At 42.8% G+C, this 72089-nt stretch overlaps 1 protein-coding gene and 1 long non-coding RNA gene across 2 annotated transcripts; one reads left to right on the top strand and one right to left on the bottom strand.

Moving 5' to 3' along the window:
* Window positions 1-22154: 22154 nt before the first annotated feature.
* On the bottom strand, window positions 22155-48086 carry LOC106538443 (uncharacterized). The gene is made up of 5 exons (XR_015696937.1): window positions 47657-48086; window positions 35513-35564; window positions 30390-30479; window positions 27982-28045; window positions 22155-26541 (listed from the first exon to the last, which is right to left on the bottom strand). It is a non-coding gene; the product is annotated as an uncharacterized LOC106538443 (long non-coding RNA).
* A 4575-nt stretch (window positions 48087-52661) lies between these two features.
* On the top strand, window positions 52662-58907 carry SIX3 (SIX homeobox 3). The gene is made up of 2 exons (XM_014052929.2): window positions 52662-54037; window positions 57193-58907. Exons 1-2 carry the CDS (start codon window positions 53214-53216, stop codon window positions 57383-57385), a joined length of 1017 nt encoding a protein of 338 aa, XP_013908404.1. The 5' UTR covers window positions 52662-53213; the 3' UTR covers window positions 57386-58907.
* Window positions 58908-72089: the final 13182 nt, after the last annotated feature.

Raw genomic sequence — 72089 nt, 5'->3', positions numbered from 1 at the left:
TTTTATACATATTCTTCTTTTTTTCATACTTTCTCATTCTTACAATATATACATCTATATACAATATTTCCATCTCTATTGCTTTCTAAATATATGCCATCTCTTTTCATAGTGTTTGCTATGTGTTCCTTATGCATTGATTTTACATCTCTTTTCAAGCCAGTTATACCACCTGTTCCATATCTTGTAATACTGTTTCCTCCCTATCTCTTAGTTCCATCGTTAGTTTGTCCATTTCTGAGCATTCTAACACATTTTTTATGGTTTCTGCATTTGATGGAATGGTTTCTAGTTTCTAACTGGGCATATGAAATTCTGGCAGCAGTGATTATATGAAGCATTAAATGTTGGATATCCTTACTAATATTTTTTTAAATTATTCCTAGAAGAAACAACTCAGGGTTCATGTCAATTTTTTGTTCTATTATTTCTTCTAACCATTTTTGAATTTTGGTCCAGAATTCTTTGGCTTTCGGACATGTCCACCACATATGATAGAAGGTCCCCTGTTGGTGGTTACATTTCCAACAGTTTGGAGATCTATTTGGGAACATTTTGGCCAGTCTCGATGGGGGTAAATGCCACCTATAAAACATCTTGTAAATGTTTTCCTTATAGGATGCCGACATTGTCAATTTATAATTTTTTCCCCATACTTTTTCCCAATGCTCCAATTCAATATTATACCCAAAGTTTTTAGCCCAAATTATCATTGTTTCCTTCACGGTTTTTGGAACACATTTTAGTGAGATCTTCTGATATGACTTTTTAACAAGGATCTTGAAGGTTTATACAGCTTGGTACCTCACAAAGTCTAAATCTGGCACTGAGAGAAAGTCAAATATTATCTTGTAAAATAGGAAAAAGGAAGATCCAGAAAAGTATACACCAGTCAGCCTAAATACACCTAGGAAGATTCTGGGATGGATTATAAGCAAATGGATCTGTAAGAAGACAGATCTGTGAGAAGATGGATCTGTGGGAATTAGCAGAAGTCAGCATGAATTTATCAAGAACAACTTTTCTTAGAGTAATTTATCAAATTCCTTGATAGGATAATTGTCTGAGGTAACTAAGAGACATGCAAGACTTTTCCATTAGGAAATAGGAACAGGAATAGGATAGGGAAATCTGGCTTGGTAATCATATTGGTAAAAAGGATATTGAAATAGTATATGATTGCAAATTGAATTTGAATCAGCAAACGGATTCATAAATGTAATTTGGGGGTGTATCCAAATTGAGTAAATAATTGTTCCAGTATTTTCTGCTTTGTTCAGACCTAGTCTTCAGATTTTAAGAAAGCTTTAGATGAATTGGAACACATCCAGCAAAGAAGACCCAGGGACTGAAACTAAATCATATGGAGAGATATTAAGGAGCTGGATATATTTAACCTTGAGAAAAAGATGGCCTGTTTTTTGTTCATTTCTGCCCTCCCCAGCCCCCAGGAGCTCTCTGAAAGCCTCCTACAAGCTACGAATGGCCATTTTGGTGAAGGGGCAGGGTTTCAGGAGGCACAAATGCTATATTCAGTGTATAAGACGCGTCCAGATTTTCAGCCTTTTTTTGAGGGAAAAAGGTGTAGCTTATCCTCCAAAAAATACAGTAAGTAATGCTAATCTTCAGATTATTTCACGTTGGATATTGCAAAGATCATATAAAAAACCTTTGATTTTTTTATTTTTTACCTGGGATTTGAGGTTTTAAAAATTCAGTTTTCAGAATAGTCCTCATTTTTCTTTTCTGGATATATACCTATAATCCTTTCCATTAGAAGTCCTCGCACCTGAAAAATGTGGTCTAATCTCCATGACATCTTTTACTTGCTTTCTATTCACCAGAATCATAAAGCAGGAAATATGGCATAGCCAAACAGAGTATTTTGAGGTGTTCATTGTTGTTGGGCAAGTTCTAAAATAGAAGTCGTGGATTCTTCATAAGGTTTTTTTTCCCCTTGGAAAATATGTTATATATGTATACACATAGACAAGATGTCCCAATGTACTGAGGTTTAAGATGTTCCCAGGACATTCAGTAACTGATCCAACTCAGGAAGGTATCCACACCTTAATTTTTTTAGGGTTAAATTTAAATGCTAGGATGAATTAGGCCATTTTTGGAGTTCTCTCTTCCCCAAGGACCCTCTTAAATGTCTTTGTAACTTCATTCCCCCACCCCACATCCTGTCTAATCCCTTTCAAGTTCTTATATGTTGCATAAACTTTGTAAACATAGGTGGTATTCAGCAGGTTCTAACCAGTTCTGAAGAACTGGTAGCAGAAATTTTGAGTAGTTCAGAGAAACGGTAAACACGACCTCTGACTGGCCCCGTCCCCATCTATTCTCTGCCTCCCAAGTCCCAGTTGATCGGGAGGAAATGTGGATTTTGCAGTAACTTTCCCATGGGGTGGGAAGGGAATGGAAATTTTGCAGTATCATTCCCCTGCCATGCCCACCAAACCATGCCCACCAAGCCATGCCAAGTCCACCAAGCCACACCCACAGAACCGGTAGTAAAAAAATTTAATCCCACCACTGTCTCTATCGATTCTGAAGGTAGGCCAGTATTATCATTCCCTGTTGCAGAATGGGAGACTCACATAGAAACTTGCCAAAAAGCTTTTTTTAATTTTTTTGCCTCTGTCTCCATATTATTACTACACATACTCATACAGATTTTCGTCACTTATTCTGCTGAGTGGGATGGAGTCCTGAAGTTCCATTTGGCAGCAGTTTGTCCTTTGTTCTCCAGTGTTTTAATCATGTTAGCAAATTTTTTTCTGACACAAGATCCAGCTTTTACCAATGTCTGCTAAAATATTAATCCCAGCCTATATTTTCTGGAATCCTTCTGTTGTATCCTTGTGCTTTTGCTGCTGCTTTTGAATAGGGATCTGTTTTGAATTCTCCTTACTCTGTGTGTTCGTTTTCTCTAGTGCTGATTGTCGTTTTCTTATGCACACTTACCTGTTTTGTCCACCTCTTTTAAAACTGGATTAAATGTAAACTTCCATAGCTCATGTTTAAGTGCATCCTTTTATATTCCCTGCTATCTTTTTGTCTCTACTTTCTTGCCACTTCTTTGCACAATTTAATCAGAGACCAATCTGTTTTTTAAACCCTATCTCTCAAAGACCACTATGAGTGTATCAGCCTTTCTTTTCCTATCCCTGAATACTTATCCACTACCATTTCTTCTTTATTTAAAAAGCCAGTATATCCTCCTCTTTTTAAAAACCTCCTGCATGATCAGCTTCTTTCCTTGATAGAGTTTTGGCACCTTTTCTCTTTTCCATCCTAATTTCCTTTCCTTCCTGTGCTCTATTTGAGTACATGGTTAGCCTGAGGATCATGTTGTGCTTTTCTTAATCTTAATAGATGGGGCAAAAAGGAAGGGTAGAATTTAAGGTGTAAAAAATGAATAGTAGAAGGACAATAAATAAATAAATAAATAAATAAATAAATAAAGAAAGAAAGAAAGAAAGAAAGAAAGAAAGAAAGAAAGAAAGAAAGAAAGAAAGAAAGAAAGAAACAGGCATAGGAGAATTCGTGGGTCGTAGGTTAATTAAATTGTCACTCATGTCCTAACAGTTCCAGCATAAATGCAGCCATGAACTCATAACTGACTGAGCTGTTCCTCTATTTTACATTGAAGGCTATTTTCTGGGTGGAATCAACAACAACTTATTCAATGCAAGGCAGGATGCCACCCCATCACTGTTTCAACTCTCGTGGAAAGAGAATACAAGACCCATGTCCTAACAGCAACAATTCATGAACGTTTCTTACTGTTGGGTGCATTTTCCTAATGTTATTTTAACCAAAATAGCCCTACCATTTGATGTGACAATGAACAAGTCTGCTTCATCTTCCGCATGATTACCCTTCAGAAAGTAGACGGTTGCTAGCATTACACTTCTCTTAATCGTCTCCAAGCTAAACATCCAACTCTTTCAACTCTTCCTTCCTGAAAAGTAGAGTCCAAAAATTAACATGCCTGAGTACATTCTGAAAGCAACATCCCCTTTGGGATTGAACAGAATCATATATTGATACCTGGAGAGCAACAGGATGAGAAGGAAGAGGAAGAATGAATTGAAACTTCATACATTTAAAAAAAAATGACAAATAGTATGTTTAAAACAATACCGAAAAGTCAATGTGAAATGTAATGTTAGAAAAGATTGTTAAGCAACACAGAAATGTTTTAAAGTTATAACCTAGAGATAAATTGGAAATATTTTCTATTTTAAAAAGCAGTTGATCCAAACTATATTGGTATAGTATTAATAAGAAAAGGAAATGATACATACATGGACATTTGTACAGAGGAAGCGGTTAATTTGATTCTGAAGAATGATTGCTTTAACAGCTGGCAAATCTTGATTTTTGTTAATGAGTCTCTTTTTTAAAAAAAGAAAAAGAAAAGGAAAGCTCTGTGAATAAGATGGTTTTTACTGTAGTGTCACTATCCAGCATCCACAAATGGAGTGGAAGTAGATAATGGATGGGTGTGTGTGGGGGGGAGAGAAATGTTATACTGAGATGACTCACAGAAAATGACCGACAGCTCTCCACCCCTGCCTCTGAGTCACACCCAAGTTTCTTGTCCTTATTAATTGCCGCTTTAATCCACCCATCCTTTTCTGGAGCTCAGATGGCAGACAGGTCATGTTCAGAGCAGATGGTTACCTCACCACAGAGGGAGATTGGATTACATACGTGACATGTTCAATGCTTACTTTGATTTTGCAAAATGTAAGCTTGTCTATGAAGATATTTATAAAGAATGAGAAACTGATGATGCCAGCAATGTCATTAACCTGAGGCAAACAATTTGTACAAAGTTCTCTCTTTATCACTTTTCATTCCCCTTTCCAGATTTTTACTTCAATTACCCCTCTGGTTAAGCTCAAATACATTCCTAAAAGTCAGGCCTACACTGAAGTTATAAAAACACTTACATTTTATGCTGTTTGGTTTGGTGTTTTACTCTTTTGGTAGTTATTGTTTAATAGCCTGCATTTCATAGAACTTGCATAGAAAATCCAGTTCTTGACCAATTGACCACTGTGACATGAGGCAGGCAGGGACGAAAGAAGATTCATTAAAAAATATTATATATATATATATATATATATATATATATATATATATATATATATGTATGTATGTATGTATGTATGTATGTATGTATGTATGTATGTGTATGTATGTGTATGTGTGTGTGTGTGTGTATATGTATGTATGTGTGTGTGTGTATATATATATATATATATATATATATATATATATATATATATATATATATATATATATATATATATATATATATATATATATATATATATATATATATATATATATATATATATATGTATGGTCTTTAAGTACAATGACAATAAAGATTATACTTATACTTATACCCAAACCAATGCCCAAACAACTCAACCAGACCACAGAGAATATTACTGAGAATGATAAGCAGCGGTAAAATGGTGGTTGATGATCAAAAGACTTGGGTTTTCCCTACTTTTCCTACCAGCTGATCAGATGTTCTAATGGAGAATTCCCTTAATACCAAGTTTCTGCAGGGAAGTCTGGGATCTCTAGCATCCAGTCTTAACTAAACAACAGAGGATTTCAAGATGTACAGTAAGTGGCTATGAAGCGAATGCTTGCCAAAGATAGGATATAAATCAATAGATATATTGAAACTGTATGGTAGAGTCTTTAAGTTTCATGTCTGGCTTCAAAACAATAGTAGTGAAGAGTGTTTGTGGGCAAAAGATTTTTCCTGTTAGTTCATACTTTAAAAGAGTGATTGGGGAGGAGAAACAACAACAAAAAACTTCAGTTCTCCCATTTGAGAAACAATTGTTGAACCCTGAAAAAAGAGATAAGCTCACTTTAGAATAGGGCCTTGTGATGTGGAAATATCCCTTGAATCTCGCATAGGAGTTAAAGATGAAATTTCTATGAAGAATTGAGACAGCATTGATTGTCTTTTGTTGAAGTTTTCTTTGCATTTAATTGATGTTTGGAGATATAGTACAGCACAACACTCATTGAGTTGTGAATGACAGCTTGGTTTGATAGCTATCCAAAGATAACTTTGTAACTCGCTGAAGTGTGACTTAAAAATTACTGAGGTATCAGTAACCAGCTTTCCATCCAAAGTGGCAGTTCTTAGGAGTTATGTACACACTCAATTCATAACTTGGACTAAAGTGTTTAACATACTTAATTTTAAATAAAGTACAAATTTTATTTTATACTTACCGTATTTTAAGAGGGCCTCCCATTTATGGAGATGATCTTTCAAGGTGGAAGCTGCCTCTCAATAAAAGTCAGAGCATTGTCCCCATTACCCAGCAGTAGTTCTTCAGCACTTAATGAGACTAAACCTGACACTTGACATGAAAAGCATGTGTGCCTGTCAGCCCTTTGAGGTAGGCCATATCAAGAGACAAATATTACAGGAATCTCAGGAATATCCTTTAATATAGCAGGGTATGATAACATAATCCATAAAATCTTTCTAAGTTTTTGTCTATCTCCTCCTATATTTACAAAATCAAGGCAGGATCATTCTGGGTTATTCTCTGATATTTACTTCAGCTTCTGAACTAGCTAATTACACTTCCAAGTCTTTCCTTAATGGTTCTTTCATACCAAGATCATTTCTAAATAGGCATTGACCTATTTTCCAAAACACCAGAAAGTAAGATAAGAACCAATGGAATGGAAATGACTGTATTTTTCAGAGTATATTGTGGGTGCATTTTATACACCAAATGTAGCCCCACCCACCCCCACCAGAGGCCAAAAACGTGAGGCAACGATGGTCTGTGGCAATCCCTGCAGCCTGGAACAGCTGATTGGGGGTATTCCAGCAGTCAATCTACCGGCCAATCAGCTGTGCTGAATCAGGCTGCAATAAGTGCTAAAGCTGACCTGGCTGGTCAGAATTTGCAGCTGCAATCACATTCAGAAAGCACACAAAAGTAACTGATTCAGCAGGATTCAAAATAATAATAATAATATTCAATACAATACCACATGCAGTTTCACTTTCAATTCTCAGCTAAGCCAGGCTCCTTCCTGTCTCCTTGTTGCTCACACAGCAAATACTGTTTCAGAGTCCAAATAGCCCTCACTGGCTGACTTAGTCGCTATTAATTGGCTGACCTTGTCACCATAGTTTCCAAGTCATGAACTCTCACACAGACATAAGGTTAGACAGCTGAATACCATGGACGCTGGTAGGCAGAGGCAGAATTTTTCTTCTTCTCATTTTCCTTCCCAAAAACTAAGGTGCATCTTATACTCTGGAGAGTCTTATACTCCGAAAAATATGGTAACCAAGGAGAGATACAAACTAGAACTAACGAAAAATTTCCTGACAGTAAGAACAATTAAACAATGGAACTTTTAGGTATTTCATCACTGGAAGTTTTTGAAAAGAGATTAGCCATTTGTCTGGAATGGTACAGGATCTCCTACTTGAGCAGAAGGTTGGACTAGAAGACCTCCTAGATCCCTTCCAACTCTGTTATTCTGATATTCATGAAAAATTGGCCCCGCGAAACATAAGAAATATATTTTCTCGATGTCAGGGGCTAGATCTGTAGTTAGAAAAGATAGATATGGACTCTGCAGATCAATGGGTAGATTCCGCCTAAGTAATCTAAAAGCCATCTCTTTTACTGCTCCATCTATCCATGAAGCCATGTTGAGTACAAAGGAAGGCAGTCTAAGCCCAGTCATATGTGAAATAGTATTGTCCTGATTGTGATATCACCTGCTTCATGCATTAATTCCTCCTGACTGCTTCATTGGCAGTATTGCTGTTTATAGCAAGATGATAGTGTTAGGTCTGGATAAGTGAAATCATCACTTGCCAGTTTGAAAACTGCAGTCACTTGTACAAAGCATGGCCAAACATCTTGTAGATCCAATGTACGGAAGGAAATTACTGCAAATGTGCCAAGAATTTTTATATCTCAGGCCAACATCCAACCATCAAGGACTTGCATATTGAGCAAGTATTGAGCATTAGTATTGTGTGCACAATAGAGATGAGACAGGTTTTTAACGTATTGAAGAGTACTTTATAGAAAAAGAGGTGAGCAAAGAATGTACAATGTAATTTATAAAAATAAGATAAATAAATAAAAAGGTGCCACTGACAAATTAGCCTGAAAACTATTTATAATCTTTTAAAATAATAATTTGACAAAATTATATTGTTTCTATTAATTTTTAGATTTATTAATAATAATTGGGCACATTCTATTATCTGCTCACGTTCGATAACATGTAATACTTATCTTTGAAAATTTACCGTGTTTCCCCAAAAATAAGGCAGAGTCTTATTTTCTTTTGATCCCTGAAATAAGCGCTTGGCCTTATTTTTGGGGCAGTCTTATTATTTTTGAGGCGCAGGAGGTGTCAAATGTGGTCACCTCATGGCTGCTGCTATGTTGCAATATTTTCGGGGATGGCTTATTTTCACGGGAGGGGCAAGCCTGAGGGAGAGAGGGGGAGAGGAGAGATTGATGATAACTGCTCATTAATTTTCAAGTTGTGTGTCAATTTATCAAGCCCAATCACATAGTTTTGTAGAGGAGCTGGGGAATTCAGCTAGTAAAGTAATAAATGTGGGATAAAAATTTAAGAAACACATACAGTAAATAAATATTGCTTTAATTGCACAAGGATGTCTATGTTCTCCAAAGTAAATACAACTGAGGGACAGGGGTGAAATGCTACTGGTTGGGACCAGTTCTCCCAAACCAGTAGTAAAACATGCTATGAGTTTGAGCAAACCAGTAGTTCCGACGATCAGCAGTGCAACAATCAGCTGTGCCATGTGATTTCTAATCGCTAGAAAGCAGGAAATACTGCTTCCTAGCTAATCTAAATTTCGCAGCGCAGCTGTCCCCCCCTCTGCTGTTCTACTTAACTTGCTGTTCTACTTATGCCTGCGTGAAGTGAACCGCGAACTGGTAGCAGAGTTACAGAGCATTTCACCCCTGCTGAGAGAGCAAGAATTTACAAAAATGTCACTAAAAATGCCCTTCTGGAGTCATTAGTATTCCATTCCTGAGAGTTTTTAAGCAGGCTTTGCCCACCATTTGTCTGAGGTGGTATAAGAATTCCTGTCCTGGTCAGGAAGTAGGCTACAAAATTGCCTTTTAATACCTCAGCTAAGAGGTACTAGAGGGAGAGATCCAAAGGGTAGGACCAAACCTCATTTATGCAAATTTTTTTGCTATTTAAAAGAATGGCAGCAACCTTACAAATTTTATTATTTTCCAGGCCACCCTGCCTTACTAGGTTGCTATTTAGCTTGCCAGAGCACCATGTAATAACTTGTTTAGGAACCATGAAGCTTTTTATCCTTTATTCCCAAACACAATAGTCTCTTGTGCCACGTTTGAAACTTGCTGACCCACTTTCTAAAAGTATCTTATATTAACATATCATGTAAGTAAATGAATGCTAAATTATAACGTCTGTGTTTCAAGCCTTTCTTTTATATTTGGCACACCAATTTATTTGAGGATGTTTTTTGGAAAGTGTAATGGGAAAGCAAAACTATGATTTCCTACCTAAGTATGAGAAAAATAGGAACTACAGTATGTTTCCATATTTTTCCTACCCTACTCCCTTGCTAGATTAGATCTTTCAAAAGCAAAAAGAATTTTCTTTTTTCCTCCAAAAACTAAAACAATTAAAATATAAACATACAGTCACCTTAAATCTAAGCAACAGGAAACAGAGGCAGAAAAGCTAAAAAGAAAGCAGAAGATCAAAGGTGAGTATAATGGAATGCAGAAATCTCGTCCACACTCTAGGCATTGCAAAATTATCAATCCTCAAACTCCACCATTTGCTTTGCTTAAAACTAAAAAAGAAGGGCACATCTCTTGCATGAGGAATATATTGCACTATCTACAAGAAAAACACTAGCTGCAATTTAAAAAGTGAGCTTGAGATATGACATTGGTGCTACACTGGAAAAAATGGTATAGGTATTCTCTCATTTGATCTCAAATAGAGGTAGACCAGTGATGGTTAAACTTTTCGGCACCAAGCACCAAAACCAGAGCTTGAACGGCACGCACATGTGGGTATGCGCATGCCAGAGCACCAGAACCCAGAAGAAAACAGCTGGCTAGTACGTATACATGCAACAGCCATCTGCTCTTCCAGGTTCCATCATGCTCATGAGTACCAGCCAGCTGCTCTCTTCTGGGTTCTGGCACACACATGTGCACCGGCCAACTGGTCTTCACATGAAGACCAGTGGGCCAGCATGCATGCGCATGGCGTAACCCAGAATAGAGCACCTGTTTGGTGCACATGCACAAGATGGAACCTGGAAGAGCAGCTGGCAAAGGTGCACGTGCCCACAGAGAGGGCTCTATGTGCCACCTCTGGCATGTGTGCCATAGGTTCGCCATCATGGAGGTAGACTGTGAGGAGCTTTAGATGCCAGCCTTAATTGACTAATATACTTGACCCTAACTTGCAACATTAGAGACTGTAAGTATTAATTTAAATTAAGCAAAGAATGAGTAAGCAAGAAAAACAGATAATACAAAATTGGATTAAACTCTTAAGAAATATAAGTGTAGGAATTTTGGGGAATGAAACTCAACCAAAGACTATAAGACTTTTATTTTATCTTTTGCAACTCACTCATCTCCTGGGGTTTATGCCCCACTGTAAAAAGCTATTGAACCTTATGAAAGTATGCTATAGCATGGCCATGCTTTCTTCCTCTCTTAGTTGGAGAACTGACATTGAGAGTGACTCTGTTGATGCTAGAATATAAGGAATTGCAGAACTCTTGCTTGGATGCAGATGTTTCTGAAGCCAATTCTAAAGTGCTGCACCAGGGTAGCATTATTTTATTAGAGACTACTATGAGTCAGACCATTGCCTTCACCCGCTAAATCAGGAATTGTGAGTATATTTATCCATGCCTTTGCTTTTCATAACAACGTTGTCATAATTTTAATGATTAGTGATGAAGCTAAATTTGGAAATATGCATAGTTAATAAGGTTTCTGCCAATTTCTGCTCATAGTGTTAGCAGATTTAGTCCATTTCATGTGATCTGGAGTACGTCCATTTTCTTCTCTTAAGTAGAGCATGGGAGTCATAGCAAATTACAGTTGTAGGATCTTTGCAGTTAGAAAATAATTTCTGAGCCTTCCAGTGATAAAATGTATTTCCATACCACTGAAAAGTAAGATTGTGTAGAAAAAAGAATAGAGAACTTGCAGTATGGATGACAAAATGATAAGAGATGCCTGGAAAAGTAAAGAATTAGTTAGGAAAGATTTGAAGAGATTTTAAGAAATGTCAAAAATCTCGGAAAACTCTGTTTTTCCCATCAAAGTTTCAGTCCCTATTTGTTCATCTCTAATAGCAGTCTCCCAAATATATTTGCCCTACAGCTATTTCCCAGTCATTGTCAATACAGGGAATTCTGGGAGTTGTAATCCCAACATATTAAACTATTGGATTCAACTGCCAAAAGTATTGTGTCAGAACACCATCTAGTGCCATTGTAATGCAAATTGTTGAATATTGCTAACTTGTTTTTAAACATGTGTTTTCTATTATGTATGCTGCTATAACCTGTTAGCAGTAACTCAACACAGAAATGTTAATAAAAGAAACAAAATCTATAAAATACCTTGAGGTGAAAACTGAGGTGTCATTCATATATGCAGAGAAATGAACAAAAAGGGTAAAAATTCAGAAAATTGTTCGGAAAGAATATTTAAACAGTTCATGATCATGTCTTACTCTCTCTGTGCATCTTTATGTATTTTTTTTAACTTTTTGTGTATATACAGAGGGTTCCCAGAAAAGAAAATACATCTATAACCCTGGTTAAAAGATTTTCCAAGAGGCAGATAAGTTTACCAATGGAATCAGTTACCAATGTTCCTAGAAATAAATACTATTTTAATTAATTGATTAATTAATATTTATTTATCACATCTATACATACAGCCACCCAATTCACAAAAAGAAACTTTGGTCAGCATAGTAATGATAATGATAATGATAATTTCATATGTCGGAATTCCTGGAAAGCACACTACAGTTACAATAATTATTATGGCAGATATACCAAAGGATTGCTATTGAACTGACACCTGGTATTGTTTTACCCATAGTTGCCATCTAACATTTCCCAGGAGTAGGTAGAAACAAATGTCTGAGGCTTCCATCAGGTCTCAAAAATGTTGGTTCCTATCTAGGAAAGGAAAAGACAGAGCAACTACAATATTTGTTTTTGACATTGATTGTCCCTGTTCTCTAAAATGCATCATGGTAGTCGTTTTTCTTGTAGTTAATAGGCCTGCTTTTTCTCCCCACCCAAAGCTTAAAAGAGGAAGCATTAATTGTTGACAGTTCCATATTGGTCTCCTTCTCAAGGTTTGCTCTTTGTTCTGTTTTTTTAACCCTGTTTTAGTTATGAGCGAACTGGGCAACTACTGCATTATCAGGATAAAGGAGACAATCCTAAACTAATTAAATATTTTTGACCTTCATAGTCAACAGGAGCATCAGACGGATGGGCACTTAAAGGAGAAATCAAATAAAATGACAGCTGCCAGTTTTTGAAAGTCTGTAGGAAGAACTATACCCATTACATTATTTTTATTTCCACATTCCAAAAGCATCAACAAAATGGTGACTCAGGGGAAACAGATCATCTTCTTTTCTAAACAATTGTTTTTTTTGTTTTTTGTTTTGCTTTGGTATCTAAATGATTTCCCATTTTTCAGCATTCAAGTGGAGTGAGGTAAAAATTTCCAGGATTTGAAGACATAAAGAAGAATATATATTAAAATACATTTATTAAATGTAATATTGAAACGAATGCCTTGAAGAGTTACCATATATAATGTATTCCTTGATATGTTTGAAGATCTGCATTCTTAATTATTTGTCAAGGTTTGGAATAGAATAGAATAGAATAGAATAGAATAGAATAGAATAGAATAGGATTCTTTATTGGCCAAATGTGATTGGACACACAAGGAATTTGTCTCTGGTGCATAAGCTCTCATTGTTGCATAAGCAACAAGTGATAAATCATGGTCATTATCATAAAATACAATCATCATCAATCATAAGATACAACAGTGATAGTCCTAGGATATTAAGTAAGCAATCAACATAAATTATAATAGGATGCTAAATAAGAACAATTAAACATAAATCATAGATACATACAACAAGGTTATAATCATAAGAAGCTAAGTAAATAGGTAATAGGGAAGATAAGAAGCATAATAGTAATAGAGCCCTACTAGGTGGCTCTTTTCTCAGGAAAAAGACAGAGTTGTGGAAATTAATTGTTTAGCAGATAGATGGTATGGGAGGGACTGTCCTTGTATCTAGTTGTTTTGGCATCCAATCCCCTATAATGTTGTCTTGAGGGAAGAAGTTGAAACAGATTATGTCCAGGATGTGAGGGGTCTGTAGATATTTTCACAGCCCTCTTTCTAGTGCCTGCAATACATAGGTCCTCAATGGAAGGCAGGGTGGTTGCAATTGTTTTTCGTGCAATCCTAACTATCCATTGAAATTGGTATCTGTCTTGTTTGGTTGTTGTGCCAAACCAGACAGTTATAGAGGTGCAAATGACAGGCTCAATAATTCCTTAGTAGAACTGTGTCAGCAGTTCCTTGGGCAATCTGTGCTTTCTGAGTTGGCACAGGAAGAACATTCTTTGTTGCGCTTTTTTGAAGACATTTTTGGTGTTAGGTGTCTATTTTAAGTCTTATAATATTATAGAACCTAGAAACTTGAAGGTCTCTACTGTTGATACTGTGTATCTCGTATGGTACGAGGTGGTAGAACAGGAAGGCTTCTCTTAAAATCTACTATCATCTCTACAGTTTTGAGTGTGCTCAGTTCAAGATTGTTCCAGTTGCACCAAAGGACCAGTTGTTCAACTTTTCTTCTGTATGCAGATTTGTCATCACCTCAAATGAGACCAATCACTGTGGTATCATCTGCAAACTTCAGTACTTTAACAGAGAGATCCTTTGAGATGCAATTGTTGGCATAAAGAGAAAAAAGTAGTGGAGAGAGAGCACACAGCCCTGGCAGTGCGCCTGTATTAATTGTACAGGGATTTGATGTGATTTTGCCTAGTTTCACCTGCTGCTTCCTATCTGTTAGAAAATGTATGATAAGTGTGGTCAGGGACGGCTAACTGAATCAGTTTAATGAGAGGACTATCTGGAATGATGGTATTGAATGCCAAGCTGAAGTCTTGGAAAAAGGACCTTTGCATGGGCCCCTTTGAGATTCGAGATGTTGTTATAGAAGTCGTTGTAAAACAGGGGGACAGAGAAAACATTACTCGCAGTGGCTTTTCTAGGGTTGACATATTAGAAAGAAAGATTGGGGGGGGTGGGGGTAGGAAGTTTGTTTTGGCTTTTTAGCCAAGCTTCAATTAAAGCTTGATTAAAGTGAGATATATTTGCTACTAGAAATATATAACTAATAAAGGGGAAGTGTATTTACAAAATGAATTGTATCCTGAATTTCATATAATAAATTGCAAATAGTTCCATAGCAGCAGATATGGCTACACTTAGGCAATAAATTAACTTGCTCTGACTTGATCTGGATTTTTAGGATTAGTATTTCAGAAGACAATGGCAAATCACTGCCAGAAAATGCAAAGATGGCACCATCTATTCAATAGGAGTTAAGCTCAATTGGGAGTTAAGAAGATAATACAGTACCTTTTGAATTTTAATAATTTATTTTAGAAACAATACAAAGGTGTTATTGGTCCAATCCCATCTTGAAAATGAAAGGATAATTAATTTCTAAAATCCCATACATAAAAATAAGATTACACAAAACTGATTTTTTTGTAATTCTGTAATATTTTAAATGACAATATATGCAGATATTTGAACATTTTAAAAAAATATGGGATAGAATGGAATACATTTTTTATTTTGTTGGTTGTATAAAGTCTGTTGGTGAAAGTTATGTTTTATGAACTTCATAGGTATTTAAAAGTTTTTTTTCTTTGTTAATGATGGCTGTATTATAACTTAAGGTGTTTATATATGTTGCTAAGTTTAAAACGCCAAGTAAGATGTTGGAAGGCTATGAATTCAAGTCACACATTAGGCACAAAGTCAGTTGGATGACCTTGTGCCAATTACACTCAGCCCTAGGAAGCAGGCAATGGCAAACCATTTTTTAAAATGCTGCCAAAAATACCAAAGGGATTTGTCCAGGCAGTCACCAGGATGCATGAAGGTACAACTTATACCCAACTAAAACTCTCAGGTCTATTTGATTGTTTGTAACCCCTCAATTGTGCAAAACGGTACCTCATAAGGCAATAGTTTTTCAATTAGTATACATCAAGTGGGCTAATTTACAGAATGTGTCCTAAGACTCCGGTGGGACTGAAATTTGGCAACACTGGTTCTGTTTCATGTTGCTGCACTGCCACAAGCAGCCACAGTCATGTAATCATCTTTTCCAATGAGCCCTGCCTGCTTCCCACAAGGAAAGTCAATGGGGAAACTGGCAGGAAGTTAGAAGTTGCTCCCGTTCCCAGTGCTTTTTTGCCTGCTGTGGTCATTCTGCTTCTCTGTTTGGGTAAAATGACCCATGTGTCATGGTTTGTCTTGAATTTTGGGGGTCATGGTTACTCTTGTATTTTTTTTAATAACTGCATTGAAGCATTTAATTGAAAAGTGAATAAATCTATATTCAACATTCACAGTGCTTGGATTTGCTAATTCCTATTTGGGAATGAGCTTAATTAAATTCTATGGGACTTCAGCATCAAGGAATATAGTTCTGCCCTCTGACATCTGGTCTGAAGAGATCTGGAGAACTCCAAAGCCTGTCATTTGGAGATTCTTGGTAGTGGGAAGATAGGATATCAATGTCTTTATAATAGCTATATGCACGGCTGGATTTTAGAATGTAATTATTTAAAGCAGAAATTCATTAATACCCAGAAACACCCAAATGCACTCAGACACATACCAACAGCAAAATGAAATGAATGGGAATTCTACAAAGCACATGCTTTGGAATTGAGGCTCAGCTCCTCATTTCATTGTCAGAGGTAATAATCTTATTTCTTTAATCTATTTATATTGTAAGATCATCAAGGCAGGCAACTGTGCTTCCGATGCATTTGAACTGTGCCTTGAATAATCCATTTTCTGTGGAAGCCTCTAGGCACAATAGTTAGAAGAAAGAATAACAATAATTAACAAAAGCAAAGAAAGCAGGTTTGGTGATAATTATAAGCAAAGCAATTAAGAATCAAATCAATTATATGCACACATACAATTAGAGCACAGGTAAGCACGCAGGCATTTATAATGTTGAGGAGTAAGTAGCAGAGTATTGAAAACACAGAAATTGAGGTATAAAATTAGCTGCCGTGAAATGTTTTCCATTTGGTTTCTGCTTGTCCGGCTCTGACTGGTGTAACTTATAATTAGCTTCTCTGCCTACACTAGTGTGGTTCCAAAGAAACTGTGGATTAAGGAGAAACTCTAGAATTTCTCAGTACCTTGACAAGTTACAACCTGAAATGCTACACTTAGTCCATTAAAGACTCCCCCCTCCCCCATCAGGGTGACATTTTAGTGCAGCTAGGGAAATTTGCCATCTTGCCATTTATCATATTGAGGGCATGGATAGGGGGGGGAAAAAGGTTGCTATGAAGGACACAAATAAAATGGATTGCATGTATAGAGGTGAGCTGAAGAAAGCTGATAAATATACTCCCCTGAATGTCAGCAAATGTCACTTGAGAAGCCATTTGCTGCTACCATTAGAGCCTCGTGAACCAACAAAGAGTAGCAAAACTAGGAAGAACAAGCTGGGCGTACTTACTTCCACATGAATAAGCAATGAGCACGCTCAGATGTTACACCAGGGAAGTGGTTAAACTTGATAGATGAAGCTGTTGATTCAAACTTCCCTCCCATGTACCGTATCCTTAGAAGCATCAGAGAACAAAGGAGACATCTTTGCTGTGAATGGTGTGATTAAAACAGTTTTACCCATTCGGTTTTGTTCGTACTTGCTTACAGAAATAGCATTGTTAGGTTATTGCTAGTCGCCCAAATAACATACATATGCAGCTAAATTGCCATATTCCAAAACTGAACAAATTATCAAGGAAATTGTCTAGCACCACCTGCTGCCTGGAGGTGCTTCATAATTGCTTTATATTATTTTATATTATTCTTTGTTTGATCAGTGTCCATACTTCCTTTCCCATTGTCTTTGTTTGAATGGTTCCTGCCAAATGCACGACTGGAGAATGGTTTAATATCAACTCTGTAGCCAGATGCAAAGCGGTCAATTACCCTGTTAGTTATAATGAACACAGGCATTTCCTTCATCCTTCTCAAGGCCATTTGGCAAACTGATATCAAGTCTTGGACACACATTAGTGTTTGTTCCATTTCCCTGAAAGATTTGTGTGTTGGAGGATATACTCAGGAGTCAGTGAGTGCCTTGGTACATCCCCACACACATGGGGCTATGCTTTCATACCCTTCACCATCTTCTCATAGTATTCCTCTGAACTGGTTTCAGTTTATCTCTATTCTTTTTTGAGCTCTGATACCTGGGACTAGATATAGATAGAACAGAGCAATATTATTTCCCATGATCAAAATAGCATTTGCTTATTCGGTTGATGCATCACACTACTGGCATAATTTGTGATCAACAAGGACACTTGAATCCCTTTCACATGAACCAAACCATGTTTTCCCTATCTTATGCATGTCATGTACATGTTACCTATCCAGATGCAGAAATGTAACTTTTCTGTTAAATTCTAACCCCTTCATTTCAGCCCACTATTTGAGTCTTTTTGAATTGTCTTTCTTTAATCTAAACTATTACCTATCTTCCCTAGTTTTGTCGTGTCGTCTGCAAACTTCGTACATGTTCCCTCTATTTCGCTTATAACCAATTCTGGGTGACTCCCAGTCAAAAGTAAAAACAGGATAACAGCCATATTAAAACTGTAAAATTAAACACTTTAGCAGTTGTTCAGCCAATTATGAAAGTGTGCTTAGATCTGGCCCACAGGACCACCCTGGAAGCAGCAAAGGATCAGCCCATGGTGCCTCTGCCAACAAAAACAGAGGTCGGGAGGGCCGCGCATGGCCCTCTCAAACTCCATTTTTGGTGGCAGCAGCCTCCTGCAGGTGGCAAAAGGCTACAGGAGCCTGTTGCTGCTGAAAATGAAGCCTCCTGAGTGACATCGAACTGACCATGCCCCCCCCCGGTCACCACCACCACCCCGAGGTAAAACACAACCCTGAAGTGGCCCTCAATGAAATCGAGTTTGACATCCCTGGTCTATGGCATTCAGTGAATACACTAAATTAGTATTTAGTAAAAAAAAAAATATTAAACACTAGTCTGACACAATCTGTATGTGACAAACCCATGTTGGTTCCTGTAAAGTGCAGCATGCCTGCCCAAATATTCACAGTAATACTCCTTGATAATCTGTCAAAGAGCATGACTAGTGCAGAAATCAATCTGAGAGGCTATAGGGCGTCCTCCTTCTCCTTTTTCACTATAGAGATGGTGTTTGTTTTCCTCCAGTCTTCTGGGACTTCTCACAGATTATTAAGAGTGGCCCATTCTGCTACTTCAATTGATATTAGTGTTAAACTATATTAAATTAATTCATAGAGCCTGACCAACTACCTCTTGGGATTGATTTGACCTGGATTCTTGCATTGAATACAGAGCTGAAATTGAATGCTTAAATGATCCCCATCCAATGCTAGAATTCTATTACCCTGCAAACCCATTCCCTCATAACACAGGAGCAAGCTCCATTAAAATCATTGGGACCAACATGTTGGTACGTGTAGTGTACACTTTTAAAATAATAAGAACAATCAATGTGCCAAATAATTGTGTACAGTTATATTAAAAAGTCTTTGAAATTAACATTGTGAGAAGCAAGGAAGCACAGTATACCGTTTTCTCCTTGAGTTGAGTATTTTTGGGTAGGCTAAGGCCTGCTAAAGTTAACAACATAAACAAATGCATGAAACATTGTCCAACCTACCTGTTTTCAACATGGGAGGGAATATAAAAATTGGGAAAGTAACACAAAAACTCATCCTCTGTATCCAACATTTATCTGCTCCAAATACTGCAAAATGGAGATGTATGGAAGACAACAGACAGAAATATTTGTGATGCCATAGACTAAGGAAATTTCCCCATATAGCTTCTCTAATCCTGAATGTTTTATATGCTTCTTTTTTCATAAAAAGAGCCACTGTGGGATTTTTCCTACTTTTTCTAGAAATCTATTTCTTTTAGTGGCTGGACTACTTACCCAGAAGAAAAATACAGAAGTGATTACAATGCCAATTAAAACTGCCACATAATAACAACATAGATGGCAGCCAGAGCTGGTTTGTGTAGAGCTTTAGTGATAACTATGTAAGTGCACATTATTCATATTAGTAAAATCTGATTGGCTAATCCAAAACCTCACATTTCTAATAAGAAAGACGATTGGTTGGTTGGTTGGCTGGTTAGTTGGCTGGTTGTTTGGTTTGAAAAAATGGCCAACCAGCTACAAAAAGTTGAATCTCAAATAAATAGGATTTAAAAAACTTAAGTAAATTGGATCTGAATTTGCATATTAGCACTGTGATTGCAGTAGAGAAATACTTACCATTTTGACTAAGTGCTTTTACGTGTATTAGGAACCTTATAAGTAAAGTTAAGTTCTTACAGTTTTTTCAACTTGTGGCTATTTTTACTGTTGCTAGCCAATCCTCTGCATGCTTACTCAAATGGGTCCTATTTCATCAGAGAAGTTTATTGTCTAGTAAGCATGTCTTTAAAAGAGCTTCCCTGGGATTGGTTTACATTTTTTGTTTCAAAATCCTTACCTATCTGCTGCAAAGGAGTTGAATTGTGTAGACATATAGTAGGCTGAACTATGAAATAAGATGGTGTGCCAAGCTCAGTTTGGGTACCCGCCTTACTTGAATTGCATTCTAGATCCATCCAACATGTTGGTGTGTTTGAGAAAGGGTGCCTACCATATTATAGATTAAACATGAAATGCCACTATTATTTCACATGGGCACATTAATGCAAATATTTCCCTCCATCCAAAGCATGACAACCTGATTTATTTTAATGGTAACAGCCAGTTATTTTCTTCAATTTAAACAGAATTCATATATTGCTTTCCTATTGCAATAAAAGTGATTCCTGGCACTATTTATCCTTTCAAATTCTTGGTATTCTGCATATGTACCAGAGCCTATGTATTTACAATACAAAGAAGCTTGCATAATTTTAGCTTTCTCCCTTATTGGCTGGTTTTGTGTGTGTGTGAATTTATTTTCAGAGCAAAGGAATGTATAGTACTCAAAAGGGAAGGGGGAAATTGTACTCTGCATTTTTGAAGTTAAAGGTAAAAACACTATGATATAAGCTGCATTCTTTTATGTTAACAGAATCCTTTGGTTGTAAATAATTATAATGATAGTGTCTGAAATTTGGTATACATTAGATTTTATTCTATTTCTTAGACTTCATTTCAACATGCCATATTTCCTTGGAACATATTTATTAAGTAAGTAAAATATAATTAAACTAACAAAGCTAATCTTTTAAAGAAGCTTAATAGCTGAATTTTTCAGTCTGTAAATTTGTGTTATTTTAAAAGACAGGAAGACATAATTATGCTTCAATTCATTTCTGTTTCTTTTGCTTTTCTTATATTTCTTCACATCTTAAATCTGTGCATATCTAATTTGACAACTGTTGATTATTAATAAAGTGCTCGTGAAAGATACACTTCATATCTTCTTCCCAGGAATAATGTTTTTGTTAATGGAAAGTATAACATATCTTGACAGACACAATATAAAACCTACTTTTCTCCACTTCTACCAGCCTGCATAATCACTAATGTTGTGGAACTTTCTACTGCCTGAATACACAGGAAGTGGCTCAACAGATATGGCAGGTAATAATCAGAGTGGATGCTATTTTATAAAAGGTAACTAAAAATATTTTAATGATATAAAAGCAATAGATAAATAAAAGCTATTACATTTAATTTGCCTTTCAGCTTGTGAGCAATTTTTTGTTAGCTTTAATAATGGAGAAAGCTCATGCAGAAGGGCTAATGGTAGATTTAGTGTTAGCACTATTCATCAGGTTTCTAAGTAGTACTTACCCTGGGACATTTCCTAAGTAAAAGTAAAATATTCTCAGGGAGGGACTCAAGGACAATAAGACATTTGCAAATATTTCTTTTTAAGATGTGCAACTTGATGACATTCTTCCAGGAGTTTGCAATGTGCAAGAGTTAAAATAATTTCCAGACTTTGTAAAGATAAACAACAGCAGCCTGCTGGTAAATGAGAGTGAGTAGCATTAATGACTTCTGCAGGAAACGTTGAGGAATATGTGACGGTTTCTGCGCTGCTCACACAATCTTTATTGTGTGTGCTTTATTCATAAGCAAGACCATTTGTTCATTGAAGTCTCTCATGGTGCTATCCTAACATTTCTCTGCAAGATTAGCTATTTCCAATCCTTTTGCAAAGTATATCCTGCAGTGAAAGAATTTCAAATGAGTCAAGTTCAATCATTCTTTTGTAATCTTATCAGATCTTATCATTTGCAAGCATTAACATCTGAAGAATAGTGTACAACTACTTCATTTAAAATCAATCCTTCCAACCTTTTATAAAACTTATATTAAACATGAAAGGGTCCCTTGAAAGTCTAAGAATGATGATTTGGTATTTCAACTTGATAAGTTTCCTTGGAATTGTTTGTGCCACTTAAATTCTCATAAATTCATTTCAGCACGAAAACTTGACCCCGAAGGTACTCCATAGGCAGCACAGCACCCTGCTAAAATTATATTACATCAATTATAAACTTTCCAGATTGAGCAGGTGAGGTTATATAATATGGTTGTTTGTGTGCAGATCTTTCATTACCAGACTAGGTAACAACCAAGTTTAGAGAACAGCAAGGACTCCATAGTTCAATCCAGGACCACATATACGATCTTCTATTTTGGGTCAAAAGTTATATTTAGCCGAGATCTGTTGCCCTCCCTTTATTGCTTTTTAGGCCCTATCATGACATAATTTCATTTCGAGAACTGATATATGTCTAATAAAAGGAACCAGCCAATCAACTAAGTAAATTTTAATTTACCAATGATTCATTCAATTCAAAGAGATAAAATTTTAGCTATTCAGAATGTTAAATCTACCCTTAACCTTTCCTCAAATTTATTCTATGTCAGAACAATAAAACCTAGGTCCCTCCTACCATAAAAATATAGTAGATGTTTTGTTAGATTCATGATGTAAAGTTGTTGCCACAGCAACAAATTACCATCACTGTGAGCAACAGGTCCTTCAGAAGCAGTATCATTACAGATTAACTATAATGGGTAGGATTATAACAAAAAGCAGAAGGGATTAAGTGCAAGAGGAAAAATGTTAATAATAACTCAGATGTAACCAGTATATTTTGTGCAGGAGTTGACTAAATGTTTATGATATGCGGGTTTTTTTTTGTCTATAGCGATGCAGCAAACAAATAAATATAGTGTGTCTGTTGATCCAGTTTGTTATTTCCAAAGGACTGGTTTACAGCAGGTATAACTGTTGCAAATTTCAAAAAAGGTAAAACAAGGTTGGCCTTAAAGACATTTGTCAAACTCTTCTGGGTAATATGTGCTATTTCAGTTACCAGATTGACAGGAAAATGTCTCAAGTGATGTGGCAGTGGTAATAGTGAAAGAAAATAGAATTAAAAGGGTCTGCATTCAGCTGCTGTCACATTGCTAGGAGTGAGGATCAGAACATACGTGGGTGTGAGGGAAGTGTAACCTGCAAAAGTATAAGCCAAAATACTTAAAAATGCTTAACTGTGTAAGCTGTTAAATTGACCTCTAGCATTACGGAAGGCTTCTTTATGCAAGCTGGGAAGTCCACTATACCACAATAGTAGGACACCAATATGCGCAGATTACAAATTTAGTCTCCAATAACAAAATTTGAAGGTGGCTGTGAACAATATTCAGCTAATAGGATCAATATTCTAATGCAGCAGAAATCTATTTCATATGTCCCTGTGTGCCATGTTTTAGTCCATAATGCACTGTGCACACACATACACATATTTTTCAACCATGGAAATTTTTAAGATTGAGATGTTTAACTCCCATCGCCAATGCAATTGTAGCATACATTATGGAAATTAACAATCCCAGACCTCGGGCAACTTGCACACTGAAATTTGAAAAAAGGAAGAAGAAAAAACAGAAAAGGGGAGGAATGAGACATATTAATAATATGGCATTATTTTATGATATATACTTTGTTATGGTGGAGCAAAGAGGAACAGCAAAAGAGTTAAAACACAGGCTCTTTCTCCATTGCTGAGTTCTAGTGCTGGTAAGAAACTGGGGAGTTGTCATTCACTGATAATCCGTATCCTACTTTTGTTGCTTATGTTTCAAATCTCTATCCTGCAGTCATTTGCCCAAGCCTAAGAGCACTTATCAACCTCAGCTGGTGTCATAAGGGATAAGGGAGAAAGTAGTACAATTGATTGATATAACTTTGCATGCCATCTCAAACACAGAAGAAACTCTAGGAAGCTTGCACATTAGGTTTAAAAACAACATGAGAACAATAACAATAATTTCCCCACCTACTGCCATTATCTTGGATCTGCCATATCTGTGATTCTAAAGCCAAGCATAGTATCCATATTATTTAAATGCAGATAAAACAATAAAAACTTATAGCATTGTTCAACAATTATACACTTTCTTGGTTCAAAAATTGAAGGGGAGCCAGCTCATCTATTAAAAAGCCTTAGGTAAGTAGAATACCCCCACCTCCTATTGTCTGATGCTTCATCTCTCCCTGCATCTATCACTGGGGCAGAGAAAGCAGCTACGTATTTCTTTTTAAATGTCACACTGGCATGCAAGAACCTGTGATGAACAAGCCATTTATAAACCTTACCTTTTTCGCTTCATGTGGAAAGTCACAAGCTATTTAGCAATACAGGGACAAAACATTGGCTATATTCACATAATACGATAAACAATGCTTTGCCTAGCCATAGCATATTGAATAAACTTGAATTGGCTGAATTCACAAAAACATTAAATCCTGGATACAGCTCAGTGTGTCTGACTTGATAATTATTCTTCAGATGATAAAACTTTTGAAGTTATACTCCATTGTTCATTGTGGTATGCAGCTATGTCTTCTGGTACTTCAGCACAATCAATGAGCAAGGCAGCAAAGCCATGATCAAGCATGTCATTTTTTGGCTTCTGTGTATTCAGCCACTGTTTTACTGTGGCAGAAGTTTGTCTAGAAGGAGTACCTCACATTGCAGTAAGTGAGTTGAGAAAGCCTTGAAAGGTACAGTAAAGTAATTGAATCATCAGCCCAGGATCCAGGCATGTTAATCTCCTTTAATCCAAGCACTTTTAGTTAACTATGATGGGGATAAGCAATGTGTTTTGTAACTTTCTCAAAGAGAAAAGAACATGAACAAAAGCAGGAAGCAGTGTGGGATTTTAGCAATACTACCTCCTCCCAAACTATGGCACCAGGGAGTTAATCATCATAGCTCATAATGCAAGACAACTCATGTGTGTCATGTCAACATTGGAAAAAAATAAAGAAAGAAAACTCAGAATCACCACACCAATTTTGTGGGTAGACTGGAGGGTTGCTGGGGAAGAGGCTTGCCCAAGATTACATGGAATCTAATCCTCTGCGAGTTTGCTCAGAAAAAAAAAACACCCTACATTGCATTGCCTCTGCAAGATATGCTTGGTTAAAAATGCTTGGTTACTTTGCAGTTCAGTGTTTTATATCATCTTAACTGGGATATTATATGTTCAGTGTATTGCACAATCCAGATTGTTCATTCAATAAACTACGCAGTCCTTACTTACTAAACAACATAAATAAATCCTCTACTGATCACTTGTTCAGGAGACCATTGAAAAAAAGAGACTTGCAACCAGTCCTCAAAGTTGCAATTGTTGCAGCATCCTTGTTAGTGATGTGGTTGTGATTTGGGCACATGGCAACCAGCACACATTTAGGGTGGTCACAGCATCCTGCAGTGACATGATTGTTATTTGTAACCTTCAGGGCGAGCTTCTGACAAGCAAAGCCAATGGGGAAGCAGGCAGTAAATTGCAAGTGGCAGCCATGTGAACTCCCTCCAAAATAAATGACCATAACTAGAACTGATGTCATAAACTGGCATGGTCATGTGATGTTTTATTGTATGGCCGCCTTACTTAGCAATTGAATTGCTGACCCCAAATGTGGTCAGAAAGAGAGGGCTACTTGTATGGTAAGCTGAGCTGCAATGCACAGTGGGAACTCTTGAAGTAATCATGAATTAAAGAAGCAATGGGAAAACATGGATGCTTGGAAATGGCATCTTGTAAAATTCTGAATATCAGCAAGGTAATGTCATAAAAGTCTGAGCTAGAAGCACTCCTCATATTTAAAGATAACCGCAGACCTAGTTTTAACAGAACTCGGGTGTTAAGTAAAGTAATTTCATTTTCAACAAGAGGAAAATGAAAGAAAAAGAAGACCCAGTATTTTATATTGCTTTCTGTTGCTCAGTCTATGCATTTTTACACAGAAGTAAGTTCCACTGCCCCAAAAGACTTACTTCCAGGTTGCCCTATATAGGATGTAACACATTTAAGGGAGTAAGCACCACTGAACACAGGGAAGCTTCTCCCTGAGTAACATACTTAAGATGCTCATGGGAACCCGTGTAAAGACATGGGTCGACAGCCATCTGAAAGTGACAAAACTCTTTGCCCTACGCTACTTGTCTCCCGAGAAACGGGCTTTTTTTTTTAGAAGCAAAGCACATTCGTTCCCTTTGTGGCCATTTCCTTTTAAGCCCCTAAAAGCCGGCTCAGGATCATGCCATTAAAACACCTGTTCACATAGTCTCTCAAATGCGACAGTCCTTTGAAGCACTTTATGGGCAAATACAGGGGATGAGGAGGGGAATTCGACAGGCTCGCGCACCGTCGTTTGTACGGCCGGTATATAAAATGTTAGGCAGCTTTTGTAAATGTCTCTATATGGGATGGGGGGGGGGAATAACACAGCGGACTGAGAGGGTATAGTAAAAAAAAATGGGGTTCGTTCTTTCCACCGAACTATTAAAAAAAAGAGTCCGACGCTAAACGACGACGACTCATAGAAACGAAAGTCCCACAACTCCCTTCTTCGCCAGATAAGAAACGCGTCGTCAGGTGCGCACGTGGGCGGAAGGCCTCCCCGCGTCTTCGCTTCGCCTTTGATCGCCTCCGCTCCCTTCCTCGCAACAATTCCGAGATTCAGCTTGACGCCGGCCTCCCCTTCCGTCGGAGGACGTCTAAGGACAGAAAGAAAGAAAGGAAGAAAATAGGACGAAGAGGACCCAAACAACCGAGCTAAAGAAAGCAGAGGTGAGAGGTGATTCCCCCTGGCTTGGTCATGAACTCCGGAGGAGCCAAGCCGCCGGTTTTCCGTCACCAAAGGTCGAGGCGGGCTACTTTTAGACAAACTTTGGGTGGGGCGCTCGCCCACATCCTCTCCAAGCACTCCTCGGGCTGGGGCAACTGGCTCCCTGGAGCGCTCCTTCTCTTCCCTTCGCCCTGTGAGAAGAAGGCCCGACCCCGAGTTGTTTTCTTTTTGGAGGGCCGTCCGGGAAAAAGTCTGGAAAAACAAACCTGGCCCTTGCGTGAGACGCAAAGGGAGGCAGGGAGGGGGTGAAAGCCGGCCAGGTCCCCGGAGAGGAAGGAAGCGTCAGTCCCAGCATCAGGCAGGCTCCAAAGGGAGCAGACAAAAGAGGTCACCAGGAGGGAGAAGGTTCCTCACCCCTGGGTGAACTTGTGGCCTTCAGATGGACCTGGAAGCCTGGCTGAGCTGGTGGACACTTCTTAAGTTCAGGTGGATACACGATCCCTTCCTACATATTCCTATGGAGGAGGACTACCATGTGGTAGTCCTCGATTTACAACAATTTGTTTAGTGACTGTTCAAAGTGTAAAGACAGTGAAAGCACAGTGAGGAGGATTGCTTTAATATTGGTCCTTAGAACACATTTTTAGCTAAAATACCATTATTGAATGAGAGTAAAACCTAATTGACCTGGAATTTTCCTAATAGAGACATTGACTCTGTCTGTCTGTCTGTCTTCTCTATATCTATCTGTATCCCACTTTATTTTTACAAATAACATAAGCTGGTAAACATATCCAACACTCCTTTCCCCTCCTATTTTCTTCATAACAATTCTGTGAGGTGAGGTGATCTGAGAGAGTGAGTGGCCCAAAGAAACCTAGCTAGCTTAATGCTGATTTCATACTTGTTTTTTTGTTAATGGTCATTTATTTTTAACCAATTAGACTGCCTGATTTACATAGGGATTATCATCCTGGAATGTACAAATTGAAATTAGGAAATTAAGACTTTCAAGTAGATATGGGAGACACTGTCTTCTGATCCCTGAATCTTGACCTGAAAGCTCAGCAACAACAATGCTGGTAAAATAATTCTATTCACAGCCTTTGGGGAAAGGGCATTGTAATATTTCCATAAATATTTTGTTTCATGACATTCTTCAGGATAGGAATAACACTATCTTTAATGAATCAGGATGCCACAAATTATGGGATGTGTTCAGTATTATTCTCTGTCCAGTGCTCACAGAGTATGGTCTTTTGTCCATGCAGATTGTACAATGCTGGGAGTTGTAGTTTAGCAACTTCTGCAGAGCCCTATCATTGTGGGTAGCAATATCTAGCCAAAGTGGCTGGTGTACAAAAGCTACCTGAGGTTGGATCTAACGCTCCTGAATAAGACACCATCAGCACATGCCAGGGTTATAGAACATCCTAGGAAGCAAAAACCAAAAATATCATTGAGAAAAACAGTGGCAAATTATTTTGCTAAAGTTGCCAAGGAAAGCTTTCAGGTAATCCTCAAAGTGCAACCATTCGTTTAGCAATTGTTTGAAGTCTGGAAAAAAATACTTACAACCAGTCCTTACACTTAAAACTATCACAGCCACCCCCAGGGTTACATGATCATGATTTGGGCAATTGGCAACTGGATCACATGGTTGCAGTGTCTTGGGGGTCACATGATCACCATTTGTGCCTTTCCAGTTGGCTTCTGTCAGGCAAAGTCAAGGGGGAAGTCGGCAGGGAAGGTTACAAATCACATCTGATGCTTAACCCCTTAGTAAAAATGTAATGAAGTCGTGTATGGTCAGCTGTTGCTTCACTTAATCACCACATCACTTAATTTTCCAGTTCCAATTATGGTTGAGTTTGAGTTTGAGTTTTATTTCATTTGTATGCCGCCCTTTTCCCTGAAGGGACTCAGGGCGGCTCACAACTCAAGCAAGGGAAGGGGGATACAGACCGTTGACAACAACACAAAACAATACATAATTAAAAAGCGCAACAATCATACCATTCGAGATAGGGGCAATGATTCTTTAGCCCCAGGCCTGTCGGAACAGCCAGGTTTTAAGGGCTATGCGGAAGGCCTGGAGGGTGGTGAGGGTGCGAATCTCCACGGGGAGTTCGTTCCAGAGGGTCGGAGCAGGTAGTCGCCTCCGGGTAGTCGCCAGTCAACACTGGCCGGCGGATGGAATTCGGAGGAGGCCTAGTCTGTGCGATCTAATCGGTCTGGTGGAGGTAACTGGCAGCAGGCGGTTGTAAGTCTATTGTAATTATAGTGGGCAGGAACTGAAGGTTTGGAGAGAACAGACTGAAATTCAATCTTAGAAACATGGAGTTACTGTTTGTCCATTGCGATGCTTGGGCAACTGCAGTGGTCTCTCCTGTTGGGGAAAAACTACCTCTGAAGAGGCAGATCTGCAACAGGGCATTGCTTTGTCCCATTCCATCTGTTGCAGCCCTCTTGGGGTGCAAGGGCCTTCTTACAGTGGTTCAGTCCTTGACACTATTCACCTAAATTACTTTAATGTATTTTATATGGGACTGCCTTTAAAGTAACCCATGTATTGCCTGGCGTTCATTGGCAGGAATGTATTCCACTGTGTGGTGGGCTATGCATCATCTTCCTATTGGCTTCTGTGTGCAATTTAAAGTGCTGGTATGAATCTATAAAACCCTTTATAGTATAGTGCCATGCTATCTTCAGGACCAAATTTGCCCACTTCTACCCAACTGTCAGGATAAAGCCCTAGAGATGATACAGTGAGATCCACTCAAGTCCAGATCTTTATTTCCTTGTACCTAATGGGCAGAATCTTGTCAGACTAAAGTTATAACCAAGAGCCAAGGTGGCGCAGTGGTTAAATGCAGCACTGCAGGCTACTTCAGCTGACTGCAGTTCTGCAGTTCGGCTGTTCAAATCTCACCGGCTCAGGGTTGACTCAGCCTTCCATCCTTCCGAGGTGGGTAAAATGAGGACCCGGATTGTTGTTGGGGGCAATATGCTGACTCTGTAAACCGCTTAGAGAGGGCTGAAAGCCCTATGAAGCGGTATATAAGTCTAACTGCTATTGCTATTGCTATTGCTTCTAACCTATCTGATATACCCTGGGAGATTCTAGCTACCCTGAACTTTTTCCTCCTACTACCATCTGATTCAGGACTGCACAGTCTCTTCTCTTGAGTCCCTCTTTAGAATGTATTGCTTCCATCATGAGAAGCTGCAATGCTACTGCCAACATTTTCTTCCACTTTTCCTTCGGCTTCTATCACACCAACTTGATCTTCTAGGAAAAGCACCTTGTGGCTCCCTGATTTTGGAAGTGCTTTTTTGCAACAGTGTCTGCCTTTTGGAATGGCCTCCCACTGAAACTTAAATTAGACCTTATTTTGGCCATTATGTGAGAGCAGCTGAATAAAAGGATGTTTTGGAGTATGTTTGTAACTTGATGTCTCTTTTTTTAAATTATCTTTTGGGGTTTCTGGTTTGTATGTTTCAGATTCTATGTAATTTTAACGGGATGGGTGTTTTAATAATTTTATATGTTTATAAACCTGCTAAGAACTCTCTGGGATTATTGCAGAGGACAGATGTGATAAATAAAGAAGCTTGACTTGAAGAACACTTACAGTAAGGCAGCAGGCCATAGGTTTCCCATTCCTGTCCTACACTAAAATCACATCTGCTACTGTATGGATTAGGAGATGCTATAAGACTTGAATGGTTAGATTGTATACAGAAATTCAGCAAATAGGTGGATTTCTTACATACCTAGACTGACAAATCTTCATCAGTTGAGTCTCAGTTTGTTGATAGGCAACAGAAGTTTGCTGTTTCATCACTTCTGCAATCAAGTTTAGGCTAAAGGGAACAAATAAATTTGGTGACTTTCTTTTTCTCAGAAAAAATAGTTACTTGAGTTCAGTGGGGCTTAGGTCCCTTGCAGACTGATGGAGAAAACTAAACTGTATTTAAATTGAATATTAGTGCTGTATGAATAATAATGTATTAGATAATAAAAACATAACACACGTGAGAACCATTTTATATAATAGAGCCAATTATTTGTTTGTCTAAGAAAATAAAATAAAAATGCGGCATCTGTAATTTTCAAAGTTATTTGTTACACTCCCTTCCACATCTCCAACAATGATTAAAATGATGCAAGTGACCCAGAGAAAGCCATGTTCTATGCGGGCAGTATAATAATGGCAACCCATGAAAAACTAACAGCACATTTCCCAAAGACGGATCAATAGCTTTGCAACACTTATAACATAGTCAAGCCCTTTCTTTAACCTGCTGTCTTAAAAATGTGTTCACATTTCCCATCATCCTCAAACACGATGCTAAGAATATAAAATCCCTCAAACTGTGGCTTACATTTAGTTCATGTTACATTATAGGATGAGTTAACTCTGCTTATAGAATGAGATAACTGAGCCAGTTTGGTCTAGCAGTTAAGGCACTAAGCTAGAAACCAGGAGATTGTGAGTTCTAATCCCACCTTTAGGCATGACATTCAACTAAGGGACTTTGAGCTAGTTATTCTCTTAGCCCAACTCATCTTTTTACCTTGAATTATATGGAACTATATGCTACACTATATGAAGACCTTTATTTCTTTTAGGAGTTCTTTTCCCAGATTATTATGTGTGAAATATAGTCTATTTTAGTCTGTTGGCCCACAAACAACATGCTTCTGCTTGGCTAGAGATGCTGCGGGCAGTCATCAATCAGCTTTTCCAATCTTGGAATACCAGAGTCAATGAAAAGTGAATGCGCCACAGGTCAGGAACAAACCATGTAGGGGGAGGTTGCTAACTTAATGCAGTGTAGGAGGTGCCACTTTTAAGCAGCTGTTTCTAATGTATATTTCATTACAGCACCAGATAATGCATCCTACTACCTTCTCAATTATTCCCAGATGAACATTTTCAAGACGTTTTGACATCTGCCTTAATGCCTGTTATTAATTTAGTAATTGCAGGAATCACAAATATTAGTGTAAAACATATGTGAGTGAAAGGGGGAGGGAGAGAAGTAGGTTTCAATTTTATTCCACTTTCTAGAAATAAACCTTAAATCATTCCCAGTAAATGTCAATAGTAGCTATCCTCAACCTGGTGTCTTTCAAATGTCTACGATTTCAATGTAAAACATTGCAGGTATAATCTATGTTAGCTGTCATCCAGTATATCTGGAGGGCACCAGATTGAGAAAAGTTCTTGTACATAGTTGGCACATCACAAGATTGAAATCCCTTGCTTGTTTCTTAATAAGCTTTGATGTACAAAGGCACAGACTTAATTCCCGTGCTTCAGAACACCTTGATAAATATTTTACATCAAGTTTATTAAAGTTCTGACTTGGTAAAATATCTCAATTACATGCTCACCCTATCTACTTATTTAAATCCATTTTATCTTGTACCCAGGTGCTTGAATTGACATCAGCTTTGTGAACCAAAGAAATCTCCCAAGTTCCATACTTTATTTGATTTTAATGTTTTTATATAAAAAAAACCAATTCTAATTTAAAAAGGGGGTGTATAGCATGCCATCAAACGGTGCCCAAAAACGGAAACTTTTTTTTCTAATTGCCAGGAATGCTTCTAGATGTAGCATACATGCCACAAGCAATCATAGGGAACGAAGTTGTTGGGGGCTGGAGATAAGTGCTCTATTGGGAAACATAGCCACCTGACCAGAAAAGAGGTGCTTGTACTTGGCTCTTTTTTAAATGGGCAGGGAAGTCTGCAGGGGGTAGGCATGTGGGTATGTGCCAGAACAGTCAAGATGGCAATGAGAAAAGCCCAGATTATTTCAAGACAGACTGAACTCCTCAACAAACATGCCTTAACAACATTAGGGCTTTGATCTACATAGGTATTTCTGAATAAGTACCACACTAAAATTATCTGTATTCGTTTTGAAATTCCCAGCAATATTCAAAGCACAGTACATTGCTCTTACATTGCTTTAAGCTTCAAATATCTTTCTCTGTATATATGATATAGTTGTATGTCCGCACATTTGCAACTGTAATAAAAAATTTGCTAAATCTTGTTTAACTCCTTATGTTCCAGCTTGCCTGATCCCTACTCTTCTGCAGGGGAGTCACCCTCTCTTTTCTTCTCTTCCATACATGACCCCACAAAGATGCTGACTTCCACCAATCTTCCTTCCTTTCTTCCTTCCTTCCTTCACACTGGACAGAGGTAGCCCAGTGTTGGACAACAGGCACTGTATCTATGCAGCCTCTCATTTTTACTCTATAGGCCACTACTATAGCCAAGGTGGCGCAGTGGTTAAATGCAGCACTGCAGGCTACTGCTAGATCAGCAGGTCAGCGGTTCAAATCTCACCGGCTCAGGGTTGACTCAGCCTTCCATCCTTCCGAGGTGGGTAAAATGAGGACCCAGATTGTTGGGGGCAATATGCTGACTCTCTGTAAACCGCTTAGAGAGGCCTGAAAGGCCTATGAAGCGGTATATAAGTCTACTGCTATTGCTATTGCTAAGAAATAATAGCAACTAACTCCTTTGAGGAAAAGGAAGCATAGCCACTAGGCTTACTTATTGACTTTCAGAAACTATATTCAAGAAATTAAGACAGAAGTAGAGGAAGAATAATAAACTTCTTTGAAATTTATTATCATTTCTTTGACTGTGTAGTAACATACCATATCATAATAAATGAAAAAATGTGAGATTTGATGTTAGGGAAAAAGAATTAAATTTGCAATCAAATGAAGCTCAAGCAGGTCATGTGAATGTATTTGCTAAATCTTTTCTGATTTGCTTAAACATACTTGGGAAAACAGCTGCTATATTGTTAACTCTTATTGCTCAAAATATTTAACCAAGAAACAGTTTAACGCCAAGGAGCCTATTTCTGGATTACATAGAGGGTGGCATAACACATATGTTGTTTGGGAAGGAAATGCTAATTATTTCAATGAGACTTACGGACAGGAAAGAAAAATGGTTCAAATTAAGGTCAAAAATCTTAGTCCTATTGACAAAATAAACAACAAATGTCCTATGATGGAACAGGATTGTTCACTGGATATGTTTATGTAACCTAATTAGAGAAACTTCATTCCTGAGATATGTTTTGTTTGAACGATGGAACAATACAGATGCCCGACTGTTTGCTTTCACGAAACCCATCTTATATGGAGATAGCCAAGGGTCAAAGTGCGTTGTGAGTAGCTGAATTATGACACTGATCTTGATTGTAAGGAATCTTACCTTTTAAACCAGCACAGGAGAGGAACAATTTAGCTGTTTATAGATCAGTTTGATCACATTGCAATATAAAAAAAAACATTTGATGTTTCTAAGCAGTAGAAATATACATGCAGAGCAAGTTAAGACTGTAGGTTATTGATGAGCATCTAGAAGAGGATAAAGGGGGAAGGACTCCTAGAATTTTGACTCCTAATGGGGAGGGAAAAAAACTATCCCCTCAACCTTTAAAAGATTGGCCAAAGACCAGCTTAGTTCTTTCCACTCTAGAACCATATCAGCATTATCTCAGAGGAACAATATGATTCACCATTCTGTTGCTTTCAGTTGGTAAATCTTCATTATTAATGCAATACAGGTGTAGCTTGGAGTTTACTTAATCACCTGTTCATTGATTTCCTTTTATTTCTGGTAAGCTTCATTTTATTATGAAAGAGAAGGGCTTGTATGTTCATTGTAGACCTGGAGGCAGTACTTACCTATTTATCAATAGTACATATTTGTGGACAAGCCAAAAATTTTAGATTGAGTTTGGCTTATCTGTGGATTGGCTTATCTGCAAGTATATATGGTAATATTTTTTTAAAGTATCCCATATATATTTGTAGATAAGGTCATTTGAAGGAAGCCAAACCTTGAATTTGAAAATAAAATACCATGAATAGAAAAACAAATGAAATCTGAAGGAGGTGTCCAGGCTGAGCCTGAAAGAGGGTGGGCGGGGGTATCAAGCTCTTTATCAGTCTTGAGTCCCTTTGCACCCACAAGAGATCTAACTCCAGCCCACCTTGAATTCCATTGACTGATCCACCACCAATTTGCTTTGACCAGTAGTAGTTCAGATTCTTGTACAGAGTGCTAGCATGCAATAGGCCTGTATTTATTTGAACTGACTCCAGATGTCCTGCATTTCACAAAATCCTTCAGAATACATTGAAAAAACATTTTGAGGGTTAGCTTACTGTATCTATTGATTATTGCACTTTGGTTACAAATTTAAGGATTGGCTTATCTGCAGATGGCTTTACCCACAAGTATACTGTATATGGTAGTTTTCTGTAGATCATGTATTCCCAATGTGTTAACATGAATTTTCAATCATTCCTAAGGATAATGCCACTGGTCATCCACTGAAAGACCTCTAGATGCAGAATGATTTATATGCTATTTATTTTGACTAGCAGAAGCAAGTCAAAATATCAACTATCATCAGTAATCTGGGACTCCAAAAATGGAACTTGAAGATGTCTGCACAGGAAAAGATGTGTTTTGATTCTAGGATAGATCTATCTTTCAAAGTAAAGAAGCAAAAATACGAATTACATCAACCCCTTGCTCTCCTCTCCTTTTTCTTCCAGTACTTCCCCCCCCCTCCAAGTACCTACACCTACACAATAAGGATGTGTTATTGGAATACATTTATTCATGATTAACAAACTTACTTTTATCAAACTAATTTCCTGACTTTGCATGCAGATTGGGTTCATACAACACGATAGTTGAAAATGTGGTTGGCTAGTTTGTGGTTTAGTAGGTCAGATAAATACAACCTTTGTTATTGTAGCATATACTATTTTTTTAATCACGTTCTAAAGCTCTCTACATGCAACAACAGAGCAGAGGTGGGAATTTACTGCTTTACCTTACATGAACTTGAAGAACAGGAGATCCATTCATCACAAAGTTTGGTCTGCCTGGAAGAAAGAGATAACAGTATTTTTTTTCCAAGCTCCTGGTTATGAAAAGGTAGGATGTGGAAGGGTTGGGGGTAAGGCACTTTCACCATAGTTATATAATTGGGGCTAGTAGATCTGAATTGCAAAAATTCAGAAGTCCAATAAATGGCAACAAAGAAGTGCAGAAAACTATATACAATATATGCTGAACTACAGATTGTCTGGATTTTTGCACTCCAGATCCTAACATAATTGCATAGATCCAATCAATTCCTTCCTAGCAGTGCAATGATGTACACATCGACTCCACAATCAGTCACATGGACTGAAAGGGCTTACTCTTGAGTAAATGCAATGAAGGATGTATAAGGCAAAGCACCAGTTTCCTCTTGCATGTAAAAATGGTTTATTTGTTACCAAGAGTGGGAGATAGATGTGCTTGTATCTGGAGGAAGGGTGTAAGACTAGTCTGAAAGAAAATGTCCTAACTCAGCCACCATCTAAAGGAAAACTGGAGAATAACATCAAGTTACTAATCTGGGATGAATTTAAACATTATACATGTTTAAATTTATAATCTTCAAATAGTTCAGTGGCTAAAATACTGAGGTTGTTGATCAGAAAGGTTGGCAGTTCAGCAGTTCGAAAACCTAGCACTGCATAACGGAGTGAGCTCCCTTTACTTGTCCCAGCTTCTGCCAACCTAACAGTTTGAAAGCATGTAAAAATGCAAGTAGAAAAATAGGAACCACCTTTGATGGGAAAGTAACAGTATTCTGTGCACATTCAGTGTTTAGTCATGCCAGCCACATGATCACGGAGATGTCTTTGGACAGTGCTGGCTTTTTGGCTTTGAAACAGAGATGAGCACTACCCCCTAGAGTTGGGAACAACTAGCACATATGTGCGAGGGGAACCTTTACCTTTACCTTAAATTATAAATGAGCTACAGGCAATGTTCATACTAAACCATTAACTATAAGTAATGAACTACATAGATGATGGGGGAATTAAATAAGCCACAAATCTTAGTGTATTGCATGAACCAAACCCATCACATTAAACTATAAAATAGTTCCTTTCAGTTTAATATGTACTGTACAATCTGTTAAACACACCTTGTGCAGGAACACAATTCCCAGGGATTCGTCACAGATTGCACCAATGTATTATATATTCCTTGCTGTTTTCATTGCATCATATAAAATGGAGCATTCATTTTCACAACAGACCACTTCTCAAAGTCCTGATGCAAGCACATATGCTTGTCTCCTTATCAGTTGCTTTAGGACCAGAATGCCTCCCTTAATCCCAGTTTCATGCTGGTTGCAAGCTTGGGCAGATGCAGCATCCTTTTGGTGCTTAACAGGTGTGGTGGTGGAGGAATGTTCCAACCCAAATGAAACAGAAATCGGTAGCAGAGATATCTTTTTTTCTTGATATAAGGAGTAAAATAAAACTCTTTGCTTTGTCCTAGCAACATACATAATAACTGATGGCAGGGTGGGATATAGGGGTCTCCTGCCCAGTAGTAAGATATTCATTTTCTTGAAAAATATTCATTTAATATTGACAACTCCAGATAATGGAGAGTATTTGATGAAGGATCAATTATATTTATGTTTGGATATTCTCTCATCTACATTTTCTGTGATTTATCTGGCTCAGTTCAACAATGTAATTCATATCTGTTGATGCTAGAGTTAAAGGAAAGGGAGGGTGTCCTACTTATTAAGTTAGAACAATATAGGTACTGTTGGCCCTGGATCAGGTCAAAGCTCATCATAGTCCTGCATTTTGTTTCTCACAGTGGACAACTAGATGTGACCGGGGAACTCCCAAGCAAGAGTTGATCCTTTTGGAATGGGGAATTGGAATTACTAAACCTAGAAGAAGAATCCATCCCAAGGAGTCACGTAATCCATCTTCCTCATACATAAGTGACTCAGTTTAGGCACTTTGGGAAAATTGCCTCCTAAGTCTCTCACTTCTATCTACTGGTATCTCAAATATCCTAAGCCTAGTCTTTCTATTGGAACTTCAGAATTAATATAATTTTTAGCATGCCTAACATGTAATATGGATGATCTCATCTGATTATAAAGTTCAAATCCCACCTTGTTGCATCCAAATATGTTGGACTGAGAGAGAGAGAGAGAGAGAGAGAGAGAGAGAGAGAGAGAGGGAGAGAAGCTTTGTGACTATGGTTGCAAAAAAGGTGCGAGGAAGACACTGGCAGACGACAAACAGGAGGAGGAAGAGGAGACAAAGAAGGAGAAGAGGAGGAGGAAGATCTAGTTGAAGGAGAGAGAGAGAGAAGCTTTGTGACTATGGTTGCAAAAAAGGTGCCAAGTTTGCTTGTGTTTTTGCCATATGGGCAAACCCTTTTGTTGTTAGTTGTGAAGTCTTGCCCCACCCATCACAACCCCATGGACAATGTTCCTCCAGGCCTTCCTATCCTCTACCAGCCCCGAGTCCATTTAGACTCAGACTGTTTCAGTGACTCCATCCAGCCACCTCATTCTCTGTTGTCCCCTTATTCTTTTGACCTCAATCATTCCCAGCAGTAGGCTCTTCTCCAGTGAGTCCTTTCTTCTCATTTGGTGGCCAAAGTATTTGAGTTTCATCTTCAGGATCTGGCCTTCTAAAGAGCAGTCAGGATTGGTCTCTTCTAGGACTGAGCGGTTTGTGCAGTCCAAGGGACTCGTTCGTAGGAGTCTTCTCCATCATCATAGTTCAAAGGCCTCAATTCTTTGGCGCTCAGCCTTTGGCGCTTACTACAAACCCTTACTACAAACCCTTACTACAGCTGCAATCCTAAATACCCTTACCTGGGAATGAATCTCACTGAACTTAAAGGGATTGGCGGCTTCTTGGAACTATAAGTAGACTCTCTGCCTTTACTTGTTGCTCCAAATGAATTTGGAGGTAATTCCTTTAAGTAGCCCTCTATATTTTATTTATATACACTCACAGAGATAAAAGACAATAATTTATCTCTTGGAACAGCCAGATAGATGCCAAAATTAATCATCACAAGTACCGGTATAAGGAAGAGAAGATAAGGATCTTTTTCTCTCTCTTCCAGTAGCAATGTTGAGCAATTTCTTTCACTCAACAAAATTAAGCACTTTTTAAAATTGTGCTCCCCTCTTTGTTTTAGTAGGTTTTTAAATTTAAAAAAAAAAGCAAAAACACAACTCCATTAAAATAAATATGCTTGCAATTGGGCTGATAGGTCAAAGCCTACAACTTATTTATCCCCGAGTAGCCTTTCTTTGGTCCACCTTTCACTGTCATGTATGTGAAAGTTGGACATAAGGAAGGCTGAGCACCAAAGAATTGAGGCCTTTGAACTATGATGCTGGAGAAGACTCCTGCAAGCCCCTTGGACTGCAAAGTGGTCAAACCTCAGTCCAGACCCTGAAGATGAAACTTAAATACATTGGCCACCTAATGAGAAGGAAGGACTCACTGGAGAAGAGCCTAATGCTGGGAAAGATAGGGCAAAAGAAGGGGATGACAGAGGTGGCTGGATGGAGTCACTGAAACAGTCTGAATCTAAACTCCGAGCTGGTAGAGGACAGGAAGGCCTGGAGGAACCATTGTCCACTGGTCAAGATGGTCGGCACAACTTCACAACCAACAACAACCGCCTCATTAAAGTCGATGGAGGTGTTTACGCTCTGCCTGTCAGCACACCTGGCTTCTCAGTTATTGATCATAATGTGTTGAGTGATCATGTAAACGGTAGGGCCCTTTCTTCTCTCCCCCCACCCCTGTCTCCCTACAAGAGACTTGAAGCCCATTGAAGGAAATTTCAGAGTCCACTGTAATCTTGGCAGAAAGAAGGGCGTCCCTCCGTGCTCTGGGATGAATCCCCCCCCCCTCAACTTTGCCTCCCACTTATTTTCATAGTTTTCCAGCTCGATCCCATTTGCCGGGGAGTGAAAGGTGTATCCGAAAATTAACGGCGGCTTGCAAGCCCTTTCCAGGCACCCTGAGGTCACGGCCCGAGAAGTTCCGAGCAAGCTGAAAGTTGAGCCCGGTGGAGGAGCAGCTCCTGCAAAACTGTGCTTGCCTCGAGTGGGCTGCTGCAGAACCGACCCCAGGGACGTCTATCAGAGGATCCCTTTCAAGGGAACTTAAAGAAGGCGCCCTTGCCCGAAAAGGCGCCCCGAAGCCGGGAATGGGCAGGCCCAAGACTCATCGGGGAGTAAGCAGCCAAGCGCCGACTAGTAAGGGGTGCTTGCAGGACCCTCGGTTTGCAGGGACAGCGCCATCCGCGGAGAGACCCGCCTCACGCATCCGTGGCCTCCTGAGCCCGGGGCGACGGGAAGGGGCGCCCCGAGATAAGCCGAGCAAGCTGAGATTTTCGGGAGATCTTTGCACTCCTTGCTACCACTGATGATGTTACCTAGTTTGGGCAATGCAACGTCTGCAAGAAAAACAAGCCAGCACAGAAAACACCAAGGACCCCCTCATTTCAACCCTGACCTACACAGATTCTATACTGAAGATTTTTTTCTCCCTAAATGGCAGACGGCTAAGGAAAGAGCCAGTCTCTGTCCTCCTTGAGATGCTGGAGCTAGGGAAAAGGGAGGGAGAGTCATCCCTCCCCCCCCCCAAAAAAAGTGGGCTCCCTGCCCTTCTCGCCTACCACTTTCCACTCCCGGTCGTTTACTCAAACGCCGCCGAGGGAAGGGCAGGCGTTTGGGCTCAACTTTTCCCTTCTCTCCTGAATTTTATTTTATTTCGTGGCTGGGTTTTTTCCCCCCAGCTTTGTCCGCTCTGCCGAGGGAGTTCCGCCCCCCCCCTCCACACACACACAATCCATGCAGCCGTTCCGGCGCCCTCCCGACAACTGTGAGGAAGTCAAGAGGTCCCCGGTCTTTCTTTCACCCCCTCCGTTGTTCTCCCTGACACTTGCCTTAAAAAGTCTTGCGCGCGTCCCAAAGGCGGCGAAACCCTCTCCTGGGCCCAAGCATTCCTAACACTCCGTCGCCCTCCCTCCCCCCTCCCCAGGGATTTGGCTTAACGATAAATAAATAAAGCTCTCCCGGTACTGTTGTCCCCGAAAGCTACATAGGTGGATTAATTCTTCGCCTATTGTAATTTCCCACGGAGGTTCTTCTGCCTGTACTGGCGAGGGACCGAGCCTTTGCAAGGGGCGCCTCCTGCCCTGTTGGAGCTAGAAGGGAAATCTCCGACCTCGCGCTAAACTTGGAGATAGCCGGCTTTTTCCTACCTTTTCTTCCTTAAAGTAAACTCATTTTTTCCCTATATAGTTTCCCCGGATTCCCCCCCCCCCAAATTTTTTAAACTTCTGTCTTTTCTTCCCTCCATTCAATAAATTCAACATTATCTGCAAGCTTTATTTTTTTATTTTTGGAGAAGGAAGGAAGGAAAGAAAGAAAGAAAGAAAGAAAACGGTTTGACAAAATGACAGTGATCTCTGAATGCAGAAATGTCCTTTCAAATAAAACCCTTATGACATGGGAGCGTGGACCTAATTATTTAGGACATTATTATTAAGAGAAACATCACTTTCCCACCCGAGTCCAGGCACGGTTTTCTCCTTATTGCCATCACTTCCTGAGCTACACGCAGTCAAATGATTCCTCAGATATTTCTTGGAAGCAAATCTCACAAAAATCAAAAATCGATGAGGTCTTAAATTAGTTTAAATCCTGCTCTTATTAATCCAGTTGTACGTGATGCATAAACATTGGTGCGCCTGCACACAAAGGACCTTGCCTTAACAATATTATCAACACTTCCACTTAAAGTCCCCTTCTATTTTCAATACACAGACTCTTCATTAAAGTCCCTCCATTGATTAACTTGGAATTGTGGGTACTTGGGTAATTTGTTTAGGCCTCTGATTTTATTCCCAGGGCTCTTTATTTGAAGCAGTCACAGATCTGGTAAAATATTTGTTTATCCCTGAATAAAGATATGACCTGGATTCTCAGTGATCCAAGGGTGATTCTCTAAAATTCTCCTTATGTGTTGGTGCGTGTCAAGTGAAGGGAGATTCACATGATCAAAGTTGCCCCTTTGTTACATATGAACTGTTGCACTTGAACCTTCTTCAGGGAATATTTGAAAGCTCTGGGCATAGGGGAATCAAATATAGATAGGTGATTAGGTGTGACTCAATTCTTCATTGTCATTTTACGAATTTTGAGACCGACCAGGAAGGAGAAGATTTTGCAGAATTCTGCAAAGGAACAGACAACAGAGAATCACAGCTATCTTGATTCCCTTCCCATTGGCTTCAGTGAGAGGACAGCTCTACGAGATATTCCCTTTTGAAATCAACGCAGTTTAAAGTTGCTCGATTTGTAAACAGTGGAATTAAAATCACTTTACCATTTAAACATATTCTCTGAAAGAGTCAGAATTCCAGCCAGAAACTGGGTTTCAGTCTGCTCTTGACTCCAGAACATTCCCGCTTTATGTCGGCAAAAAGGACTTGGTCACAGAACAGTTTCTGAAAAGCTGAGATTCCAAGCATTAATCACATAATTTTATCCAACGTGGACAGGAAGTGGGGGAGAGAGACTCTATCCAGAACCCTAAGGCTTATTACAATACAACTCTACTTAGGTTGATTTAGAAACAATTCCCATCGTTCATTCCTTTCTGGTGAATGGTTTTAGATACCATTCTTGAAGGATTTGGATAGGGTACTTATATCTTTTATATAGGCTACTAATAAAAAAAATAGGATAAGAAAGTAGGAATAACAACTTCTTTAAACCATGACTTTGGTCAATGTACACGTTAGAGTGAACGAGTTGTGGGCTCAGCATGGGATCCAGGCAGTAAACTATGTATGCGTAGTGGTCTAAGGTAGGTCGAAGATCTTGCCTAACCTGCCTTTAAAAGATTTCTCCTGACCATACCAAGAAAAGTTCTCCCTCCCCTGCAAGTGTAGAGTGTGATGGCCTCTGAGCTCAACGCCGTATTTCCAAACAAGGTTTCCAGAACAGCTTTTGAGGTTTAGTTTCGCTAGTTTATGTTTAGAAACAGCATTACATTTCTTCATGTTCTTAAGTTTGCCCGTTTTCTTCTTCTGCAAGAGGGATTTCCTCTGAAATAGTTGTAGATAACTCTTTCCGTCTTCCTCTCCCCCTTCCTATTACTTCTCCACTTTTAGGAGCGCTATAGTTGGTCTTGTTTATTTTATTTTTCGCTGATCCAAGTCCCACCTTCTTTTCTAATTTTTCTCTTGGCTGCTTGTTTTAGTTGTTCCATCAGCCGTCTAGTATTGTTGACTTTTTACTAAGGACGTTTGAGAACAGCCTCCCCCACTGGGCGACCTCCAAATTCCTGGGATGGCCATTTCCATCACTCCCAAGTAGACTTGGGTCTTTCTCTAGGAGCGAGAGAAGCTGTGGTGGAAAACACCTGAAAGGCAGCCGGTGCCCAGACAAGCCACGCTCAGTGTGATACCGACAACCCTTGTTAGCGGGGACTCTCGCAGCTTCAATCTGCACGAGTGGAAGCAGCTGAGACGCAACCGAGGGAGGAAGCGGGCGAGTTTAGGGGCGTCCAAGCATATTCAACCCCCTGGCTAAGCCTTCCCTGTGTTTTTGCTAAGGCAACCAAAAGTGGTTGGAGCCAACAAAGAACGAGGAGATGAACAACCCAAACGCCTCCTTCGCCTCGCTCTTCTTTTCTCCCGGCAAAAGCCAAGGGTTGAAGAGTCTAAACTAAATAACTGCACATTGTAGTGTCGTGAACGTCTCTAACCTCCGCTGAGCCCCTGTCAATTGTTAGGCCGGCCACTTTTTCTCCCAAGGACGTGCGAACGTGGCTAGGGGAATCAATATGCAGACAGAGCTGAAGGCCGGATAAGAGAGAAGGATCAGCAAATTTGACCACCTGCATTTTGGGGCTCGCTGTTCGTTAGCTGGCGCGCCCCAACGCCGCTGCCTCCGCTGGCTGCTTTCCTGACCTTGTGGTCAGGGGAAAAAAAACCTCAACGCAGATAAGGTGACACCCAATGTGCTTGCCTTGTTCGCGCTTTGCCTGCCCCGGGGACGGTAATGGAGCCCGGGGCAACCGAGCTTCGTCCAACTGGGGCGCTCCAAAGAAGACGAAGCAACTAATTGGCCCTGACCTCTTCGAAACTTCCAGGCTTTTGTTGCTTTTGGAGGGGGGCGAACGGCTTGGAGGGGGCAGAGAAGGGAGGGGAAGGAAATCAGGCTAATCAAACCTTTCGCCACGGCCAAATTCGCCCCCGGGGTCCTTGCAAACATTTGTTGAATAATTTACCTCCAGAATAGGGAAATGCTAATTGTTTTTAAAGTGCCGACCCAGAGGGAGCGGTTGAAGTGGAAGGCAAGCGGACTGGGGGGAAGAAGGGAGGTGTATGTATGTATGTATGTATGTATGTATGTATGTATGTATGTATGTATGTATGTATGTATGTATGTATGTATGTATGTGGGCAAGGAAATCTCACGATTTGGGTCGTAAAGGAAGAACTGGGCGTCCCTTCCTTGCAGACAGCGAGAAAGTAAAAGCACCTGCAGAGATTTGAACGGCCGCGAAATTTCTTCCAGGAATGCTGAAACACCCCCACCCCCCGGATTTAAAGGGGCCACGTCTCCTTTCTTTGGTCTGTCGCGGCGGAAGTCCTCGACCTTTCTCACAAGCGCAATGGCCCACATCTAACGAAAATCAGTGTCTAAGGCGCCTACTTGGAAATAGGACCTATTCGAGGGTCCTCACTTCTTTTAGGAGTTTTGTGTAGACGCCGGGACTGGTGTGGTGTTTCCACCTCTTGGCTACGTTTGTGAAGCAAAAAAGGGTTCATCTCCGACTACCCCATAAGCTAAATTTACCACCTACCAATTCGTGCCTGAGGTCATGCGGAGGAGGGGAGGGAAAAATTAAACTGGGGAAAGAGTCATCTGGCCAGGCACATAAAGGCCTTGCTGTATTCTAAAACATCAAGCAGCTTCCGGTGTAGTTTAGACTTGGATGGGAGACCATGAAGAAGTCAAAGACCTGCAGATTAGATTGGAACCCGGGAAAACTCACTGAAAAGGAGAAAAAAATTAAAAATACGTATTTTGGTATGGGTGTTAAGAACATTATTTGGAGCTACCCAAGAGTGGTGGGAGCTGAATTTGATTCAAATGTGTTCTTTCCATTTTTAAAAAATGCTCAATTATGCTCAGATCTTCTTTCTTCTAATCATACTTCAAAAGTTTTGAGGAGAATTGAAAGGGCTAATAAGTTTATAAGATTGAGGTCCAAATATGATGATGATATAAATTAATTAAATCTATTGCGGATTTTAATGGGTTTGAAAGTTAGCCTTACTCACACACTTAAGGACCAATCCCATGGGACAATTAGACTTATTTTGGAATAAATAGGCATGCATTTATTAGATCTCACGCGGAGGTGTAAAACTGCCCCATTTTTCTGGTTCCTTAAATTGGAAAAGTATATGTGTGTGTGATTAAACCAGAGTGGTTGAAAGGACCAGGTGTGTATTTCAGGATCTAGTTTTATTCCAGTTTTCCTTTGAGTTTTGTCCTACCTCTCAGGTCAGGAAACGAACTAAAGAGAAGGGACACAGAGCCGGTCCCCATACCTTCTGACTGAGGCCAGAGGTAATTTATGAGAGGAGTGGGTTGGGAGGGAAGCGGGACACTGAAAAAATATTCATTTTATTTTCATTTGCTCTTTGGCAATGTGAATTGGAGGATCTATATAGAAAAGTTGAACAAATCGTATCCTTAGTTGGAATAGGTTTGGGCTCTTTTGAAACTTGGGGAAAGTACATCTCTCTCTCTCCCTCCCCTCTTCTCCCTCTCTCTCTTTTAACTCTGGTCTTTCTGACAGCCTCTCCCCCTCCTCCCCCTCAAATATCGTTGGGGCCTTCGAGGCTGCAGTTTGCAAAAAAAAAAAGCTTGGGCAGTTTCCCTGATGACTGAATGCTCCTCAAGTCAATTGCTTCGGCCTGGCCTGCGATTGTTCTATTTTGACTGAAAACAGGAGCAACACCATAACTTTGTGGAGGGAAAGAAGGAAACTGGAGGCCGAGGCAGAGAGGGGGAACCCCGAAACGTTCTCAACGCAAGAGGCCGTTTGACTGACTGCGCCCTCCCTGACCTGACTCTATCTTTGCTCCAGAATTTACATAGGTAAATTACAGTTTCTGCCCCCGATGAAAGCTTTCCCTGAGAACGGTTCCCTTTCTATATTACTCAAGGAATTCACACACTGTATTCCTCGGGATTTGCTCGCCTATTCAATAGCAGCAGCCTTTAAGCACATTTTTGCCATGTGTCTTTCACATGAAGTGTACTTATGGTTTAACATAATATTAACGCCTGATTAAAAACACATTAAACAGTGCACAAAAGACTGCAGGGAAACGGTTTCCAAATGAAGGCTGTAATCCTAAATGGGAATACTAGGAAACGGTGGGACCGAGAGGGGGTTTACAGAGCTAAGTTTGGGCTGGAGGTTTGATCAGGAACAAGACCTTGCTTGGAAGAGCAGCTAATTCCAGCTAGATCTAACTAGACCCTGGGTGTCAGGAATGCCCACAGCACTTGTTCCTGAGTAGACACAGATTCCCTTTGTGACAACAGCCAGGCCTGCGCTCTGCATTAAGGCCGTTGCGTACATACGCGCTTCTGCGATTTTAGCTGTACTTCATGGGAATTAGCACCACTCAACGCAATGAAACCAATATTGGAACTGCCTCGGTGAACCTGCCTACCTGCCTGCTTGCCTGTCTACTTGGAATCCGAGAGCTATTCTGTCTGAAGTCAGTCTATTTTTCAATTGTCCTTAATGGTGAGAGAGGACGACAATACTTTGAAAAGCGTACTCAGGCTCATTTGTTTATTTTCCAAAATGTCACACGAAAGAGAGAGAGAGAGAGGGAGAGAGGGAGGGAGGGAGAGAGAGAGTGTGTGTGTTAGCCTTCCAAAGGGAAAATCTGGGAAAATGTTAGAGGACCACCTGGCAACAGGATATATCGACTAAGAAACTTACGTTCCACTATCCTGAGTGGGTTGTCCTTCAAACAAAGAATGACAAGGATTTATTGCACAGAAAACCAGGTCCACAATCTGGTATCAGACCTGGTGCCCCACAAATGTGCTGGACCACAGACCACAGTATCCCCAGGAACCTTGACAGCAGATTTGGGAGAATCAACTCTTCATTCTTATCCAGCGAACAAGGACATTTTTTTCTGCTTGCAGAATGCCTTGTCCATATCACTGGAACGATTTTTATTTCATTTTGAAATAAACCTTATCTTATTCCACTAGTCGAAGGCATTTTGCATATTCTGCGTAAACATAAGTTCAGAAAGGGAAGTTATGGCAGCAAAGTTTCACCACAAACCTTTGGAACTGACTTTCTGATCGTCCCTTTTCCTCCCTATTCTCCATCCTGTCCCTCAGAGTTATTTACCTTCGGTTTATAGCTCTTCACATCAAGTGGCTTTAATTTCAGTAGCCGAATGGATCAGGCTTTAAGAGGGTTCGGGAATTTCCGAAATCAGATTTATTTATTTTTAACGTGGGGAAAGATACATTTTAGAGACTGCACATGTCCATGCTCATTGCTTCCTGAATAACTCATTTAAAGTATTACAATAAAAAGTTTTTACAGTTTTGTGCGTGAAAGACGTTGATGGAACTGTTCTCTCCTTTCGTCTCTCTATCTCTCGGTCTCCCCACTCGTTCCCCCTCTTCCCCCAACGTTTCCCTTTCCGATCTCGCTTCTCCAGCTCATTTAAAATTCCCCCGAGGAAGCCCTGGATTTGACTGAACCAATCTGAACAATATTATTGCTAAAAGGAGAGGAAAGAAAGAGGCGAATCAACTCCTACCCACCAGCTAGGATTTTTGGAACATAATTAGGATTAAAAGAAAGACGAGGATTGGAAGATAGAAGTATCAACTAAACAATAGAAAATCTCTCTCTCTCTCTCTCTCTCTCTCTCTCTCTCTCTCTCTCTCTCTCTCTCTCTCTCTCTCTCTCTCTCTCTCTCTCCCTCCCTCCCTCCCTCCCTCCCTCCCTCCCTCCCCCTCCTCTCCTCTCCGCCCCTCCTTTCTTACATTTCGTTCGACCTGCAGACAGTGCGGTTCGGAGAGGCTGCGTTCGGAGTAAAAGTCCCCAGTGATCGCCGCGCTTCAGTCACTGGAGAGCCAAAGAATCTGGCGCCCCGTTTTATTAGTGCACCGTAACCAACGAAGCTTAAAGCTATCGCCTCCAACGGCCAGTTGGGCGCCTTTACCTACACTTCAACCCCTCACTCGCTTCCATTGAATCGGCTACCCTCAAGGGCTGCTCGTTTGGGAACGAGCTCCAGTCCAGCTCAGCCCAGTTGCCCCGCGGTCACCCCCATTCCCAGAACCCTTTCCCGGTGAAAGCAGAAGGTCCTGTTGCTCGAAATGCGGCGGCAGAGGGACCGGGACCAGCGCTCTCCCCGATTCCCGACGGAGGCGCCTTTTGGTCGGAATGCGCCCCCTGGATCTTCCTGGGAATTAACTTCCGCTTGGAGATCAGGGTGCCAGACGCCAGCCTGAAGAACAGGAGGGACCCACACAAACAGTCCCCCCTGTCGGGAAAGGCGACCTGAGCGCGCACAGTGGCTTTGGGCCCCCGACCGCCGGCTCCCTCTCCATATCGCCCCCCTTGCTTTTCTGGAAAAGGGTGGGGGTGGAGGGTCGATTACGGGCGACTTTTTCCTAGCTTTTCTTGGAACCGTTAAGCCGGCAGCTCTTAAAAGAAAACGGGAGCGCTACACCACTACGAAAAATGAGACTCCTCAACAAAAAAACAAAACGCATTTTCTAGGGAAGCTGAATATGTGCAGTTAGGGTGTCAGAGGGAGGACTTACAGAATCCGGAACTTCGAGGGCAGGAGGCAGGTTTCGGTGGACCTGGGATAGAGGTGGAAGGCCGTCTCTCTCTCTCTCTCTCTCTCTCTCTCTCTCTCTCTCTCTCTCTCTCTCTCTCTCTCTCTCTCTCTCTCTCTCTCTCTCTCTCTCTCTCTCTCTCTCTCTCTCTCTCTCTCTCTCTCTCTCCTTCAACTAGATCTTCCTCCTCCTCTTCTCCTTCTTCGTCTCCTCTTCCTCCTTCTGTTTGTCGTCTGCCAGTGTCTTCCTCGCCCTTTCCAGCTCCCTTTCGGTTCCAGCGGCGCTCAGCAGTTCGCTCCCAAAAGCGTTTTCCCCCTCTTTTTCCCCCCTTTCCGGGGGCTCTGCATTAGCCAATTCCATTGACAGTTTTCAGCCAGCAGCTGCAGTCATTAAAAGGCATTTACACCCTGGCCTCCTTCGCACAAAGATGGAGCGCCAACAATTATCTGCTTGTACTTTAAGGACATGAGAATGTGTCCCTAACAGGCTTAGGGGGGAGATGGAGAGCATCGCCGTACCGCTAGGCAACCCCAAACTTTTCTCCTCGGCACAACAATGCCTAAAGGTTGTCTTTGGTTTCCCCCCGGACTGTGCCTAAGAGGCCTGGCATCCCAGAAATATGTTCAAAATCACCCGGCGGCCCTTTGGGAGACGGAGGGGTCAAGCGGCCAAGCTGAAAAAAAAGGTGTGCGGCTTCGGGGATGGGCAGGTGCGTTAAAAATTGACCCTTGCAGCCTGTTTTAAGCTCGGAATCGCTCAGGTCAGGCTGTGGCGGCGCTAAGCAAGCCTGGTGCTGCCCATTTACTGCGATACGACCGGACTGGAAGGGTGGATGTGGGGGTGGGCCAAGCCTTCTTGGTGGGATGGGTGAGGGAGACAGAAAAGCCAGATTTGGTAGCATCTTTCGACCAAGGAGAGCGAGGAGATGCCGCTGCAGAAAAGAGTAATAAGCCCAACTTCGCGTGCCATTTGTCCCTGTATTTGAAACGCTTCCGCCTTCTTCTTTGTTGCTTATAGGGGTGCCTGTCACTTTTGTGTCCCCCCTGTCCATGAAGCCCAAGTCAAACTCACGCAGATGCTGTTGAAAAAGTGCTCGCAATTCGGCAAACCTCGTTTAGATCTCAGGGCCTGGAATCTCCTCTCCCCCCCCCCCCCCACACACCTCCTTTACATGGAAAAACAGTTTTTTTAAAAAAATTCTGAATTTCGGAAGAGGTCAGAACTGAGCCGGGGCCAACGCGCTCTACAGTTCATACGGAGGATCCACAACGTCAGTGCAATTCCCGAGGCCCTTGCGCAGAGAGTAGGGATGCCGCCTGGAGACTGACTTTTTCTCAGAAGCTTCTTGTAACTGACAAGGTGTGTATGAACACACACACACTAAACCACACGCGCGCATCCTTCAAATAAGCCGACTGAAACATTAAGGTACCGACCGAGGCAGGTGTCCTCTTTCCCCAGAGCTGTATTGTTCATCCTTTTGCCCTCGGCGAAACAGAAAGTTTGCTCCCACTTCCCAACCTTTGGCTAAAACACTTGGGTGGACAATCCCTGCTGTTCATAACTCGACAAAATCTCTCTGTTCTGCGTTTAAATGGAAACCTGACACCGGGACAGGGACAAGAGGGCTGGGTGAGAAGGTATCAAGCGCCACCCGCCCCTTCCCGACCCGCCGCCGGTCTAGTTTGTTAACAGAAGTGTTAAAGCACATCAGTAAAACTTAAGGGCTGTTTTCCTTGGGAATATGAACCCCTGTTGACAGGTTGGTGGAAGAGTGATGAACGCCTAATCCAGTCAGCAGGATCTTCCAGTCCAATAGCTCTCCCAACTGGACTTATTCATCTGCCACTTGGCATTTATTTCAGAGAAGCTGCTCGGTGAAAAGATCCCAGCCAGTTTGGGTGTCCGGCTAAGGCCCCCACCTCCCCCTTTCTCATTTTCTCTCCCTCTCTCTCCCTCCCCCCCTCTCTCTTTCTCTCTCTCCCCCTTTCTCCCCCCCCTCTCTCTCCTCGGCAGCATTTCGAATTATGATGATTATGTATCTTTCAAATAGGCCAAGTCACGCGAGGTTTTCCCATTTTAATTGTACAAAACTTCTTCCCTCCCCCTCCTGCCACCCTATTGATGACTGCAAGGAGTTTGGACTGCTGGTCGGTCTCACCCACCCCCCCCTCTCTTCCCTGTCGCCCTTCTAGATCTGCATCGGAATGCAGAGCAAAGTTGTTGGGTTGTTTTTTCTTCTTCAAGTTTTGAATTCCTCCATGATTTTTTCCCCCTACTTCTAGAAAGGCGGCTTAGGATAATTATTTCAGCTTTATTGAGGGCAGATTAGGAGAAGTCTGGATGCTGCGTTTCAATACGCGTTCTACATGCCTGGACAATGTCCCTATTGTTTGCTACTGTGTGTGAACCCATTCAAAATATACACTTTTTAACACCAACCAAAGTCCTGTCTAAATATACACAGTAAGGATGGAAAGACATCCATGACCCGTACAAATCTCTGTAAATCACACTTCCATCGCCGCCGAAACGAAACAAAGGAGTTACCAGCTCAAGATGCCGATTAAAATCGCCTTAAAAGCAACGCACCTAAGGATAAATGGAGGCGGACGGCAACCACAGAAGGCCGGCTTAGCTGTTGGGAATGTCAAGAGTTCAGCAATTTGGTTTCACCTTCTATATATATTTTATATGCATTGCGCGCGATACACACGCACATACAACATGCACAAATAATATGAAGATTTTTAAACAAATATTTTACGAAGCATTTTACTACTCTTTACTCTTTATTAGTCTTCTGTTTTTTTTTTGTTTTTTTTGTTTTTTTAAACAATACTGAGAACTAAAGGGAACTCGAAATCTAAAGTAATGGTTGAGATGCGTAGTTGCTCGGCCGGGTGTAAAACGCCTAGACAACATTCTGTGAGTTTACAAAACAGCCAAGAAGGGAGTTTGCGAGAACAGAGCTAGAAAGGGATGCAAAATAAGCAGCAGGGAAATCAAAGCTAGACTTCGAAGGCGCCATCCAGCAACCAGCCCCTCTCCGCCTTAGGTTTTTACCGGGGAGTATTTCTTGCTCTACAGAGATACAATTTCTGGGCTGTTCCCAAATAGAAGTTGACCCAAACCATACAAAGAGGCTCGGCGCTTCTGGAGGCCAATTTGGGCAGGTTGGCCGTTCAGTCAAGTTCTGCCTCGTAAACGGGGTGGGGGGCTTGGCCCACGAACCCCGCCCGGTCCGGCCTCCAGGAATCGGGGCCTTTCCTCCTCACCGATTCTGCTCCGGCATTTCCAAACCAGGCTTGCCTGGGAGAAGCGCTTTCTGCTTCGAGAGCCCCAAAGCCCAGACTTGGGATAAAGTTTCCCTTGGAAGTTATCTCTGTAAATCCCAGCCCAGGGGTAGGGTGGGGGAGCAAAAGAGGGAAAGAAAAGATAGGAAGCTCCCGCTCTTCGCTTCGAGCCTCGCAACCGCCCACCCCCACCCCATCTCCACCCCCACCCCCCATCTTGGGTTTGCTCCCGGCGGGGTCAGCGGCCTGAGGATGGGCCTAATGATCTCATCTAGCTTTTCTTCCCCGGCGCTATTAGTGCTCAGATAGGCAGAATGAAGGGCAACTACGTGCAAATCATGTGTAAATCGTTTCCCTTCGGAGTCCTTTTATCCCCACTTGGCCCCGATCGTCTCCTTCTCCTTCCCCATCCCCCAGCCCCTTTCCTTCCTTTTTCCTCTCTTCCCAACGAGGGGAAGGGGCTCCCTTAAAAGCCGCGGTCAGCTTCGGAGTCTAATCCTGGATCTGATTTCAGAGAAGTAGCAGCGCCTGCCCTTGTACATTTTATTGCCTTATTTATTTAGGGAAGTGGGGGAGGCGGTTGGTGGGGGGGGGGGGAGACCTGCCAGTGGAAAGGGGGAGACGCCTCGAGAGAAGTGGAAGTGCTCAGATTAGGACTTGCCAAGATTAACACACCAATGCGCCCAAGCTTTCCTCCCTTCGCCTTCCTCCTCCTCCTCCTCCTCCTCGTCCGTCCCTCCCTCTGCTTTCCGACTCCCCTCCTCCCCGCCTTTGGGCGCAGCGGTAAGAGCCCTTTCTCTTACGTAGTCCCCGATGATTGGCAAGGCTGACAGTGATTGGCAGGGCGCTACTATGGCGACGCCAAACGACACCCGCCAGGCCAATAGAAAAGCGAAACAAAATGCTTCGGCGCTGCACTCACGGTGGATTTAGGAGAGATATTATGAGGCTGTTGTCATTAGGGCGATCGCGGCCGAATCACTGAATCTGTTTTCGCCGCGGCGGCGGCGGCAGCCGCTCTGGCTCTGGAGGTGTGTGCGTGTGTGCGTGTGTAGTTCGTGTGCCTGTGGGTGTCTGAGCTAGCAAGCCGGTGCGCAGATGCCCGCCTGTACGTGGGTGAGGGTGTGTGAGTGCGAGTGTCCTGCGTGCGTGTGAAAGGTGGTGGGTGGGAGTGAGTGTGTGCGCGCGGGGGGAGTGTGAGTATACGTGTGTGTGCATGTCTGGGTTCGGATGAGGGTCTCTATGCGGGTGTGGATGCGCGTGGGGTGCGTGAGCCCCCTTTCCCTCCCCTCTTTCTCCTCTTTTTCATTTCCTCCGTCTGCCTCTTGCCTTCCTTTCTTTTCGCCTTGATCCCGATTCCTTTCTCTCGTCCTCCTCTCCTTCCTTCCTTCCTTCCCCCTCTGCCTCGCCCGCTCTCTGTCTTTCGAGCCCCTCCCCCGTCCTCCAGGCTGGGTCCCATGGTGTTCCGATCCCCTTTAGAGCTTTATCCCACCCATTTCTTTCTGCCAAACTTCCCCAGCGACCCGCACCACCACCACCGCTCGCTTCTTCTGGCCACTGGTGGCAGCAGCAGCAGCTCCGGAGCTGGAGGCGGCGGCGGTGGCAGCGGCGGCGCCGCCACCGGGTGCAGCGCCGGAGCGGCCGGTGGCGGTGGCGGCGGCGGGGGAGGAGGAGGAGGCGCCTCGCGGGGAGCCCCGGAAGAGCCGTCCATGTTCCAGCTGCCTACGCTCAACTTCTCCCCGGAGCAAGTGGCCAGTGTCTGCGAGACGCTGGAGGAGACGGGGGACATCGAGAGGCTGGGCCGGTTCTTGTGGTCCTTGCCGGTAGCGCCCGGAGCATGTGAAGCCATTAACAAGCACGAGTCCATCCTGCGGGCCCGAGCGGTGGTGGCCTTCCACACGGGCAACTTCCGAGACCTTTATCACATCCTGGAGAACCACAAGTTCACCAAGGAGTCGCACGGCAAGCTGCAGGCCATGTGGCTGGAGGCTCACTACCAGGAAGCCGAGAAGCTGCGCGGACGCCCCTTGGGGCCGGTCGACAAGTATCGCGTCCGCAAGAAGTTTCCCCTGCCGCGAACCATCTGGGACGGCGAGCAGAAGACCCACTGCTTCAAGGAACGGACTCGCAGCCTCCTGCGGGAATGGTACCTCCAGGACCCCTACCCCAACCCCAGCAAGAAAAGGGAACTGGCCCAGGCCACCGGCCTGACGCCCACGCAGGTCGGCAACTGGTTCAAGAACCGGCGGCAGAGAGACCGGGCGGCGGCCGCCAAGAACAGGTCAGTGGGGCTGCCCCAACTCTCGGGGACTGGGTGATGGGGGGGGGGAGGGAAAATGCGTACCTCGACAGCTCGCGCACACACCTTGCATCCCTCCCCCCGTTACTTCGGGCCGGAGAAGGAGACGGAGGCCCTTAAGAAAACTGGCCAAAAGAGAGACTAGCGTCCGCCGCGACCTCTCAAGGAGAAGGCCGGTTGCTTTTTCAAGTCCGAAACGGGCGCGGTGCAACCAGGCTCTTTGGTTGCCTTGGTCTTCTTTTGCCTCTTTCTCATCGGCCGGGACTGGAGGTCCAAGGCCAGGTTCAGTTTAGGCCCGAAGGGATTTCGCCTGGGAGCCGATTCCAAAGTCCCGGGGTCTTCCTTGAGCCTGTTCTCCCCCTGCTTTCAACCCCGATGCCCTTTCTCCCCGAAAAAATAGACCCGCGTCTTCTCTATGTTTATGTGTCTCTATGTGTATGTGTATGTGTGATTGTGTGTATGTGTGTGTGAGAGAGAGCGCGTCTTCTTGCCTTACCGGCGGGTGCCTAATTCTCGCCACCAGTTTTAACTAGGGACGGCAGAGTCGTATCAAAGCCGGGGGCTGGAGGGGAAGCCTCTTTCTCCCCGGCTCAGTTGGCCCGGTACAAAGGAAAGGGCCGCTCTTCCCATTTCATTCGGATTTTCCTTGCCTGTGTTGGAGGCGCATTTCTCTCTTTTGTGGCGGGGTTGGCAAACGGCCAATGCGAGTAACAGCTAAACAACAGCTACCTCCGAGCTGCCTGCAGCAGGAAAGCGCCTGCCCTTTATTGATCTGGGTCTAGGACTTTTCCCGTTCTCTCCCCGCCGGCCCAGTTTTCAGCGCTGCGGTGGGACTCTGGGAGCAAGGTCTCCGGATCCCACTGCCTCTTACTTCCGAGTAGACAGAGAAAGACGTCCCCTTCTCGGAGAGGGAGCTTCTGAAAGGAAAAAAAGGGCCGTCGCTCTTCTTTTGTTCTCATTAATGCCGTCAAAAATAAGAACGGGAGGGAGCAGAGAGCAAAAGATAGGACTGTACCAATAAAAATAAAATAAAAAGGAAAGCATCTAAAATAGTTTTCAAAGTTGTTTTTTCTTCCCCACATATAGGCAGGTTGTTTTGGGTCCAGATAGCTTGACTGCAGCGTGTTTATGAGTGTGTAAATAAATATATAGGGCGGCTTTGTAGGCAATTAGATGTTAGAACGTTATTAGGTTATTATATGATTCGAGGGTTGTAGGTGTTTTTTTTGCTTGGTTATTGATTAAGAAGGCTTACATTATTTTAATAAAATAATTTAAAAGGTGTAAGTTGCATGAAATAATGTAAGGAGAGAAAATCCTTCCTTTAAAAAAAACAACAACTAACTTGACTTTTTTTCTAATTCTGTGTTTTGTTTATATTGTTAAACTTCGTTCCAAATTCCGAGGCAGGGAAATAAAGAAAGTGAAATACTGCCGTACAACTATTTTTCAGTTGCATTTGGGACAGAGAAGGCATCTAACCCCACTCCACATGAGAGTTGTGAATATTTGGGTTGACTGGTCGAGATTAATGTAAAAGATAGGTAAAAGGGAAGAGGGGGGAAAAATAAGTAATCGAATAATAACAACAGAAACAGTCGCAGCAGTAATAAACGCTGAAGCAAATATACTGGAAACGACAAGGCGGTTCTATTTTTAAAAAACAGTTCACGGCCGGGTGAAAAAAAAAGAATTAAAAATATCCCCAGATCCTTCTTAAAAAGGATTTGAAGGTTCAACACGGACGTTTTTATTTTCATTATTTGATTTGGTCGGTCATCTTCCCCTTTACTAAATTAGAGACAACCTCGCGGCCTCTCTCGGGAAGGGCGCGATGCATATTCCCTACCCCACCCGGCCACCCACCACCCCATCTTAAATCTTCAGCGGTTCTTAAGGCAGTTTGCACCGAGTTGGAGAGTAAGGGGTCGCGTTGAGAAGCCTCTGCCGGTTGCCGGATAGTTTTGATGAGTCGGAATCCCCTCTTCCGCGCCGGCTTCGGTCAAACCGCGGCAGCCCGGCTTCCTTTGTCTGGCGATGCGGGGCTTCCGAAGACGGTTGGGAGCCATTCAACCGTCCCCTCAGCCCTCTCAGAAAAGCAACCGGGAGGAGCGGCGGGAGTTTCTTCTCTCCCGGCTGTGCAGAGGCTGAACGCGCCAGCGCTTCGCAGATGTTCCCTCCCCTCCCCCCCAACAGCCAGGCCCGTCACTTTGTTTTCCTGTTTGTTTACATTGCGCCCATTACAGTTTTTCCTTCTGGGTGGCGTTCCAGGGAAGCCCCGGGGGGGGGAGGGGGAGAAGGAGCTTCTCCTTCGCTGCAGACCATCCGTCCTTTTGGGACGCGGTTCGTGGTTCGAAACGGGGGTTTGTCCCGCTGGTGGAAGGGTGCCGTGCGAGGAGCAGGAACTTAAGGTTCTCAAAGCAGCAGGCCCAAGGGTCTCCCTTTCTGCCCCAGCGGGCGGGGAAACCGAGGAAAGTGAGACGCGGTCTCCAAATAAACTGGCCTGCGGGAGTGACTGGCAGAGGGATATGCGTGCGTACGTGTGTCAATGAGATGCCAATGCAAATTCACTACCCCCGCGTGTGTGCGTGCGTGCGTGTGTGTTTTCGTGTTCCCCCACTTTACGCGCACAGGCGAGGTTGAAGCCAACGGCGAGGGATCTTTGCTTGCGTTTTTCTCTCTCTTCCGATCGGAACCCTTTTGGAGAGGGAGAGGGCAGCCATGTGTGTGGAGGGGGGGATAGCGGGAGAGACGACCCCGGCTCGAAACCGGAGTGGCAAGGCCGGCAGACGGCGGCTCGGGGTTTTGGCGAGCTAAGGTCGCAGCGGAGAGGGAGGAAGTCTGACCGGAAAAGGAAGGGGGGCGGAGGAGAGAGGCAGAGCAGACGCCAGGGTTCGGGCTAAGCTGCCTGTTTGATGGGAGGTGGAGGGAGAGAAACGGCGGTGGAGAGAAGGCTTGGGCCGGCCTCGGATCCCAGCTTCTCTGCCTTGGGATTCCACTGGTTCCGAAATGCGCTGCGCCTTTGCGCGGCCCGAGAGCCAGCCTGAGAGCCAGCCTCCTCCTCTTCCCTCTTTCTCTGTGGCTGTGCTTCTGAGCGAAGGTTTTGTCCTGTTGGTTTGTCTCCCCGCCTCCTGTAGGCTCCAGCACCAGGCGATCGGACAGAGCGGCATGCGGTCGTTGTCAGAACCGGGCTGCCCGACTCACAGTTCGGCGGAGTCTCCGTCCACGGCGGCCAGCCCCACTACCAGCGTCTCCAGTTTGACAGAAAGAGCCGAGACGGGGACATCCATCCTCTCGGTAACCTCCAGCGACTCAGAATGTGATGTATGATAATGGAAAGGAACAAAAGCTAAGAAAACAACAATAATAATAATTAAAACAAAAACTAGTAAAAGGCAAAGTAACGCCCCCGCCGTCCCATCCCGAGCAAGCGCGCACCCAACTCCCTCGACGAACTGCCCCAGCTCCCCGAGAGAAAAAAAGGCACCTCAGAACAACCCTAGAAAGAAAACCGAAAAAAGAGAAGCAGACACTTAAAAACGAATTTAAAAATAAATAAAACCAAACCTTACTTAGCAAACAGAAGAAATAAAACAAACAATCCACTGGGTAAAGGAACAAAACAAAATTAACGTTGTGAATTTCTGATGCTGCAGCTGGGAAATAATAATTATGATAATACTGTGCTATTATGAATATTATTACTGGAAAAGGGAAAAGAAAAAGAAAGAAAGAAGGAAGGAAGGAAAGAAAGAAAGAAAGAAAGAAAGAAAGAAAAAGAAAGAAAGAAAGGTGACATTTGTATTCTTTGTAGGACAAAAGCACATTTGAGCGCTTTTCTTTTTAATTTTTATAAATTTTATTTTAATGTTTGCGCTTTCCCATGGACTGCATTTCACCCATTTTGCATGATAATGATTCAGTTTGCATCTGGGGAAAACTATAATATTCTCTATACTAAATGAACACAATAATAATAAAGACTAGGGTGCGGGAAAGGAAAACACGGATCAAATTTGTACAAAAAGAGAGAGAAAAGCTTTTAGAAAAATTTAAAGGAACTCTTTGAAGAGGGAAATTACCAATGTTTATCACTTTTTGTTGGGTTTTAATCAGCCTTTATCTCTGCTGATCTCCCCCCACCCCCCAATCCAAGTGATGGTTTAAAGTAGATGCAATTGGTTGCCCTTCTTCTCTTCCTCTCTCCTCCTCCTCCTCCGTCGTGGTTTTTTTTTAATTATTATTTTATTTTTTAAAATTGTTATTCTTTTGTTCAACAGACAATCATTTTCTTCCTAAGCACCTTTTTTTCTACACTTCTGTCACTGCCTGTGTGGGTACTGGTTATAAATGTGGAAAAAGAATAGTTATGACTGTAACAGATTTTTATTTTTATTTCAAAATTTTATATGAATTATGTATATCTTAATGATGAGGTCATTTTTCCCAGTTTGTAATATATGTGTAGAAAATACTTGTATATGATACTTGCTCTTCTCTTCTTGTGTCCCCTGTCTTGCCCTCACCCTTCCCCCTCCCTTCTCTTTCCTTCTTAAAAAAAAGACAGAAAAGAAACGTTTTCCCTGACTTGGGTTTCTTGCACAAACGTGGCTGTCAGGAGGTGACAGGCTGGGTTTTCAAAAGGGACCTCAGTGATAGAAGAAACGAGGCTTCGGGTTCCACTGTAGTTTTCTTATGCAAAAGCATTTTGAGTATTTAAATAGCAGCTGTTGGGGTCTCTTCTTAAATTCACGTAGGATGCTTATGCCACTTGTTCCCTTTACTGCGTGTCTATCTCTATGTACAAACTTTCTTAAAAAAAAATCAAATACAGTATTCCATTTTTTTCTTATCTAGTGATGTTGGTGTGTTTTCTGTATTGCTGGTAAATGTCTCCTGCTCTTCTTTCTCCTCCTCCCGCAGAGCACCTGGGCTTCATGCTAAAAAGGTATATTCCTGCCGGCTTGTTTCAGGAAAGAGGTTCCTAACCAGCGATAGGGCTTCCGGCTCCAGAAGCCACTTGAATAGCATCCTTTGGGGATCAGCCCACAAGGCCCCTTGCCGCATAACCCTAGATGGGTCTACTAAAAAGTAAGAGAAATCAACTCCATTGGCCGAGATGAGGCTGACTCCCAGGAGAAGCAGAAAGGGTTGCTGCCCCAATTGTCCAAAGGTTTGATCTAGGCCGGGCTTGCCCTTTCAGCTCGGTAGGATTCCTAGGGGGGGGGGGTCGCAAAACTTGCGGGGGGGGGTTGCAAAAAGTTTCTATCCACTCTAAGTCAGTTCGCTGGAACTGAAGTCCATTAACTGACTTCCGGATAAGAGTGAATTGTGATCCGGCTAGAAAAGTCTCCCAGTATAATAACTTGTGAGCCTTTGGCACATGTAGGTATGCTTTTAAAACATATTTTGGGGCCAGAGGAGTTGGGGGCGACACTATGGCCAAATGAGGGAGGGGTGGATCTGGGAGGTCTCAAAACCTTCTTCTGAGCTCCTAGGCGAATGGCGGACCTCAAACTCCCAACTTCTGCCAAGTCCTCCTGGCCAAAGAAGGCTTCAGTTTTCTTCGGGGGGGGGGGGTTACCCCCTCAAATGGCTAGGAATAGATAGAAGGGTCTGGTTTAGACCAGCAAGAGGGACAAGGAAGTGTCTTCCGGCACCTTAACCAATACCGGGGATGGTGGCAAAGTCTTTTGCAAGCTACAGTCCTTGGACAAAGATGCATCCGGATGCGTCCTCCTTATGATTGATCTTACGTGACTATTCCTCCAAAGAAGGACGGGATGTCCCTTAAATGATACTGGAGCTTACCTCACCTGCATTGGGGGGCGGGGAGGTTATGGCTGCAAAGTCAACCTCGGCAGCATGGAACTCTACATTATTACCCTTGTTTAGGAAGAGACCCCCAAATTGGGACTGCTGAGCATATTGGGGGGCAGAAAGGGTCCTATCACTGCCATGGCGCTGTCCCACTTTGAAGGCATGGTAACGCATTGGGGGTCTGGATCCCTCTTTAGACCACTTCCTGCCCTTTGGAGCCCTCAAATTGGACCGGGCTGTATCCTCAGATATAGCCTCTCCTTTGCTTCCCCAGATGGTGTAGAGGGCTGCTTTCCCATAAGATTCCCCTTCTGTTCTGCGTTCTCCTTCCTTCCTTCCTTCCTTCCTTCCTTCCTTCCTTCCTTCCTTCCTTCCTTCCTTCCTTCCTTCCTTCCTCTTTTTCCTTTCCTCATCCTCCCCACCCTCCGTCCAAATCATGCCTTTTCAGTGGTGTTGTGCTTTGCTTAGGTGAATTCCAAATAAGAGTTTAAGATGGGTGGGCTTTTTTGTTTTGTTTTTCTCGGTCTGCAGCTTTAAAAGCAAACACAAGCCTCCCAAAGCAAATTAACGAACTCCTTCCTTAATCAGTTTACGGCTCCTCCCCCCAGTCCTCAGGAGCTGCTTAATGCGGTGAAAAGGCCTTTTCTTTGCCCGGACGAAGAGGGGTCCTGCGTCACCTTCGGCGCATTCAAAAGTTTCGGCTTGGCCCGGGGCTGGTTAGTCAAGCGTGAATTAAGAAGAGGTGAATTCTAAACGTGTTTTTACTTGAAAATACAATTTTGAAACGTTGATTGGGATTAAGGAACTAACGTGCCTGGAATGTTTCTTGACCATTTCGAAAAACGCGATTGGGATTTCCGAAATATTTCCCTCTTGTCGTCTGATGTGAGACGGGGAGGGGTTTTTTTTTTGGGGGGGGGGTGTTAGGAAGAGATCTTTGATTTGGGAGGCCCGGTGCTCTTAACCGGAAGACCTGGAGTAACGCAGATGTAATATTTTAAGGGGAAAGAGGCAACGTTGCTGCTAGCTCGGACAAAACCCTAGTTTGCTTGAGAGTCAATCCTACTGGATTTACGTCTAGCAAAATCGTGGGTGGCTGTGGTCTGTTTGGGTTGAAGCCCCACTGATTTCAGGAGAAACTATCGAGGCGCTCCAAGTCCCCCTCTTCCTGGAAAGCGCCAGGTGGGAGTTCGAAGCCTTTGACTTGATCTGAATCGTTCCCATTGCCTCCCCCTCTTGGTTTTTTTTTTTTACGGCCTAACGGGAGTAGAGGGGAGAAAGAGAAATCCGCCGACTTTGCCTGCCTGCTGGGCTCGCGAACAGTTTGTGCTTCCGGACTTAGGGCGTAGTGAAAAGCTGGAGGTTTGAAAAGTAAGAGAGGAACCTGCAGGAGAGTTGAGATGACTTAAGTGGAATGGCGGAGCCGTGGCAGCAAGGAGACTATCAAGGCAGGAAAGGACTTGCTCCCTCGAGTCTTTAAATACCTTAAAAAGATCATACACCCCTCACTGGTACAATAAAAGGCTGCCTTTCCCTCCTTAGAAATACGCCCCCTTCCCCAGTTAAAAATGATGGAAAATATTTGCAGCTCGGATGGGTGAGGTTGATGGTAGTTTGTATTCCGAGCAAGCGCTCCGACACTATGGAACAATCTCCCCGTGGAGATTCGTACCCTCACCACCGTCCAGGCCTTCCGCACAGCCCTCAAGAACTGGCTAGCCCGTCAGGCCTGGGGATAAGTTTACTTTTGCCCCTCCCGAATGCTGAGTGAATGTTGAGTTTTACTGTTTAATTTATTTTTGTGCACATTTCTTTTTGTATTGTCCTACACTCCCTTTCCTTTTGATTGTAAGCCGCCCTGAGTCCCCTCAGGGAAAAGGGCGGCCTATAAATGTCTAATAAATACCAAATACCAAATACCACCACCAACACACCCTCCTTGAATGCTGCTTCGTTGTAAAATAGGTTTAGGCGAGAACCTGGTTTGTTTAATAATCTAACCCTTTCCTTCTCTCGGGGCTACCTGGAATTGCGTGGCTTGCAATCGGTTTCAAACTCACAGCCAGGGATTGAAACTTCCTGATGCTAACTCTCTACAGAAGAAAGAGGGAGCTGCTCTTGTGCTCAGGAGGGTCGCTCAGCCCCTTGTCCACCCCATCGGCTTTTAGCGTTGGCGGGAGGCAATAATAAACGAAAGCAGCTGTTTGGCCTCTCCCCCACTTTAACGGAGAAAAAGCACCGCACGGAATCCGGAGTAAAACGCAGGCACGTTTCTCGGAGTTAAGGGAGAGAATTTACTCCCAAGTAATACCGTGCGGGGGAGCACAAAAAAAGGCAACTCGCGTGTATGGGAGGGCTTTCAATGGAGTTGAAACAACCCAGTTCGCAAAGTGCTCCGAAGTGTGGCCTTACCAATATTCCCTTCGAGGTCACTAAGTCGGCTGTTAGCCTCTCACCTGCCTGGAAATGGAGAAATAAAGGTGTATCGGACCCATCGCGCCCGATTCTCCTGTTCTTGCTCCGAGTCGGAAGGAGCGAGAAGGGCAAGACCAGTAGCGGCAGGGATCTGGTAGACGTTTTCCGAGTCGGTGTGAAACATACTTGCCTGGTTTTATACAAATTTTAGGCATTTGTTGGGGGGGGGGGAACTCCTCCCCACGTAGAAAAAGCTCCTTGGCGCTCCCTTGACCCCCCATGTAGCCAACAAAGAGCAGGTGAAAGTGGAGGATTTCCTTAGCAGGGCTAGAGATTGTTCGTGGCCCGATTCCCTCCCCCCAGGTTTATCAAAGGACGCTCCTTGTTCATTTTATTAAGTTCCCCCCTGATTTCTTGGTAGTAGATTGAAGAATAGAAGGCGAGGCGTTTTTTGTTTTCTGGGTTTTTTTAAAAAAAAATTCTGCGTGTGCATTTTTGCAAATTAAGCAATTTGGGATTATTTTGAGTCAAAGGTGTCCTTCTATGATGTCCAAGGAATGGCAAGAAAAGCCTCCCAATCACACACCTTTCCTTCCGGAGAAGACTCGCTGTCCAACCTGAGCCGCGCGTGGTGCATTCAGGAATAACTCTCAGTTAATTCAAGTGAGGTTTCCTTACGGGTATAAACGGCAGCGCTCGCGATATTTCTGGCCTCGGAGTCAGCGCTGACTTGATATCCACGTCAAAGTTGGCAGAAGTGAAATCGACGCCTATCTTTAAGAATGTTATTTTCCTCTAGGGTGAAAAATGAAAGTGGTTAGAGGCGTTAAGGAGGGCGAGTAGACTTTGAGAATAAAGTCACCCAAATACTTGAGTTGGAGGCTCCGATCTGGGTGCTCCAAGTCTTCAATGATAACCAAGGACTTTAAAACCCAAATGAGCACCATGAGAAAAGAAGCCTTCATGGTTCTACGTCACCTGGAACCCTTAAAAATAATGTAGAATAATGAGAGTAGGGTTCCTGGCTGTTGCTTTCTGAGTTATTGGGGGGGGGGGGTGCACTGGTGGTTCTATGCTGTTTGTGCTTTGGAATCCTGAGGTCGCGTGAACTCCCCACCCTTTGCAGAATCTCCCCATCTTTTTATATGGAAGCAAGACTCAATTATTTCCAAGGGTCTTACTTTTAAAATAAGGGCAGCCCCAGGGCCTGATTCAGCGAGATAGGAGACCGTGTTGGGATCGAAGTGGTTTATTCCGGTTAAATTCCCTTTGGAGTTCCGGGTTTTGTTGTTGGTTTTTTTCACTAGTGATTTTTCGTCACGGGCCGTCCTCGTGAGGCTCACAAAGCCAGTTTTTCACAGCGCTGGGCTGGCCGGTGACGCTATAAATCGCCATGGAGGAAATGCCCTTTGTCCTTCTGCCTTTCTTTGGTTGGCTGGGCGGGTCCGCAAATTTGGAAGCTCTTACTTTCGAGTAATCCCGCCGAGGGTGCTTTGTAAGAACTGGAGGCCATTAAGACCGGACCCTCTACAGCACGGGCGCTCCTCAGCCTTTTAACCATCGCTCCTCTCCTCCTCCTTACATTACACACAAACACACAAACACACACACAAATCACCGCAGCAGGCAGATGAACGAACTTGTGGTAGCATTTGCATTAGAAACCTAAATGGCTGATTGAGGTGTAAATCTATGAAAATCTGCTTTTAAGCCTTCTCTCCCGCTCTCTTCCTACCTCTCCTCGGCTCCCTACCAAAGCCATCTGCCCTGGGAAGATAGGGCCTATCGAAGATGGCCAAACTAGGCGGGGAGGGGGGGAGCTTACGGCCTCTTTCCTCCCCACCCCACCCCCTTGCTTTGGCCGATCGTTATCGACAAGCCCCTTCTCCTGTATTAGTTTATTATCCAAGGCAAGCTGGACTGTTGATTAAGATGAAATGACTCGGAAGCTAAAGTGCGTTTGATCAATAGGCAGGAGGAAAGCCGCAGGACCTCCGAGGAGGCCAGATGGCAGGGCAGAGCGGCTCCGTCAGGCGGGGCGGCGAAGAGGCACCGGGGAGCTAAGGAGGCAGGAGAAGGACCACAGCAGAGCAGCCTCCTGCGGTTGGATGCCTTCTGAAGGGCTTGGGAGCACAACTCCCAACAATCCTAGGCAGCATGGATGTTTTGTAGTCCTAAAAAGCTGCAGGCCCCGAGCTGGGAACCCTGACCGGGAGCGAGGTCCAAGTTTAGGAAAGAAAAAAAAGAGAGGCGAGAATTCGAGGGAAGGAAGAAGATCTTCTGCATCCAAGGCTCTTTAAAAAAAACACCCTCTACTGAAGAGAGTGTAGCCTCCTCGATTCAAAATTACATCCGGTCAGACGTCATTCTCGGCCCTTTTTCGTTGGGTGGAAGCTGACTCTGAGTTTAGAGGAGTCCTGTACATATTTCCCAGTGCCAAGATTGCATCTAGATTAAGCAAACACAAAACTATTGGGTGGCTTTTCCAGCTGTTTCAATTCCCTGGGCAAAAAAGACATTGGTTCGGAGTCTTGTCTTTTAAAACGGGAGTAGTCCCGTCGGTCTTGAAATCCGGCGGCGTCACCTCCTTCGCCACCTGCCTGAAATGGTCGCTTTGGGAACAAACTTGGTTTCTTGAGCTTGAGTGGCAAGGAACGCCACGGGCCACGGATTTTGAACGGCGATTCCGAGTTGGCCTTAGAGGGTTATTTCCAGTGAGTGAATGCAAGGAAAGAGCTACTTGGGAACCTCTCTAGAGATTCAATTCCCGGTCCAAAGGACCGTTTAATGACTGTGTGACCGAGGTCATCTGTTGCACATTAGGCGAAGTTTTGTCCTGGATTATCGGTGGTGGTTAAGGGCTAAAACAACAACATTCCCAAATAGCTCGAATGAGGGAAACAACGCTAATACGAGGGGACGGTTTCCAGAGTCTGGACTGACTGTTTTCCTTCCTTCTGACCCGAAGTTTTGCACCCATGTCCAGAGAAACGCCGTCTCATTTGAGAGGGCAGCAAGATCCTTTCCCGAGAGGGCCGAGTCTCACTTTATTAAGTGAGCACCTAAAATCGTTCATTAAGAGCTGCTCCGAAAATTTACTTTCTTGTGAAAGTAACGATCCAGTTGCTTGTAGTTGTGTGCTTGCTTGTGCTGTCCAGGTAAATATGTAGTAGATCCTTTATCCGGCCCATGAAGAAACCGTCTGGAAGCCTCCCAACCCCCCTCTAATTTTATATTTTCCTCCAGCGATGCTGGCGTCTCTTTGTGTGCCTCTTTCCGCCCCCCTGCCTTTGCCTATTGACAGAAAGTGCGGGTGGGAGGGTAGCTCTTGCTAGTCAAGGTCGGTTTTGGAGGCTTTTCAAGATGCCTCGCCTTGGTCAGTGACAACTGGCTCTCGCGAAGGAGACGCCCGGGTCTCGCCTGTTTGGCCCCCTTCCTCTCCAGCCATCGCAGTGAAAAGAAACGGGGACGTCGGTACCCTGGCATGGCTTTCCTCGGTTAGCTGAGCACAACTTTCTCTATTCGTGCTCATTCATGCAGCTCCTTATCGAGCGCTATGCTGGGCTGGGCTGGGCTGGGCTGTCCTGGATTCAGCCCACCGCGCCTGTGGGGAAACGTAGCTGGACAGGACCGACACAATTCCATAACCTTTTCCTCCACATATGGATCCTGCTCACCACCCAGGAAATCCGCCCCATTCTAACAGGCCAGACATTTCACTCTCTCCACAACGTTAGATTCTGCCCCCCTTCCCTTTACACAATACAGTAATTACAGGATCGCCATTATTGTACACACATTCATCACACACTCTCGGGGCGTCTTATGAATCCAGGCAACCCAATAAAGTATATGCAAGGAAGCGTGAAGACGTTGGAGCGATCCATCTATCATGTATCTCAGAACCTTGGTCACTTCTCCCTCCTGGCCATTCCCCTTTCCCCTTTTTATTTTGTAGAGTCAGGAATTAGAAAGAAGTTGATGACATGGACTAACAGAGAGTAATCTCTCTATGGAGAGTAGGAGACCCAAAGGGGAAGGGAATGCAAGGGAGTCTAACAGATATGGGGAGTGTGTGTTACATTGAGGCGACTAGCCTCATAAACTAAAGGCCAGGCGACTTAGCCCTGAGTAGCTAGCAGCAACGGAGGAGTTGAAGCAAACAGATAGCAGAGGTTGCGTTCTGCCTGGAAAGGGAGGTGGACAAGGGAAAACGGAAGGCTCTTTCATTCAGGCTATTGTCCATGGTTCTGGACTTTTCCATTAAGCGATGGCTTAATGCGCCACCTAGTCTGCAAGAACGGTTTGAAAAAGTCAAGATGGCAGTCAAGTGGTGCATATAAAACAACAACAACCAGGCAAAGCTTTGATTTACATCTTGGCTGCCATATTGACTTTATTTTTTACCGTACTCTGCAGATACTTGTTAGCTTGAGTGAGAAGACTGCTGCCCTCAGTTGGCTTATCCAGAGGCTGACCCATATTCTACATCCTTTTGCTGCTACCAAACTAAGAGAGCCCTGGACACACCCACCCACATACAAATCTTGTTCCTGCAGCAACATCCTTGAGCAGCAACTACTAGGCAACTACCAATTTAAATTTAAATCGCTGCCCACCTTTCCTTGTGTCAGTGCAAAACAATGCCATTGTAAAATAGGTTCTTTGCCTTGCCTGGCCTCTCTCTCCTTCTACTGCTTGTTAAATCGCCCTGTTCAGATCTGTGGGATTATGGGCATTGGTTGACTTCTCTACTTTCTCTACATCACTAACCAAGAGGAAAACATCCACCAACAGAAGCAGGGCAGCCCAAATATACTGAGGCTGGGATTCCTTCTGCAGTATCAGAATTTGGGGGCTCTGCTGTGAATTTCCCAAGCTGATTGCTCTGCCTGCTTCTCCTACAACAGCAGGGACACTTCAAAAAATGGGAAGGTGGCTTTTGATCATAATGGTGCTTCTATGGTTTTTTTTTTTTTAAAAAAAAACAACCAATAAATTGAATATTGGATTACTGGAAATGAATAGCTACTGGGCAACCTCATCTTATTTTCAAGAGGAAGACAATTAATTGCAAGGAAATTGGCAAATAATCAATGTGAATCCTCATTATTTTCAGAGCTTGTAAGTAGAGAAAACTAGGCTACTTATTCTATGCTGATGCTATTTTCAGAGATTAAAGCATTGATTTCTGTTCTCCTCTGTTTGGTTAGAAACCGGGAGAGAAGTTACTTTAAGCATACTGGATGAGGGAGAAGGCAGGGATAACTGGAGTCTGGGAAACAGCAGCAGTGGGGGCTGACTTGCGATTCCCAATGTAGTCAAAATATGCTTGGTTACAATCACAGCCTGTGCAATAATTTTACAACTAACTTCATGAGAATTACCAGGCCAGAAATCAGGAGAACTCATAGTTGTAGCCCCTCCTCAAGCCTTAAAGCCAAATGGGAGATCTTGGGCCAGTCATTCTCAGCCCTAGGAAGAAGCCAATGGCAAACCAGTTCTGAAATCCCATCAATAAAACTGCAGGGACTAATCCAGACAACCACCCTGCCTTTGAATCCTGATTCAAAGGAACACACACACACAGTTATACAACTTGAAGCCATGGCAGGACAATATCAGATTGAAAAATCTACTTTTATGCTAGTACATAGAATGGGAACACACAGTTGTTGATATCACCCGCTTGAGATCAGAATTATGTGACCAAGAAGGGACAATTTTGATTGGTTGTGATTTTTCCTTTCTAAAGTAAAGATGGGGAAAGGCTCTACCTGTTTTTAGGAAAAGGAGTGCCTCAGATTGATGCCCCTCTGGGTTAGGCTTCATATAAGTCCACTTCCATTTGATCAAGAACAAACTTCCCTCGAAGAGTTTCTAGGGCCATTTGGATGGAAGTCAAGCAAGAAGATGGAACTGGATACACTCTGCTCTGGAATGATGCCTTTTTCCTGCACTTTGATCCTACAGAGGAGCAGAGCAGGCCTCTTCGGAAGGAAAGCTTGGAGGGGGGAGATGCTCATTGCCCCAAATCAGCAAGTTTCTCCTCTGTGATTCTGCCCAAGGAAAGAAGCTGCTTATTTTGGAGCATGGGCTTTCCTTTGAAAAGTAGGCCCTTGAAAAATGTATCACAGAGGCAGTATAGATGAGGGGTCTCCAACATTGGCAACTTTAAGACTTGTGGACTTCAACTCCCAGAAGGAATTCTGAGAGTTGAAGTCCACAAGTCTTAAAGTTGCCAAGGTTGGAGACCCCTCATCTAGATGGCTTCTTGAATCCAGTCCTCCGCGGGAAGAGCCAGTAAAGGTGTAACTTAGATCAGCGATGCTCGACCTCAGCAAATTTAAGATGAGTGGACTGCCAATCCCTGAATCCCCCAAGAGAGTTGAAGTCCACACCTCTTCAACTTGCTGAGGTTGAAAAAACACTATCCACTTCTCCTTCCAGGGGTTGAAGAAAAGGCTTAGAGGTCATTTCTTACAAACTACCAACCTAAGCCTGTAAAGAGCTGTGCTGGGACAAGAAGATACCTGGCTGGGAACCAGCACCGGTTCTTGAGTGTAAAAAAGAAGAAGAAGAAGAAGAAGAAGAAGAAGAAGAAGAAGAAGAAGAAGAAGAAGAAGAAGAAGAAGAAGAAGAAGAAGAAGAAGAAGAAGAAAGAAGAAGAAAGAAGAAGAAGAAGAAGAAGAAGAAGAAGAAGAAGAAGAAGAAGAAGAGCAGCAGCAGCTTTGGGCGTCTTTGGAGTTTGTGGACTTGGTTGGCAGAGTATGCTGCCCTCTAACGGCCTACCATGCGTGTTTGAGGTGAGGGGGAGCGATCCGATCCACGAGAGGGTCAGCAGTCATTCATTCTATTAGAGTCATAAGCAATGGTGAAATTCAAAATTATTTTACTACCGGTTCTGTGTGCATGGCTTGGTAGGCATGGCAGGGGAAGGATACTGCAAAATCTCCATTCCCTCCCCATTCCTGGGGGAAGGGTATTGCAAAATTTCCATTCTCACCCACTCAAGGGGAAGGATACTGCAAAATCCCCATTCCCTCCCCACTCTGGGGCCAGCCAGAGGTGGTATTTGCCGGTTTTCCGAACTACTCAAAATTTCCACTACCGGTTCTCCAGAACCTCTCAGAACCTGCTGAATTTCACCCCTGGTAATAAGGGTGTCCTTTGCCTGTGGACAGCGACCCAACCGGAACGTGCATAGATTCTTAGCTCCTGCCCAGATTTCAAACACCTTTTGAACAGCAAAGTTCTTTTAAAAGTCTGAACTGGGCCATCTGCACTGGGCGGGGTGGGGACGGGGGAGGCAGTGTCCTTTCTTTAGTCTGTATAATCATCATCATCGTCGCCGCCTCTAAGACTCTCCGGTTTAAGACGTTAATTCTATTAAATAATAATGGAAGGGTCACGAAAGGCAATGATACCGGATCAGAAGCAGGTAAGCTGGACTTTAATTCGAATCCGAAGGCAGGAGGGGATCACAGCCTCTTCATATGATACTTTGCAGAGTTCACACCAGCTGGAGCGGGGAGGGAGCGAGCGAGCGAAAGACTGCAATGCAGATTCATTCATTAAACATGAAAGGTTAGTGCAGGAGAGGAGAATCGTTTAGACGTTTAGGTAGGAGAGGGGCCGGAGTCTGTCTGTCTGTCTGTCTGTCTGTCTGTCTCTCTCTCTCTCTCTCTTTCTCTCTCTCTCTCTTTCTCTCTCTCTCCCTTTCTCTCTCTCTCTCTCTCCCTCCATCCCTCCCTCCCTCTCTCTCGCTCTCGCTCTCTCTCTCCAGCCCACCATCCACCGACTGCCTCGCGCGCCGCTTTTCAGTTCGCATTACAAATCGTCTCAGCTGGAGACCCCGTGGAGACGCCTTATAGGTCCCCTTCCCCCGCCCCATTTATTTCAAATCTTTGTGTTACCTTTCCTTGTGTGACCAGATTGCTATCGCTTTGCGCGGGCAATGCAACTCACGGCTGTGCACTGTTCATTCCTGCTCTCATCAATCCTACTTTTGAGAGTTTGGGAGAAACCCTGAGCCAACAAGCAATCGCCTGAACTAAGCTACAACGTGGTGATCTAGAATTGGCTGTTCAGTGTACAAGTACAGGGTGCAACTTGAAGATATGTTGACTTGAACTCCGAGAATTCCCCAGCCAGGATCCCTCTCCAGGCCAGACAGATTACTGTGATCTGGGACACAGTGGAACGGTCTTTGCCCATCCCTGGGAAGTGGCAATATGGGGCGGGGGGGGGGGCGCGGGAAGGAGGAATGAAATGAAGCATCTGTAAAAAGCTTCAAAGCTCAACATCCACATCTGGAAGAGCAGAGCACACAAATATTTTTGCCCGGAAGGCCAAATTTGCCACTCAGTAAGAACTCTGCAATATATATTCTGGAGTATATTTTCCCCTCCCTCCAGGATGGCATAGAACCTAGCAAGGCATTTGCTTCCTCCCCTCCCCCCACCTTGCAAATCCCTATCATGCATCAATCACCTCTGTTTTGAGCTGATTTGTCAATATCTCTCATTGTAGGCAAGGTGATTGGCTTCCTTCACTGGGCTTTGTAACCCTCTCTGGAGGGAGGGGGGGCGCATATCCATCAGTCAGATATATTCATCAGTAGAACAAGAATGAGCAGGATTTGTCTTTAAGACTCTGCCCAGAATTCTTTAAGCTGATTTGCCTGCTTCACCTATACCTCATTTGCACACCTCCTAAGTTTAAACAATATACAAGGAAGAAATATGGGAAGACACTAAGGCAGGGATAGCTCTAGAGAGGAAGCAAGCCTTGTCAGGAAGAAGTAATTGGCTGGGGCCCCCTAGAATAGGGTAACTGAAACTGACTAGTTACTGGGTAACTCTAGCCTCTTCCAGGAGGAAGTGATTGAAACTGACAGGTATAAGGAAGCTGGCAAACGGACAACAGCAAAACAATTCCACATGCATAATTTGTTTCTGGAGACTGGAATACAAAAAAGCAGAAGTGATTCACCAGAAGGTAAATATACATCTCATAACTGAAACATTGGAACAATGAAGAAGAAGAAAAAACACTCTTACTTCTTTCCCAAAAGAAATAATGAAGATCTATTAATTTCAGAACACTGTTAAAGAGGAAGAGTGCTAATACACCCTTTTGTCTTTCACAGAAGAAATAATCCCTCCACTTTTGCCTTGTGGAAAGCTAGAAGAGACATTGGTGTAAAAACAGGGAGATGCCTGGTACAAAGGGAATTCAGGGAAGGGACCACTGCTGAGGGCAAGTATTGGGGGGGGGGGGGAAAACAGCTGCAACAGTGGCTGTCTCGTATCCAGAGGGATATTTGCACCTTCCAATGCTGCCCCATACATCTCTGGTTACACCCACAGCAGGTCAGCCAATTTTATCTCAAACATAAAGAGTGGCAAGGCTTACACATTTTGTAGCAATGGTGAGATGGTGTCAACTTAAGAGGAAAAAATATTGTTTTATTGGGAATTCCTAGTGATATGTTAAAACTGTTACAGGTTGGGGCGATATGGGAAAACAGTTGTTGTTACATCAGGATTGTGCCCTGTCAAGCTTTATCTCAGGACAGTGAATCAAAACCAGTGACCATCAAGAATTTAATGAGCATAAAACAGTCTTCAAAATATCATCCTCTTTGTTGGAGAAGCTCTCATCCCCAACTACATATGCATGTAGGACTGTGGGTGCCATCTCCCATCCAGCAGTGTGGAAAATAAACTCTACATATGCTGAGAAGAAAGCTTGATGCGGGACTGTTTTCCAACATTCTTGGAAAAGAATGTTAATC

Source organism: Thamnophis sirtalis, unplaced genomic scaffold (genome assembly GCF_051295495.1).
Source record: "Thamnophis sirtalis isolate CommonGarterSnake01/CBP01778 unplaced genomic scaffold, rThaSir2_p1.2 scaffold_6, whole genome shotgun sequence".
In the NCBI taxonomy this organism is placed as follows: Eukaryota; Metazoa; Chordata; class Lepidosauria; order Squamata; family Natricidae; genus Thamnophis; species Thamnophis sirtalis.
The sequence above is the reverse complement of the archived record's forward strand: the minus strand, read 5'-3'. Positions and strand labels throughout refer to the sequence as shown.

Excerpts from the sequence above, each read along its gene's own strand:
- SIX3 (XM_014052929.2), top strand. The coding sequence starts at position 53,214 with ATGGTGTTCCGATCCCCTTTAGAGCTTTATCCCACCCATTTCTTTCTG. Across the intron at positions 54,038-57,192 it reads GCGGCGGCCGCCAAGAACAG|GCTCCAGCACCAGGCGATCG; the intron begins GTCAGTGGGGCT and ends CGCCTCCTGTAG.